At 54.3% G+C, this 65,763-nt stretch overlaps 2 protein-coding genes across 9 annotated transcripts; one reads left to right on the top strand and one right to left on the bottom strand.

Annotated features, from left to right (window-relative positions):
- The first annotated feature begins 10,745 nt into the window (after window positions 1-10,745).
- On the top strand, window positions 10,746-54,928 carry MAPKAPK3 (MAPK activated protein kinase 3). Of its 8 annotated transcripts, none has more exons than XM_024746744.1 (12): window positions 10,746-10,883; window positions 16,967-17,599; window positions 27,770-28,046; window positions 46,314-46,453; window positions 47,623-47,687; window positions 48,149-48,228; window positions 49,991-50,114; window positions 51,315-51,390; window positions 51,718-51,842; window positions 52,337-52,422; window positions 52,694-52,774; window positions 53,481-54,927. In XM_024746744.1, exons 3-12 carry the CDS (start codon window positions 27,822-27,824, stop codon window positions 53,631-53,633), a joined length of 1,155 nt encoding a protein of 384 aa, XP_024602512.1. In that variant the 5' UTR covers window positions 10,746-10,883; window positions 16,967-17,599; window positions 27,770-27,821; the 3' UTR covers window positions 53,634-54,927. The 8 variants fall into 8 exon arrangements, with proteins under 8 accessions (XP_024602512.1, XP_024602494.1, XP_024602487.1 ...); XM_024746719.1 differs by lacking the exon at window positions 10,746-10,883 and having other exon boundaries at window positions 16,024-17,117; window positions 17,437-17,599; window positions 52,662-52,774; window positions 53,481-53,622; XM_024746701.1 differs by lacking the exon at window positions 10,746-10,883 and having other exon boundaries at window positions 16,035-17,117; window positions 17,437-17,599.
- CISH (cytokine inducible SH2 containing protein) lies at window positions 16,818-22,272 on the bottom strand. Its single transcript, XM_024746761.1, has 3 exons — window positions 21,631-22,272; window positions 18,664-18,884; window positions 16,818-18,424 (listed from the first exon to the last, which is right to left on the bottom strand). The coding sequence occupies exons 1-3, from the start codon at window positions 21,648-21,650 to the stop codon at window positions 17,901-17,903; spliced, it is 765 nt and encodes a 254-aa protein (XP_024602529.1). The 5' UTR covers window positions 21,651-22,272; the 3' UTR covers window positions 16,818-17,900.
- Window positions 54,929-65,763: the final 10,835 nt, after the last annotated feature.

Here is a 65,763-nt window from a genome sequence, read left to right as displayed (position 1 = left end):
GCAGTGGCATATAGCAACAGGCCTTCTGGAAGAGAACCAACTCACATCCATTGCTGAGGGATTGGATGTAGGGTGGGGGGTGGCCAGGACCACGATAGGGCCCAGGGCTCTGACTGGAACCTGGGGGCCCTGGAGCCACCCTGAACTGGGTACTGGGGTACTAGGGACAGACAGCTTGAGAGAGTGGGGTGCCCTCAGGCCATCCCATAGGCAGTGTCAGGGGCAGTGGACAGGGGTGTCTGGAGATCCAAATGTGACCATGTGGGGACATAACCTAGAGGCAGCCCTTTAGATGGAGTTGTGAAGACCACCCTCCCAGGCCTGAGCTCTGTCAACAACAGTAACTGGGCATCTCCATGTGTAATGGTGCCCCGTGCCACACACACTTTGTCATAAATCCTCTGTCTGCACATGAGGGGAGTCTTCAAGCAACTGAGACTTAACCTGTGCAACATCACACAAGCAGGAAGTAGCCATGCTGGGCTTTGAACCCAGTCCTCTGACATCCCAGCTGGAAGGGGAGTGAGCAGGCCACAGAGGCCAGCTGCAGCCCGGGGCCCGGATACCCAGCTGGGGTGCCCCCAGGGCTGACATGGGCTTCCAGGGCAAAGAGGAAAGTGGTGAGTCAAACAGAAAGCACTAGATGTGGAGTGAGCTTCCTCCCCTCCCAGCTGCCCCTGGTGCCAAACTTTCACACCCCACAGCAGAGGAGCGCGTGGGGGAGGAGAGGGCAGTGAAAGTGGCTGCTGCTGAAAGGAGGCTCTGATGTACTCCGGATGTGGGGTGGGACTGACAGACACCCAGACTCTGGTTCCCTGCTGACAGGTGGGTGAGGAAAGTGAGTTCCCTCGCAGCATAAGGAAGTGTAAAGCCTGCCGTATCAGGCGGGATGTTTCAGGTCCCCAGGCCTGGGAGGTTCTGGGAGAGGGTGCAGGTGGATGTGCCTAAAACCCTTCTTGAAGGCATTCCCACAGCTCAAGAACTGACCAGGGCTCCCCACTCTCTGCTTGCACAGAAATCCTCTGTCTCTTGTCATTCTGCCCAGCCCTCCTGCCCAGAGCCCTAGAGTTTGTTCTTTCAAACCAAGTTTCACGTGGAACTCAACTATGTAGTTTTTAAAAGATAAAAGCATCATTTTAAACATAAATGTATTTTATAAATTCAAATTCTCAACACTTTCTTAGCATTAAGTCCATCAAGGTGAACAGCGATGAGCACTGACGTTTGAACTGGGGGCTAGGATGGGAGTTGCAGTCTTATGTCAGCCTCAGCGTTCAGTGTCTTTTCAGTGTTTGGTTTTGGTGGCACAGGACCAAATGACCCCACCAAGTGATTCTCACAGATAAGTGGTTACAAATGGTAGCATGTTTCTGAAGGGCCCCTTGCAGTCTCTTTCATTTGCAGGGACAGCAGGAGAAGGCTCATGTCCAGCTCAGCCCAAACCTGGGTCTCTGGACACATGGGTAGGATTCTAACGTATCATAGTTTGGTGTTGTGCCCATTTGAGTGTGTGTGTGCTTTTTAAAACTGGGCTTTTTCCAATAGTTAAAAATATGAACGAAAGAGGGAAAGAGAGGGGGGAAAAAGGAAAGGAGGACGGGAAGGGAGGGCAAGGAGAAAGAAGGAACTCACATGGGGCATCTGAGGATGCCTTCACTCAGGTTCTTGGTGAGGGCAGCCTCTGTCTCTCCTGGGAAGCCCACCCTGACTGCTCCACCCCTACCTGTCCAGGAGGTTCCAGTGCCGCCTCTCATTCAGCATCTGTCTCAGCAAGTGAATCTGGGCCACATACTTCTGAAAAGTCTCAGGAGTCCATGACTCCCTCCTGGCTCTGGTGTGGACTTTCCACTCAGTCCCTGGTTCTGGGGCAGGGAAGAAGGTCCCAAGGAGGGGACAGGGACTAGGGGCTTCCCCAGGCCCTATGTGGGATCTCTAGGGGTGGGAGGACTGGGGAACCCAGTGCCCCTGAGAGCCTGGGGTTTCTGTACCTTCATTTCTGGGAACTTGCTATACTTTAGGAAGAGAGAAATGAGAAGCAAAACCCTAGGGCCCCAGCACCACCAACCCCCCTTCCTGTCTTCCTTCCGCTGAGTCATAGCCAAGAGCCCAGCACCTCTGCCTCCTTTGGGGCCATCTGGGTGGGGTGGAATTCAGAGTTGTGTGAGGACACAGCATCTGGACAAGTCCTCTTTTCCTGCCAATATCTGTGAGGGACCCAGACTTGCTGAGGCCTGAAGCTACCTCCCAAGTTTGGAGAATGGGTGACTGAGGTCCTTAGTGTCCTGTCTCTCCCCCATCCCCAGCCCCACTGTTCACCTGCAAGCACTGAGCACCAACTGTAAGCCAGGTAGGGTGGTTCAGATGGGGCCCTGTCCTTGAGGAGCTCATGGATTTGGACATGGACGACTCATGACTGGCTGGGTCCTTAGGCTTGCTCTGGTCAGCAGTAGGGAGGCAGGCCACATCACACATGCCCATCATAGAGACCTGCACATCCCTACACAGGTACCCATAGATATGTGCATGTGCACAGGTGTGGGACTTGAGCATGTGGGTCCATGTCCATGATCACAGGTGTGTCCACGCAGGGCTTCCATTGGATGGGGGAGCTCCAGGCTCTGGGAACCAATTCAGGACCTTGTGTGTGTGGCCTCTGTGAGAGGCCCCAGGTTGCTGAGGGCCGAGGCTACCTTCCATACTTGGAGAAGGGGCGACTGAGGTTCTTATGAGGTATCACCCTGTCTTGGAGGCCCAGCTACTGTCTCTGAGTTATGGGAGCCCATGGGAGCTTGAGTACTGTGCCCCCATTTCATGGAAAGGAAAGCTGAAGCCCAGAGAGGGCCCATGACTTGCCCAGTGTAACACAGCAAGTTAGGGGAGATCTGGGAGGGGAATGGGCCAGACCTGGGCACCTGTCCACATCCCTGACCGTTCTGGCCTGGCATTTGGGGCTTGGCAATCCCCGATGACCACACTGCATCAAACTCTGGGTTGATTCTCCCAGAAAACCCACCTAGGGACCAACCACAGGGTTCTCCCAAGCCTTGCCATTCCTAGGAATTTCCCCCACACTACACCTTTAGGCTGTCCTAGCTGCCTGGAACGCCCTCTCTCTCTCAATCAATCTCTGTCTATCTCTCTCTGATTCTGCAAATAAAATCCAAACTTCCAAATTCTGTTTAAATGGTTTCTATACCTTCTTTGACCCCCTGGAACTTTCCCCTGCCTCTAGCATCCCTCAGCCTCTGTCCCCCTCACTCCCACCCATTTTGCACCTACCTACTAAACATAAAATTGACCCCTAGAGCCCTAGGCTGGGTGTGAAGGGTCCTTTGAGGCTGAGACAGTGAAAGCCATACTCAGGCCAGCCCAGCCCTCCAGACTTTGCCAGGCACTGGGGTGGGCCCTGGAGCTAGGAGAGGAAACCGCACCTCTGCTAGGCCTCACCATCTGCCCCCAACTCTGCTCCTTCCCTGAAGGCCCAGAAGCCTGGAGCACTGTACTCTAGGCAAGATTGATCCCTCGGAGTTTACCATTCCAGCTTTTGTTTATTCCCCCACACCCTGAGTACCCCTCAACTGGGGGCTAGGCCTGTGTTTGGTGGGGTGGAGGGTGGGGGTTGAACAAAGAGTAGAGAAGCTTCAGATTTGTTGGGTGCCGCCCTTTCATTAAATGGCCCTGGACAGAGCTGTCTGCTCCTTTCCAGAGCTCTTCCCTTCCACTTGGTCTCAGGAGGCGGGCAGGGAGTCTGCCTTTGCCCCATGAGGCAGTGAGCCCCATCACTGCCTGGCTATCCCCTCACTCCCCTACACCCCTAACTGGGAGCCTAAGATTAATTGTCAGGCCTACCCTTGGTGCTAGAGTATGAAGGAAAAATTGACAGACACTGCCCATAAGGAGTTCATAGCCTAGTGGAGGACAGAGGCAAGTAAACAGGTCCTTATCCTTGGCCCATGTGGCATGCATTTGATCACTGTGTGCTCGGCACTGTGCCAGGCACTGGCTATGGGCAGTATTCAGATAAGGCCCCCCTTGCATGGGGCATATCCCTTCCCACTTAGGTTTCCACACAGCAGTTACAGTGCTCAGCTTGAGGCTTTCTCTATGGCAAAGGCCAGCTTGGTAGGTGAAATAGGCAGGGAGTTCACCCCCTGGAGCAGCCCTTAGCCAATGAATAGTGGGAGTTGGTGGATACACATCCCAGCTTCCTTACCTCTCGGGTAGGACAACCCTGATGTGTGTTCTACACTCTCTCTCAACCGAGGACTGACCTCAGTTGCCCACAGAGAGAGCACACTCATTAACACACCTGCTTCGGCTTCCTTTCCTTCCCTGTCTCACTTCCCCTGTCCTCTATGTCAGGAACTGGGAAGGCTCTGAGATTTCACCCAACTCACAAGCTAACAAGTTGTCATATTCCCGAGGATGTTGGCAGAAGACACAGATTCCTGCTTGAGAAACAAAGGTCAGTTTACTTTCCACAGTAGCAGTAGACAGAGTATCAGCATTTTCTTGTACCACTTCCCTGAACCCCAATTCCTGCAGAGTGACCCAATAAGGGCCAGATGATGCCTGTGTGAGCAGTGGGTTGACAGGAGAGGAACCCTGAGATCAGGGAACCCAAATCTTTTATAATAGACTATAAACAAACCTGCCCACCCTTCACTCCAGAGGCAGATATTATCTTTATTATACTGGACAATAAATCTGCCTTTTTCCCTGGAGGGAGACGCTATCTCTATCTTCTAAGGCTGTTCACTGGAATAATCACCCTTGAAAGTATTGTTTGGAACAAGGGCAGTCAGTGCCTCTACCAGCAAGTGTACAGAAATGGGAGACAACCAGGAAAAATTGCCTCCCTATCCTCTACTGGTGCTTCTTGACATGACCTCTGAAATAAGCTGTTTGTGTTTGGATCCTTGTCCCTGAGCCTGCCTCTGGGGGAAACCCTCCAAGACTGGGAAGATGACACTAAATGGGCAGTAATGGATTTCTGGTGTGGCTCTCATTTCTCCAGACCTGTCCTGTAAGTAGTGCAGAGGAGCCACATGAAGGAAGAAGTTTCCTTACCCAGAATTGATACTGTTGTGACTCTTAGGGAGGTGCTCTAAAAGACTCTTAGGGTGTCATTTTTTCATGTTTAAATATTTAGTCCATCTAGAATTATTGAGATTTCCCTGTGTGAGGTAGACATTGGACTTCATTCTTTTCCCAAATCAATATCAATTATTGGATTGATACTGGATCAATATCATTTATTGGAAATTGTGCCTGGTCTGTCACCACTCTCTTCTAAGCTGCTTGGAGGCTGTTATTTAGAATGTATCACAAGCACACAAATGATCAATTCACAATAAATGGACTAAAGAACACATGGGCATCACCATCACTGGGGATTTGACACTCAGCGGTGGCACAATGTGAGACAAACCCAACACCCACTCGTGATGACACCATTCAGACCCCAGGGAAATGGAGGGAGGCTGTGAACCAGCCTTAGAGTTCACAGGGGATTTGAACACGAATTGGGAAGGTTTCTTTCTATAAAAATATTTAACAGTTAATAAAAATTTCAAAAAGTTGAATAAAATTTTAGTTTAAATCTTTTTGACTTAAATTTTTATATCAGTTCATTATAACTTATAGTTTGTATTTTGCCTTTTAATTTTACTAATTTTGATTATTTAAAAAATAACTTTTTGGAATGTATTTTAAATACCTCCAATTTCTAATATTTTAAATTTAATTCATATTTTTGTGCTCTTTGAATATAATATTTATTTTAGTCTTTTAAATCATTATTGCCAATAGAATAGTAATTATGTGAAAATCTTGACTATAACAACATAATCAATAGTTTTACTGGAATCAAAGCAAGAACAGTGAATGTTACAGAATAAGTATATGATACCTTATGAATTAGGCATGTCTTTATCTTCTTACTCACTTGGTATCAGTGAACACCTGAACATAAGCAATAATCATGAAATTGAATCATCTTTGATATCTGACTTTCTGATATTTTTATGACTTTCAGACATACAAAAAACACAGATTTACAGATTTTTTATTGTTATGAAAGTTTACTTGCTGAGTAGGAGGATAGCACGTGTTTTATTAGCAGTTTGTAGCTTGACTTATGATTTTAAATATTTAGATTCTGTAGTGTGGGCCTCCGTTTGTCCTTTTGCCCGGAGCACTGCAAATGTCAGGGCCTGTGCTCCAGTGGGAAGAGCAGATGTGTCCATAGTTCTTCCTGTTGCAATAAGGGCCAAAGAAAGAGTGCTTCTGGGGCTCTTGTCTACTTGGGCCTATGGTCAAGGGGGAGCCAGAGGGGTGGATTGGGACCAGGGAGGAGACCCCAAGGAGAAAAATCACCAAACATATTTACTCCTCACCATGATTCTGTAAGGTAAGAAGTCATGACTGGCTCAAGTCATGCAGAGTGCCTGGCTCTGGAGCCACCTATATTGAGCAGGGCACCAGTGTCCTCTGCAAACCCAGTATGTGCCACCTAGCAGCTCTTCCCACTCAGGTCGGGTGGTTCCAGGTCCAGTCCTCCCATGGTATCTTCCCAGTCAAGGCCAGCCTGACCTGGGTGCAGGCGCCAGGGCTGCTAAGTGGTGGAGAATGCAGCACTACACTGCCAGCTGCCTCAGGTAGCCCCAGAGAACCAGCACTCCAAAGCACAAGCGTGATGGTGAACTATGTCCCTAGGGTGCCCCACCATCTTCCTGCAGGGGTCAAAGGGCCTCTCTGTCACAACCCTGCTTCACAGCCCCCGCCTGGGCACTGAGTCTCAGCCCTTCTCAACCCCAGGACTGGCCTCTGGAGGATGGGCTGGGGGCCCCATCTCTGTGCCATGTCGGGGGTGGGTGGGTAGCAGGCTTGGAGCTGTGCTCAGTGAGAGCCAAGGAGTGACCTGAGGGCATGAGGGGAGAGGCAAATCCCTGCCCACACCTCTGTCCAGCCTTAGCCAGGGAGCGTTCTCCATTCTTCTGAGGGCAAACAGGTCCTGAGTGGTTAAAAGACTGCCCCAAGGTCACCCAGCTAGAGAGGGAGGCCCTTACTTCCCCTCTGTGCCTGTCTAGACATGCCCCCCAGCACCCCTTCAAGACCCCTGCTGTCCCCAGGACCCTGTGATGGGAACACTCATGGCTACTCCCTCAAAGTGTGACTAGGTCCCAATCCAGTCCCAGAACCAGGTCACAACCTGCACAGCCGTCCTGGGGGCCCTGCAGCTTCTCCTCTTCATCCTCTAAGTAGGGAAACTGAGTCTCCAACAGGCCAGATGTGTGCTCAAGACTGCACAGCTGGGCACTGGTGCTAGGACCATACCAGGTGGCCTGATCCTGAGGCTGGGACCTGTACCCCAGCTGTGGGGCAGGAATCTGAGGGGAAAGACCCTCTAGGAAAAGACTGGCCTGAAGGAGAGACAGAAGTCCTGGCCAGAGGTTTCCCATTCATCAGCAAGGGACTCAGTGAACAGGGCCTGCCACTGCTGATCCCACCTTGCTCGCCCTCCTCCTTCCCCTTAGCCTTCGTAGCCCTCACTGCTCACCAGCCTGGGCAGTACAATTGCACCTAACATCCCACTTTCACCTGTGCCCCCTCACCCACCTATTGCCCCTCCTCCCAGGCATGCACGCACCGCTTTTTCCCTATTGTTTCTGGTTGTCCACTCTGTGCCTATCCCTGGGCTGGATGCTGGGTACCGCAGAGGTTGTGCCAGACCTGAGCCTGTCCTGGCAGAGCCCTTAGAGGGACCCTGCACTCAGTGCTGACAGAGGGGAGTCTAAGGAGGCACCCACAGTCAGGGAGGGCTTCCTGGAGGCAAGGACCCCAGCTGTGGCCTCAGCACCCCCTCCCCCTCACCTAGGTCACTGCCCCTCCTGTGAGCCTCTCTCTGTGGAGTGGCCAGCGGGTTCCAGGAAGCGTCCCCTCGCTCTGCAGTGCCGATTCCAAGAACCGCGGCTCCTGGCAGCACTTGCTCAGGATCCTTTCCTAGAACATAGGCCTCGCCCCACCCAGGCTGCTGGGGTCTCATTGGGCAGCTGGCAAAGGGAATGAAGGAGGGAGTGTCCTGGGCGGGGTCCTCTGTAGAGTCCGGACGCTGGGAGGTGGGCCTAGGCTGTCAGTGTGGAGAGGGTGGCCACACTAGGGTGGGGGGACAGGAGGTCAATGTGTGTGAAGGCACTTTGACTCCCAGGCAGCTAGGGGGTGGGGTAGGCCCAATGAGCTCAGCTCACAGCCTCCCTACACACACAGGAAGCTCACCCCTTGGACCCAGAACTTGGGCTCAGCTTGCTACACTCCATCCTCGATCCCCCGACCCCCGTCCCAGGGTCCCATCTCATAGGCAAATGGCACAAGCCTTACTCTGGCCTCAGAGCAGGCCTTCATCAGATAACCTCCAGAGGTATAGGCCAGGGGACAGGAGTGGCAGGTTCTGAGCAGTGAAGGGGGGATGGGACAGTTGGTCCTTGGAAGGACATGACACCTGTATTATTAATCTTATAATTTCACCTTGCCTGATTATGATGGAGGAAGTCACCCCATCCAACACCCTCAGCAAGGTGGGTGGGGGTTGGGGGTGACAGGCCCTGATTCATGGGCAAGGACAGGGCCTAACTTCCTTCAAGGTCACTGGGCCTCCCACTCTGGGGCGTGTCCTCCACCCCTGCCACCTCTGAGCTGGCACCAGGCCTGCCCGCCCGTCTGGGACCTGCCAGATCATGTTGAGCAACCAGTTCCTGAGAAGCGTTGAAGGCTGTTTGGTTTAAAATTAACTCCCCGCTACCCCTCCCTGCAGGCCTCCTCTGAGTTCTTGGAAGAGGCGCTCTGCTCTTTCTTCGTGGGAAGAGGCCTCTAGCCACAGCTGCTGCGATTCCAGCAAAAATACCTCACCCAGGGTGGGGGTGGGGGGTGCCCATTCCACACCTTCTCTGCCCTCTAGTTCTCTGCCCTCTGTACGGCCCAGGGATACTCCTGGAGCCTAGCATGCCCCAGTTCATCCACTGAGACCCAGAGGAGAAAGGGGGTGACTGTCAGGGTGCTAAGAGCAGGTGCTACTGCCCCAAAGCCCACAGCTCCTCATTCAGGCACCTGCTGGCTCTGAAGAGAAAAAGGGCTATAGAGACCCAGTCTGAGCACCTCTGGGGTAGAGAGAGTATGAGCTGATCGCACTGACAGCAAACCCAGGACTTTGGTCTACTTTAAGACATGTATGGCTCAGAGAGATAAAGCAATCTGCCCAGGGTCACCCAGCTTTGCCTGCCTAAGCTCAGCCTGCCCACTAGATGCCAGGCTGACAACACTGACCTCGCAAGGATGCCCAGAGGCCAGACCCCGCAGGCACTCACACTGGCATTAGAGCTCTCTTTTTCTCTTACCCACACTCCTCTAACTGCTCCGGAAACCCATCTCCTTCTGGATAAGCCTTCATTTTCTAGTGTTTCCTTGGGCTCCATGTTTCTATGGTTTTGGAGAAAAGGTTTCCTGAGAACCTGCTCTCCTAACAACTCCTCCTACCATGGCCATCTACCCAAAGGAGCTGAGAAATACAAAGGAATGTTGGCCAAGTGGAAAGGTCAACACACACACACACACACACACACACACACACACACACACACACACACACATTGATGTTGCTCAGAAGTAGGGCTGGTGGGGGTGGGGAGGGGAGATGTGCTTCTTAGGAGAAGGCTGAGAGGCGAGAAGCACTTTTAAAAACAAAGCTTTGGCCCAACCCAAACTATGAGTGAAGTCCTCACCTCTGATGGAGGAGGAGCCCGGCTCTGGTGACAGGAAGGGCCCAGTCTGGCTCATCGGCGCTGGGTGTGGGGAGTCCCTGGAACAGGACTGTGCCTGGGGAGCATTTGCTGGGTGCCACTCCCCTTCCAGCCACACCATCAGAGTGTGGATCTCCCTAGTGGGGACTGTGCAGTGAAACAGTCCTAGAGGACTGCCTGGAGGAGTTGTGGCCATCCCAAGTTCTCTCAGCCCTCAGAGGCCACTTCTTGCACTCTGGGCCCTGCCTGCTTCAACCAGGCCTGAGTCATGGAAGCAACTGCCTTTCCATTGAGCATAAAGCTTTGGCCACACAAAAAGGCTCCTCCTGCTTTGGGCCTGCCACATCTCCTGCTCAGAGATGAGCATCAGCTTCTACTCACCCCGTATTCCCCCAAAACTAGGCATAGCCACTCTCCAACCACCCTGTGGCAGGGCACTTCCACTATCTCTGTTAGACAGATGGGGAAACTGGGATTTCCCTGGCAGTCCAGTGGTTAAGACTCTGTGCTTCCAATGCGGGGGACGTGGGTTCGACCCCTGGTCAGGGAACTAAGATACCACATGCCATGCGGAGTGGACAAAAAAAAAAAAAAAAAAAAAAAGAGCTCTTGGCTGTTTGCGCTCCAAGGAGGAGCTGTGGAGGAGGCAGCTGCTTGGCTGGGGAAAGAGGGAGCCAGAGCCCACCTCACCTGCAATTCAGCAAAAAAAAGACATGGGGAAACTGAGGCTCCAAGAAGCTAAACCATTCGCTTGAGATCCTACAGTGATTTTGGAGGCTCTGAAATTTGAACTCTGCCTGAGTTCTTTCCACTTGGCTAATTTGCCTCTTCAAAGACATCCCCAGGAGACTTTCATGGGAAGCATGGTGTGTATGTGTGTGAGAGAGAGAAATTTAGTCAAAGAATGGCTGTTTTGAATTTGTTATGGAAAGTATGTTTTCTCCTCCCCAGGCTGAAGAGACCTGGGAAAACTCAGGCTCCAGGGAGATTCCCTAGGATGCAGTGGGTGCCCAACACAGGCATGAATAAATGCAGGAGAAGTTAAGGAAGACTTCTCAGAAAAGGAGCATTTGAGTTGGACTTTGAAGGGTGAGTAAGAGTTTGCCCTGGCACAACTGAGGAAGAGGACATTCCAGGATGAATGATATCCTGGTATGTGGAGGGCTGTTTGGAGGGAAGCAGAATGAAATGGCTTGTTGGCAGTTTGGGAATCCATGTCTTGGAGCCTGGGGTAAGGCACAAGCAAGATATGAGGGGAGCCTGTGAATATCACTAAATGAGGAAGGCAGGACAAGTTTGGGTTTGCAAGCCCCTCACTCTGGAGATGGTGGTAGGGCTGAGGGAGCCAGTGAGGAGGCCATCAGGATGGTCCATTCAGGTTGGTGAGTGATGGTAAGGCTAGATCTGGGCAAGGCAGCCATGGAGAGCAGCAGGAGAGCAGCTTGAGAAGGACCAGGGGCAAGGTAGACAGACGTGGAGATCAACAGGTAGGGGGCACATGTGGGGGTTGTGGAGGCAAGATGGGGGGAGAGTGGAGGCATGTCTAGGGGACAGTGAAGAGTCCAGGTCTGGACAGGGGGAGTCTGGAGGGCCTTGAACCAGGCTGGCCATGTTCCTAGTCAGAAGGCAGCAGACTCAAGTTCAAGAGTTCTAGGGTGAGGGGGACAGGCCCTGACCTGGGATTCAAAGCCCTGGGCTCCAGCCCTGTATGGCCACTTCCTCTCTGGGTGACTGTGGACAAGCTAGCCTGACTCTCTGGGTCTCAGGCTTGCAGCTTTGAAATGGGACAGACCCAGAGGTGCTACCCAGCTCACCTCCCTCACCTGTGACTCACCTCTGAGGGCACAGACCACTGAGGGCGTGGAAAGTAACAGGCCTGAGGGAGACCCATCCTCCAGGTGTGGACAAGGGTAGTAGATGGCCTAGTCTCTACTGGAGCTGCAAGGGAAGTTGCTAGAAGGTTAGGCTGGTCTAGCCTCCACCCCAGCCCATGCAGAGACCAGACAAAGGGTCTATTCACCATGACTGGAACCCAAGGCCTTGGTTGGCAAATGATGCCTGAAGGTGGAGGGCTGGGCTGGCAGGGCAGCATCAAAGCTAGTGGGGTGAGGGGCTGCTTTTAGCTCCAGGGAGTTCCAGCCAGCTCCCCTGTAGCTCCCATGGGGACCTCAGGGGACATCAGTACCTGTCCGGGGACTTCCCTGGTGGTCCAGTGGTAGAGAATTCGCCTTCCAATGCATGGGACCCGGGTTTGATCCCTGGTGGGGGAACTAAGATCCCACGTGCCATGGGGCAACTAAGCCCACATGCCACAACTACTGAGCCTGTGCGCCTCAACTAGAGAGCCCACGTGCCGCAACTACACAGCCCACGCACTCTGGAGCCTGCGCGCCACAACTACACAGCCCACGTGCCCTGGAGGCTGTGCGCCACAACTAGAGAGAAGCCTGTGAGCTGCAACGAAGAGCCCGCGTGCCGCAATGATGATCCCACATACTGCAATTAAGACTCGACGCAGCCTAAAAAAAAAAACCCTGCCCTGCCCACCTCTCAAATGGGATTAAAACAAGGGACAAGGAATAGTTACAGTGACAGCTGCAGCAGCTGCCAGGTTGAACCCTCAGGCTCTCCTCAGTATCAACTTATAAATCCTCCTGGGCCCCCCATGTCCCCTCTGAGAGACGTGCTGTCACTCTCCCCATTTCATAGCTAAGGAATCTTATGAGGTTCAGTGAGGTTGAGGGAAACAGCCCCCCCCCAAACCAAGTGTACAGCACATAATCCAGACTGGAGGGGAGGTGGGGGTAAAACCAGGGTTGGAGGGAAATGCTAGCCAGGAGTAAACCTCCAGGGACCTCCTGTCTTAAGTATCAGATGTGGGAGCCCCAGCCTGCTGCCCCAGAGTGACCATTGGAATGGCCCCTTGGGTGGTGGCTGTGCAGCCTGCCTAAGCTAGGGAGGGGGCCCATACCCTGCAGTTGGCGTGGGGAGGACACCTTCACCAGGAGAGGCTGTTGAATTTCTGGCAAAGCTCCAACCTGCTTTATATTAAAACTGGTCTAACAGGTTGGTATGAAAGGGCTGCCCAGGCCTGTGCAGGCTCCACTTCTCCTGAAGAAAGAGGGCCTTTGTGAGATCCCAGAATCCTCCTGCCTTCTTGATTAGGGCTTATTTCAGGCTCTTGGCTCCTCTGTTTCACTGTGGAGCTGTGCTGGGTGGGAGGGTTCCCATCTGAGAGTGGAGCCAGCCTGGCCATGTCCCCAGACCTGTTCAGACCCATGTTTGCCCTTGATCCAGCAAGATTTGCTCAGTTGGCAGATTAGAAGCTGGGCCCAGGTGCAGAGACCCCGATGGTTCAGGGCGTGTTAGGACATTCGGTGATCACGGGTGAAGCCTCCCAGCAAGACCTCTCATTGACTGACAAGAGAAACCTGAATGGCCTAGTGGCATCTCTGTCCCAGAATTTTTCCAGAGGGGCATCGTGAGTCCGAGGATGGACACCATGTAGGATCAATCTGCAAACCCATTTCCTTGTGGCCTGACAGAATCCTCTAGGGCAGTCCCCAGCCCCCCTCTTCCAAAAAGCCTTCCTGAATTGCCTGGCCTTCTACATGTCCCCAGTGCCTTGTGAGGGCCAAGGCCTTAGCATGCCAGCCCCTGGGAGGCAGAGCAGAGCAGCAGTTTATACAAACGAGGTCTTGAGTCAGGGTTTGAACCCCGGCTCTGCCCCTCACAAGTTGTGTGACCCTGAAAAAGCCACCACCTCTCTCTGAGTCTTACCTCTTCTGCTGTAAATGGGGACCTCTGCTGGTGTGCAAGGCTGCAGTGAGAACTTAATGGGGCACGAACCGCACCCAGGATCACCTTGCCTCCTCTGCTCTCCACCACACCCTACTCCTCCATATCCCATACCTCTCAACCTCCTTCTGGCCTCTGGCCCCCAGGCCCTTGTGGGGCCATCCCCCCCACCCCCAGCTGACAGGTTCACTCCTTAGAACTGAGCACTAGATCATAGCTTGTCCCTGCTAAACACTGAAGGGGCGCTGCACCGCACCAGAGCACAATCCATGTGCACCCTCTGCCCTCTCCACCCGCCCTCTGTCTCCTCAGCCCTCCTGGGCAGCCAGCCATCTTCTGGTCACACCAGGTTTGTTCCTGCCTCAGGGCCATTGCACTGAAGCTCCTTCCACCTGGGATGTCCTTCTCTAAGTTGTCTGCATAGCCAGTTCCTGCTCTTTGCTCAGGTGTCCAGGCTCAGTGCCACCCTGCTCCAGAGCTTTCCCCGACCCTCTCATTGGCAGCAGTGTCCCCACACCCAAAGCACTTTCTTCCCCGCCTCCTGCTTTGCTTTCATTTCACTCTCAAAACTCATCCTGAGTGCCCATTTGTTTACTTGTTCATCTCTCGCCTACCAGCCCATGAGTCCCACAAGGATGGGGAGTGTGTCCATCTTATTCCCTGCTGTGTCCCCAGGGCCCAAATGGAGTCTGGCCCAGTTTGTGCCCAAAGAGCACGTGTGCTGGTGAAGGACTTAATTGGTAAAGGGTTACCATCAGTTATTGTTTGTATGTTGTGCAGGGTCCTGTGCGCCCTCCAGTCAGCTCCTTTCTTCCTCCTCCGTCAGTGCTGGTAGGTGTGCTCCTTTCACCAGCCCAGAACCACCCAGGGGTGATTGCAGTGACCAGAGGATTTTCAGCATCTGTTAGGCTGGGTCTCTGACTTGGGTCTGGGGCCCGATGACATGCTCTCCACTGATCCTGTTCTAACTAGGCGTCACTCACTCCCTTGGTAGGGAAACATGAAAATAAGATTGAAGCAGATTGGGACTTCCCTGGCGGTCCAGTGGTTAAGACTCCGTGCTTCCAAGGCAGGGGCTGTGAGTTCGATCCCTAGTTGGGGAACTAAGATCCCACATGCTGCGCGGTGCAGCCAAAAAAAAAAAAAAAAAAATTGAAGCAGAAAAGTATCAGGGGTCAGAAGTAGCTGTAGGCCCTCCTCAGGCAAGAGCTGGACCTTGGCTTGGGCTGAGGCGACGGGGAATGGGATAGGACCCTTTTGGTCAGGCCAGTGGCTCCAGAGACCTTAGCAGGCAGGAACACGAGGGGACAAAGCCAGCATCCAAGAACAACTCACCTGAAAGCTGCCCCCCTACCCCAGCTGCCCGTCTTCGCCACCTCATGTAGCAGTGCAGGGGCAGGTGGGCAGTCAGGACCCCTCAGGCTTAGCTCTGCTCTGTGCCTCACCTCCTCAGCCAGTCCCTTGCCCCCTCTGGGCCTCAGTTTCCTCATCTGTGAAATATGGGTAATATTTAGACCTACTCCCAGGGTTGTGGTGAGCATTACATGAGGTGCAAAGCCCTTGTCTGTTGCCAGCACCCGGTGGGCACCCTGAGACGTGTCCCCTCTGTGGACAACAAAGGGCTTCCTCCTGCTCCAGCACTTTCTGTCTGGGTCATGGCACCAGGTGGTGAAGAGCCTGCCTTTGGCCCTTCTGTGTCTGCTACCCACCCACTGGGTGACTCAGATCTCGGGGTGGAGCAGACAGAGGGGTCACCTCAGGTATTTTGGGAGTCATCAAGGGGCTGGGATCCAGGCTGAAACAATGAGGAACTGCAGACATCCCTGGCAGGGTCATGGTGACCTGGAGGAGGTGTTTGTTGGGCCCTGCAGCCAGCAATGGAGAAGGCACCAGGCGGGACCTGTGGGCCTGGGCACCACCCCGATAAAGACAGCCCTCACCCACTTCTTGCTCACTCTCACCCAACATCAGCTCCATTCTTTCCCACAACTATCTCCGTGCCCCCAAGGTTCTGTGCCTCCATAGTTCTTGATTTATTTTTTTTGCGATACGCCGGCCTCTCACTGTTGTGGCCTCTCCTGTTGCGGAGCACAGGCTCCGGACGCGCAGGCTCAGCGGCCATGGCTCACGGGCCCAGCCGCTCCGCGGCATGTGGGATCTTCCCCGACCGGGGCACGAACCCGCGTCCCCTGCATCGGCAGGCGGACTCTCAACCACTGCACCACCAGGGAAGCCCCATAGTTCTTGATTTTTATCCTTTCCTGCCTCCTCCTCATCATCAACATTGTCACTCCTCACACCTTCCTGCCTTCAATCTGCCGACATTTGCCTCTTCTAATCTGCAGCTTTTAATTGTCTAAGAGCTAAGAAGATAGAAAGGTTAGAACTGTTTCTAAAATAAGGGTTAAAGGCTATGAATGAGGTTCACAGGAGCATTCCTGTGAGTTACTCAAGTAAAGGTGCAGAAAATTTCAGGACATAGTGGGATTCCAGGCGCTGAAGTGCTCCAAAGGCAGACCATCAGATGATGGAGAGCGTTTTCATTTTAATTGCTTTTTCACCTACTTCTGATATGCAGGACCCTGAGTGAGAGAGTACCCAAACCCCAATCAGCCTAGACCAGAGCCCCATTAGCCCCATCCCAGGCCAGACCCTGCCAGCTTACGGGCCACTATCCACAACTCAACTGTTCCACCCCACTGCACAGAATGACCCTTCCCCAGGCCTCCTTGTGGTCAGGAATATAAGCTTCCAGTCATGCCCTGGTGCCTTTGCATGCCCTGTACCTTCTCCTTGGAATGACTGGCCCTGACTTCTCTGATTGTTGGTCTCCTCATCTCAAAAGACGCTGCCCCCAGGAGTAGTCCACAGTCCCCATCCCCCTAATATTCTCCACTTTCAATCTTTAATTGACATCACTTACACATCTCTCCGACCTGGTGCTCCTCTGCCACCACCCCCCACGTGACACTGGGCAGTGACCCTGCAGGCAATCCAACTGGCCTTCATCTCCTGCATCCCACCCTCCAAGGGGAAAATAGGGAATGAGTGGAGAAAGGCTTCTCGCTATCCCCTCCACTCTTTACTGGGTGCCCTAGCAGGGCCTGCTCTGCCACATAGGTCTCTGGGCCTCTGCTGACCCAGATGTAAAGTGGGGGATAATGATAGTAAGATCAAAGGGGACAAACTGTGTACAACTCAAAAGAGGCCCCACTGAGGGCTCCATAAATGAAAGGTACAATTTTATTGTCATTACAGAAAAATCAGTGAAAAAAAAATGACTACCAAACTGTGGGTTTTTTTTTTTTTTTTAGAAATAATTATTTTATAAAGTCTTATCAGATATGTATTTTCTTTCCCTCTTTCATGTGCAGGCACCTTCCTGGGCAGGAAGCAGACCCATCAGAGGTGGAGTGGCAGCCCTCAAACTACCATGCCCCTCCCTGACACGGCACCCACACTCATGCAGGGCCTGTGCCCCAGCGAGACCAGCTCTGTGCAGACAGGGCTCTGCCCTGCAAGGGGGTGAGTAGCAGGCTCTGCAAGGCGTTAACACTTTGGCTCTCTTTTCTTGTTTATTCACCCATCCTCCCTCCCAAAACAGGGCTGGAGGCAGAAGAGGGTGGACACTTTCACAGGTGGGTGGGTCAGCGCCAGGACACCCAGGACTGCCTTGGGTCCAGCAACACATCTCAGGAAGAGGCTCTCGGCTGGGAGGATCCAGAGAAGCTGAGGCAGGGCTGGGGTCTCTGGAGCACTCAGGGCTCAGGCAGAGAGGTGGGGTTGGCTCTCCAACCCAAGGAGAATAAATAAATAAATACTATATAACTGTGCCGTCCCCCAGCCTGGCCTGCTCCCGCAGAAGGGGACTGTCAGTGTCAACCTCAGTTCCTCTGGCTGCCATCCCCCCTGAGACAGAGGCTGGCTGAAAGGAGGGGGCCTGCCCCACCCTGTGGACTGAGAAACCAGGGACAGCCAAGTCTACGCAGTTCAGGAGGCCACAGCAGGTGAGTTGGGGCCTGGGCCCAGCCCACAGGGTGAGACGAGGTCCTGCCAGTCCCCTCTTCTGTCACATGGCCCACCACAATGGAGCCACATGGGAGCTGGGGGCGCTGACCTCCAAGTCGTGTGACACTCCTCCCTACCCCTCACCCCCAGCCTTGTTCCCGCAGACCCTTCCTGGTCCAGCTGCCAGATGCATGTGGCACCAGGAGGACTGGAGGAGGGATAGTGGGAGCCCAAGTCCAGCTGGAGCCGGTGTCCCCTCCAGGGTCTGGCTGGGTGAGGCTAGGCGGTTGCTTGGCTGGGTCAGAGCTGGAAGGGGTACTGTCGGAGGTAGTCAGCCATGCGCCGGGGTAGTGGCAGGCAGTCCACATCGGCCACCAGACGGTTGATGACGAGGCGGCACAGGTGCTGCAGGCTTCGGGTGCTGCTTTTGCGCACAAAGGGCTGCACCAGTTTTAGGTGTACAGCAGTAGCAGGCAGTGCTGGGTCACCAGGTGCATCTTCCTTAGGGGTAGGCAGGGCTTGGGTGGTTGCAAGGTCAGGACTGTCACTTCGGGTATCTGCAGCACAGGAGGCCACATAGTGCTGCACAAGGCTGACCACATCTGGGAAGGCCAGGATGCGCGGCCTGGACAGGCAGTTGGAGTCCAGGCGGAAGCTGGAGTCGGCGTACTCAATGCGCACGTTGGTGGGGCCACGGGTGGTTTTGACCGACAATGTGAACAGGTAGCTGGGGTGGGTGCTGTCACGTACTAGGAATGTGCCCTCTGGCATCTTCTGCAGGTGTTGCCGGGCCTCACTGGCCGTAATGGAACCCCAGTACCAGCCTAGGCAAGTGGAGAGGGGGCTAAGAGACTGGTCACAGTGGAAATTAGTTGGGTGCACCAACCCAGGGCAAGGCAGGGCTCAGCCTCTCTCTTCACATCTCCCTGGGGAGTGCTGTACCCCTTCTCTCCCATCAGACTCTTCTGGCCAGAGCCATGCCTCTCAAATTAGACACAACAGGCAGAGCTAAACTTTCCCCATCAGACTTCAGGACAAGTCCTGCCTCCCTCCTCAGACTCACCAGATTCCCGAAGGTATGAGAAGGTCTTGGCTATGCACAGGAGATCTTCTTCGGGGTCCAGCACCTTGGGCTCACCCTCTGGCTGGGCTGGGGACTCCTCTGCTGCTTCCTCCAGGAAGGCGCCAGCAGGTAAAGGCTGCATAGCTGGTTCGGGCAGCTCCAGGGACTGGGCCCACAGGGGCCGCTGCCCGATCTGCTCCACAGCCAGCAAAGGACAAGGTCTAGAAAGAGGTGGATGGGCGCTGAGTGGAGGTCCTGTGCTCTCCCCATTTCCAGAGATCCCCTCTGCCCCAGACTGGCTATGTGACCTCTGGCCAGTCTATCTCACTATGAGTCCTAGTTTCCCCTCTGCCCACCCACGGGCTCAATGAGACCAGTACCCCACCTCCCACTTGTCATCACAAAAGGCCCCTTGATTACTTCCCCCACATATGAACCCTCTTCTGAAAGAGACTTCTCCACCCTCCTGCATTTATTAAACAGTAATTACAGTCATCTCTCAGTATCCGCGGGGGATTGGTTCTGGGAGCCCCCGTGGATACGAAAATCTGCGGAGGCTGAAGTCCCTTATATGAATGGCGTAGCCCAGTGAATACTTTGGGCCCTCCATATCCATGGGTTTCGCATCTGCAGATACGAAGGGTCAACTGTAATCTCTCTATTTTGCACCAACCAAATACACTTCATTCTCCATAGGCATCTCTAGCTCACAGTGGCCAGTTGGTGTTCTCACCACACTGACAGGATCCAGTACAAAGAGGCTTCACAGTGGTGCCCTCCTGGCAGTGGTGGGCCAATTAAATGGCACTTGTCCTGGTTGAGCCGAGGGATTGGTCACATGCTACCTCCCCATAGATAGGAGTATCTGTCAGAGGGACCTAGGTCCACACTGGCCAGGGCTTAGGGGCTGGAATAATATCCCCAAACAGGTCAGACACCCATCCTGTTCTCTCCTCCTCCCAGCTGAGGGTATAGGATAGACAGTGGCCTCTAAAGGCACTGACAAGTCCCACCTCCCATAAATATGAGCTCCCACCAAAGGGCAGGGTACTCATCCCACATTCCAGATCCTACCCTGACGAGCCTGCCCTACGAGGCACTATGATCTTATGCAAACACTGTTCTTCACTAGGCGTCAGTTTCCCCTCCTCCTCAATGAGGGGTCCTACTAGCCCAGACACTGAGGCCTAGAGTTGGGTTGCTGAACTGGCCCCAATCTGAGCAGTAGCTTCCCTTTAGGGGAAGCCCACCCAGCATGGTGATCCTGGGGCTTCCTGGGATTGAGGGGCATGGCCCTGGTTCCCAAGGAAGAGACTGCTGGTCCTCTCCCACTCATCACAAAATAAACCCTCGGGTCTTGGGTCTGGTTCTCCGCTGGCCTCAAGACACCAAATAATGAAACCCTGGGCCCTACACTAAAGGAGACCTCATAACCCAAAGTCATAAAAGCAAAGAATGTTAGGGGGAAGTCAGGGCCTGCCTGTTCCTGAGCTGAGTCTGCCAGGCTAAAGGAAGGAGTAGCGGGGAAGGCACCACAGGCTGAGATGATGGTATGGGTAAACACTGACAGGTACTGCTTATGAGGCAGGAAGAGGTGGGCAGGAACCGGCAGCAGGAGTCAGGCAGAGGAACCAGATCTGACAGTGTAAGTTATACAGTGTAGGTTGTAGGTGACTCTTAGAAGATTTTAACAAATCAGGGGCCCGTGACCACTCAAGAGAAGGGGCCATAAGACCCTAGCATACCACAGCCTGCTAATACTTTTCCACCCCTACCCTGGCTGTACTACGGGAGCTCTGGAATCCCTGTTGGGGAGCTAGAGGCTGAGTTTCAAGGAACTGGTTGATGGCCTGCCTGCTGGAACCCAGAGCTCAGCTCAGGCCCAGGAGCCTTCTAGGAGTATGGGAGGTGTCATTGTCGTGGCAGTGGCTGTTATGTTCCAGGTGTGGGTGGCCAGTATGTGTGTGTGCCTGCTGTGGAGCCCAGCCTGTGAGTTCTGCCTGGGCACATAAGCCAATGAGGCAAACTCAGCCCTGAGCGGGGATCCCTCAGCAAAGCTAACAACCCATACCTACAATTGGGAATCCCTGCACCCTACCTCAGGAGGGCACCAGCTGGTCTGTGGCTGTGTGTGTGTGTGTAGGTCTTAAAAATCTTGCTTTCCCTGCTGTGGAGCACCCATTCACATCTTCTTTCATTCTCCCTGGAACTTTCTGAGCTCCTGTCAGATCAGTTTGGAGAGCATCAGACCCTTGGTTGAAGGGGATCCTGAGGCTCTGGCCAGAAGGAATGTGCCAAGAATGCTCAGCTGAGGCCAAGACTCTGTCTTATCAGTCCCCATCCCACCCCCACATTTTGGGAAACTTGGAGAAGGGAGGCAGGAGCCAAGGTCCTTCTCACATTGGGATCCCATTTTGGGCTGAGAGGAGGGCTGAGGACATTGTGGGGGTACCTCAGGCAGGACTGGGCCAAACCTAGGCTCTCCCAACAGCTGCTTGTTCAGCAGGTGCCAACCAGGGGAGAGGCAAGGATCTCAGGCTGGCTTCCCAAGAACAGCCTAATTGCTAGCCGAGGCAGGAGAGTGTATGACAGGACAGAGAAGGGCAGGGGCTGGCCCAAGGTCACAGTAGACTGTTGGGCCGGCAGGCTAGGATAGAGCGCTCCGGGCCCAGACGGCTAGGCAGGTGAGCCACGCCTTGGAGAACGCGCTGCCTGAGGCGTCTACCTTCTCCCACGCTTAGCCCACCCTGTTTCTCCTGTCGCCAGCCAACCCCCAGTTTCCCTACCCACAGTGCCAGTAGAGGTGGTGACGATGTTGTCACCCTTCCCTGTTGTCTCTCTCGAGGTCTTTCCGCGCTCGATCATTTCCGACCGGTCAAGCCCTCTTAATGCTCGGCAGCTAGCACGAGGCCAGTACTCTGCCGCGTGCCGGCGCAGAGCTGGGCGGGGGCGGAGAGCCGCGCTTACCCCTGAACGCAGAGGACCATGTCACGGCAGCGGCAGCGGCTGCTCCGGAGCTGGGGCTCGGCCTGACGGCGGCTGCTGGAGGGAGCCAGTGGGCGCGGGTCGCGCTCGCAAGGCAGGCTCCTGGGGCGCACGAGCGGCGGGTCGGGACTGAGAGGTGGCGGCGCGGTCCGGCCGGGAGGGCGCGTGGGGCGGGCCGGGAGGGCGGGGCGAGCAGCCTAATCTTTTGTCCTCTGTGTCCCAGCCCTTCCCGGAAGCGACGTCTTCCTAGAACCGCCGGCTGTGCGGCCGGGCGGGGAGGGGTGCAGGCGAGGGAGTCGGTTCCCTGGTCTGCGGCCGAGGGCCGCTAAAGGAAACACCTTTGACAGATTTCCAAGAACTTTCCAGGAAAATGGGGCGGGGCTCCGCGCGCCGACCAATCGCAGCGCAGGAGGTGCAGCCGAATGGTCACGCAGGGCCAATTACAGCGCTTGGACCCGAGGCTGACGTGACCAAGCCGGGTTGAGAGTGACCTAGAGAACATTAGGGAAAGTCCAGGTTGAAGAGGGCTAGGGAGGGGCAGGTGCTCTACCTACCGGAGCCCAGATTTCTTTCGGGCACTCCGCTTCGTTGGGAACAGGCCCCCTTATCTCTCTGTAGAACCGGTGGCAGCACGAGCGCGCGGTCACCGGCCTGTCCGCCCAGCTAGCGGCTCCTCCAAGGCGGTCTGTCTGGTGTGCGGGGGCCCCCTGTGGGCTGCACTTGGACCCCTGGACTCTGTTTCCGGGGAGGTGGGTGGCAAAGGGTGTGGTTTGGAGAGGGACATTAGGGGAGGGAAGGGGTACAGAGGGAGTACTCAGATACGCGCAGCTTCACGGGGGTCAAGCCTGCGGCCACCACAGCCAAGAGGATCCAGGCGAGAACGTTTTCACTGAGAGTTGGGGGAGAAGGCACCATCCCAACCTTTGCACCAGGCAGGGCCATCCAGTCTCGGCCCCAGCCTGTCCTCTGGCCGGCCCTCCAATCAGGGAAGAAATGACTACCGACTTGAGGGGCAGGCAGGCCCTCAGCTCACCCCACAGGACAGTTCACATGTGTCTCTGGGTTGGTGGGTTCCCTAAAAATGTGGGAGAGAGACCTGGAGCTCCAAACACCCAGAGATAAACTGAAGATGGGGGGTAACGGTAGAGAGAAGGATCAGTGACACCCCCTCCCGTCTACATGGAGCACTTGATACATTTGATTCTCAACAGCTGGTATTACCCCCATTATGCCGAGCCCCAGGGAACAAAAGTCAGAAGCCCATGCTCCTACCCTTGATCCTCTCCACCTTTTCCCAGTTCACTGGACTCACCAGGGAACATCTTGAAAGACCATAGGGGCTACACACACCTCCTCTAAGCCCTTGGACCAGAAGGAGAGGGAGAGAATTGGAGAAGTGGCAGGGTCCACTCCCCCCTTCCAACTTCCCGGTGTGTACTCCCAGGTTCCCCAGAAAGAAGGTAAACTTCAGATCCCCTAGCAGGGATGACAAACTCCTGGCAGGGTCCAGAAGCCTAAATGGCAGTATCCAGGTTTTCCCAAGGCAGACAGGGCTGAGCTTGCCCTGCCTGGGAGGGGATGGAAGACAGAGGGGGTCCAAAAGCAAAACCCCGTGAAACAGGACAAAATGACAAAATAAACTGGTTAAGATGAGAAATGATGAGAAATGACTTCAGGAAACCCACTTCTCTGTAAATTTCCTGAAGGGAAGTTGAGCTTCAGTGTCACCCCACCAGTCCTCCTGAGTAGGCCAGAAGCTGCTTGCATGGGGTGGAGATGGGTGTGGAGACCTCATTACCACTTTGATGGCTGGGGCACCTGGAGAGCCCAGCATGGAGCCCCTGTATAAGGTGCCGTTTCTCCAGTAGGAACTGTCTACTGCTCCACATTACTATGAAGACAAAGGGGCTTCACAGCTGCCAAGCAACAGAGCTGGATTTGAACCTTGGTCCCCCTGGCGACAAATCCCAAGCTCTCTACCCCGAGATTGCCCTTTCCCTCTAACTGTGATTACTTTACTGAATGCTTACTATGTGGCAGATGGTCTCAGCAATTTCCAGCCCCATTTCATTGCCTAACTACTACGTATTGTCCCCTCTTTACAGGCGATAAAAATGAGGCATAGAGAGGGTAAAATATACCCTAGATCTCACAGGCCCAACCCCAACCCCAGTTCCTCTCTAGGCTCCTATTATAAGCCAACTCCTAGACATCCTTCAGGATCCAACTTTCAGGTCCTCAGTGAAGCTTCCCTGCCTCCAGGACAGTCAACATCAGGGCACCACAGGTGTCCCCTTGAAAGCGCCCCCTACAGAAGTCAGTGATTGTGCAGTTCTGTGTGTGAACTAAAGGACCCAAGGGTTTTGCCCTCCAACTGCCCTTTGTAAATTTGACAGCACTATGCACCTCCCCTGAATACTGGGAAGAGTGGTGTGCCTTTGTTTTACCTGAGGTGCCTGCCTCTGGCCATCTAATTGTCACCTCTCCTGCCCTGATTGCTGGGCCCACACTGCCACCCAGTGGCAATTCCTCTCATAGTTTCATGTGCCACATCTCCATGGATTCTTCCTTCCAGAAAAACCCCTCCCGTGCACCCGAGATTCTTGCTGCAGGATCCCTCTGCCCTTCCCCACCCAGAACAGACACAAAATGGGTCACAATAATATACAGCAGTGCCTTCCTCAAGGTCTGGCTCATTTAGTCTGTAAACTTTCATATGTGCAGCCTCTCCTCTCCTCAAAGAATAGTCCACACGTCTACGTGTGTGTGTGTGTGTGTGTGTGTGTGTGTGTGTGTGTGTTGAGAGAGTGGTTTCAGCTGCCCTACCACCCCACCCAGGCACTCACTGGATTCCTTGGTCACTGTAAGCTGTTCCAAAGTTCTCAGCCCTCGTCCCCTTGGACATACAGCTCTCATGGAGAGCTGTGTGGCAGAGTTTGCCACCATGTACCCACCTGCCCTGGCCGAGCCATCCCCAATACTGAGTCCTCCCATCAATTTGCAGGTGGCAGATGCTTGCTGGAACATGAGCAGCGAGGGGAAACCATGCATTCTGACTCCCCTGGGTCAGCTGCAAAACACGTGTCTATGAGGAACCCATGTGGGGAACGTGTGTGTTTGTGTAAGCACTGGCCTTGGTATGGACACTGCAAGAGGAGAGACATTGTCATTCCTTACTTTTTACATTTCTATATGGTTCGAATTTATTATAACAAGCAAGTTTTGCTTATGCAATTAAAATTTTTAATAAAGAGAGACCAGTTTAAAAAATACAGATAGAGTGTGCAGGCCACGTCAGAGCCAAGCCCAGCTGATCAGCCATGATCATGGATGTGCAGCTGGCCATCTTTGCCAACCTGCTTGTCGTTCTCTATCACTACATGGCCATCAACAGTCCCAAGATGTAGGAATGAAAGTGGCGCTTTCTCCACCTCAAGTTTCCAGGACATAGTCTGAGGCAATATGGAGCGTGTGAGGGGCCTTCACCCTTCACTTCGTCCCTTCTACCCATCACAATATACAAAGCAACTACACCTGGATTTGTCCAAACAACTTTTATTTCCTCAAAGTCTTCCTTAACCCTATGGAACAAAAAGCTGCCACTGAATAGGGCCCAGTATAGGGGCTACTTTCTTTTCTACTCCCTCCCTCCAATATAAAAATATAGATTTTTTGTGGTCAAAAAAAATACAAATACAAAAATGTTAGAACAATTGTAATCTAACTCCATTTTTAGAAAATAAGATAGCTCAGGGATCACAGCACGCAGAGATGACCTTGGCTACGACAAGTGGCCAGCCTCCACCCTCAGCTCTCTAGACCCCTGCTTATGAGTGGGGCCTTGCTTGTCCAGAATGAGATCTTGCTCAGCTTTGGGTTCACCTGGCTCAAACCAGTCATCTCCATAGGAGAAGGAGAATCCTTCTCTAGTCTCCAAGCCTTCAAGCAGTGGTAGCTTCTGGATCACAGGGCTTCCTGCAAGGCTCTGAGATCTTGGATCAGATTCTCAGGTGGGGCTCAAGGACAGAGGTCCTGGCTCCAGCTAGGCATAAATGTGTGTGTGTTGTGTGCATGTGTATGCCTGTGTATCTCTGTGTGCATATGTGCACATGTGTAAAGGTGTGATTGCATGTGTGTGAACATGTGAGAATGTGTACATGTGGATGTGGGAGTGGGGCAGGGAGGCACAGGAGAGGAAGGCATAGTTTGAGGGTGAGAGCTGGGCCCTGGAGTTGTTCTTTGGGGGTTGGGATAGGGGCTGTGCCATGGTAGCTACTGACCTCAGGCAGGTCTCTTGACCTCTCAGGGCTTGTCACTCGTGTGTCTGGTGTAGGCTGCACAGGATTGGTACTGCCTTCCCTCCTCCAGTCCCAGTGCGATCATGGGGTGCCCAGATAGAGCATCTACCCAGTGTCTGGTCCAAAAGAAGAGCTCAGTACGCTTAGTTGAGGCTGTCGTCTGGGCTTCTGCTTTACTGAACCTTCCTAGCTTGAAGATCGCCTCAAGGAGAGAGGGAAGAGCCCCTCACACCCTCATCCAGCTCAATGCCTGCACACAGAGGGTGCCTGTTCTCCTGGAGCTTCTGCCCAGTCATCCACGTGCATCCACATGCATGTGTGTGTTGGGGCTTAGGGGCAGGGAGCTCGCTGGGCCCCAATTCCGAAGCCAGAAGATACCTTTGGATACTTAGGTATACAGAGGAGTTACCTACGGGTGGGACAGAGGCTGCGGTTCCTGCAGTCCTGCTAGTGGCCTGTAGATGGCAGCAGAGGCGCGCACAGGGATCTTGCCCCAAATCGCCAGTTCCCTGTCCCAAGTGAGCCACCTCTTTCGGGGCTGTGGGGCGAGAGGGAAGTGCAAGAGTAGTGCAGATTTGTCCAAGGAGACAGCCACACACTCTGCAGCTCTAGACAAGTTGTTTCCTCTAGGGGGTTCTCAGCTTCCTCATCTGTGAAATAAGAGTTAACAGTCTGTGATGGGAAAACCCGTTCGCAATATATAAGGTAATCTAAGATGGGTTCAGAGTAGAGACCTAAATGTGGAAGGGAAAACCACTTAGCTAATAAAGAATATCTGTCACTGTGGTAGGAGGAGGAGACTTTTTAAACATGACACAAAAGCTCTAACCATAAGGTGAAAAGTTGATGGATCTGACCAAAGGGGAATTCAGGATTTCTGGTCTTAGGACGCTGTATTCCAAGGGAATATGAGCAGGAGATGCACAGAAGGGTAGAGATGCCAGTGCTAGAGAGACGCGCAGAGCCACCAGGAGCTAGAGAGACACGAATCACAACAAAATTCTATTTCACTCTTGCGCTGTTGGCAAAAATTAAGACTTTAGATACGCTGGCGGTGGGCCACCACTAAGGAAGTTGCAAGCCTTACAGATTATACTGGAGGGCCTTCTGGCAGCGTGCAGAGAAAACACCCGACTCAAGGGGCTACCTGAGACTCCAAGAAAAACAAGACTTCCTGTGCTGCCACTTCCTTGGTGGCTGGTAAAATTCGCGGCTCGCACAGCCCACGCGGAACCCGGCTGCGCTAGCGCTGGGGTGTCCCCGGAGGCTGGCGGAGCCTAGGAGATTTCTGCACCCTGGAGAAGCCACGCCCCCTATTTCTGCTTCAGCTCTAGGCGGGCCTCGCCCCGCCCCGCCCCGTCCTGCCAGGGCCCGCCTGGCCCTTTAAGGCTGACCAAGCCCGGCCTCAAGCCGGGGACGCGCGGGGGAGGGGAGCAGTCACGTGGGCAGGCGGCGGGGTGACTCTCAGCTCTGGGCGCTCGCGGCTGCGGGCTTCGGCGACCGCCGCCCCTGCCCCTTACCGGCGCTGCAGCCAGGTGCGCTGCCGTCAGGTACGCCCTCGCCAGGTAGGCCCTCCCTGGGCCCCCTCCACCTCCCACTCCCGGGACCTCGCGGCCCTTTCCCCTCTTGACAGGTGGCCGGGCAGGACTCGCCTGTACCCCGCTGCGTGACCACCTCCCCCTGCCGCGGGTCCGTACACTGCGGCAGTTCGTTCCTCATTCCCAGCCCTGTCCCCCACCCGAAGCCCACTCTGGCTCAGGGCCTCCAAGGCTGGGGTGTACTGAAGAAGTCTGAACGGAACTCACTCTGCCTCTCTTTCCCAGGTGGCCCTGGACGCGCCAGGCTGGGGCCTCCTCTGAGCGCCCCGCGGGGGCCATGGATGTCGAGACAGCAGAGGAGCAGGGGGGCCCTGCGCCCCCACCAGGTGCACCCTGCGAACCTTGCTCAGCCGGCACTCCCGCCCTTGTGGGGCGGCGGGAGCCCAAGAAGTACGCAGTGACCGATGACTACCAGTTGTCCAAGCAGGTGCTGGGCTTGGGTGTGAACGGCAAGGTGCTGGAGTGCTTCCACCGGCGCACCGGTCAGAAGTGTGCCCTGAAGGTCAGTGACCCCTCACTGCCGCGTGGGTGACCCGGAGGGCCCAACAGCAAAGACCTGTGGGTACAGGATATGACCAGGGCCCCTGTTAAGCTTCTTATGCTCAGAATTTCATCTTCTTACTCCTCTGTAAGGTTGGACTCCCGGTTCTCTCTGCTTTATAGGTGGGGAAACAGGCTTAGCCTTGCTAAACTCCAAGTGTCCCAGGGAGCAAGGGGTCAAGGGGTGGAGTCAGTGTGGGTAGAGCCTGCTGTACCCGGAAGCAGGGAAGGAGGGGCTTCTGGCTCTGGGTTTCAGGCTGGGCCTATGAGTTTGGGCCCAAGGACCCTCACTCAGCTTGGCTGCCCCTTCCATGAGAAACTCTTCTGACTGGAATGGGTCTGAGTTTCTTTCTGCCTGAGGCTGTGTCCTCACGAAAGCTTGGGGTGGGGCTACATTCTCTTGGGTCCCCTGCCTGCCTAGGCTGGAGTGGGAGCCTCCCGGGGCTTGCTGGTGGGCAAGGCTGACGCCCACTGCACCTGTGGGCAGGAAGCTGCTGACGGGCTCCAGATGAGTCACTAGACCCATGTTTAGAGGGGGCGGCCCTGCTCCAGCTCTGACCCACCCTGTTTCCTGGGCAGAGGGCAGCCAGCCATCTAGCCACGTCACACCATATAGGCTCCCTATAGGCCTGGTTAAGACCTCACTGATACATGTGGAGCCCAGGGAGTCCTGGAGGTGGCTGATCTAGCCATGCAGTTCTGGCTTAGGTCATATAGTTCTGGACCCAGGACCCTGGCCCGTACCTAGAAGCTCTTGAATCTGTCATCACTGAGAACTTTACTTAATTGCAGCCTGTAACACTGGCCACCTGGATAGGTAGAGTATGGCAAGGAGAGTGGCTCCTGGAGGTTAGAATACAGCTAAGGATCTCCTCATTTTACAGACATTGTAATTATGAGCCCAAGCCCAGAGTCCTGCAGATGTAGCTCTAATCTTTGGCCTGCATTTGCCAGCTCCATGACCTTGGACTAGGTCTTGGACTCTTGAAATCAGGTTTCTCTGCTCAAGGGTTGATGAGAGTTGATGTGAGCTTGGAATGAGATGATGCATGTAGAGTAATTGGTACAGGGCCTGGTGCAGGCCTGGAGAGGCTACAGGAGTTATTTAGGGCACAGAGTCTGCAAGTATCTGAGCAGGGGACCTGGGCCCAGCTCCCTGTGTCTCTCCCAGTGGCCCTAGGACTGATAGAGGGGGTCATCTCCCCAGGTGGTCTTGGAGGGGATCATGAGGATGGGTCTGGAAGATGCTTAGGGCAGGGCTGGTGAGGCTGGGTCTCAGGCACAGCTTCTTTGCTTGTGAACCCAGCAGTGGAGTGGGGTTGGGAGGCCCTTTTGGAGCCCCGGGCAGGGGATTCTCTGAGTCCTTCAAGGAAAAGGAGGCTCTTCTGAGGGGAGATGGGGCTAAAGAAGTGAGAAGTGAGAGTCTTCATTCTCTCCCTCAGCACCATCTTAGCCCTTTCACTCCTGCTAGGGTCATGGTACAGTCTGGGTGGGCAAGGGGACGACAGAGGCCTCTTCTTAATACCAAGGTTTTGGCCTTGTGAGCCAGGACTGAGCTCTGACCACCCCCTGTGGTACTCTAGATGCTGTGAGTGAGGCAGGGGTGGAGTGAGAGGCTGGAGTTCATGGGCCCAGGCAGAACTGGCTTTAAGCAGGCCTGGGCCTAGGCCTTTCCCCGTAGGTGCTGTGTCTGACGAGTGACTTGGGGGGACTTCTGTCTGCAACAACTTCCAGAGCACCTCCTCTTGAATCTAGGGCCTCAGTGCTCTCTGTTCTGGACTAGGAATGGGGCAGGCCTAGAACAGATGCCCCTACTGTACCCCTTTAGGCTTCATGGGTGAGCGTGGCTAGGGCTATTGGCTTGGGACCTTCAGGACCTGGTGCTAGGTTAGCCCTCAAGGGGGACATGGATTAGATGTGCCCCCACCCAGCACTTTCCTGTTCTTGCCAAACCCCACCCCCCTCCAGTGACCAAGTCCCCACCCAGCTAGGTAGGGCCTCACCATCTTCCAGGATGGGATGAGCACAACCTCTAGCACATTGTACCTATACTGTGAGTGATGGCTCTAGCCTTGACAAGGTAGGTGGCACCTTTATGCTTATAGCCTCTGCCCCCTGCCCAGGAGGGCCAGGGCCAGGAGACCTCAGCACATGGCCTGGCTTGGGCCCCAGGAGCTCAGCCAGTCCATGAATGGGTCTCAGCCCTCTCTCTGCCTCTGCCTAGCCCTGTGCCTTTCTGCTTCCCTGGACCTACGTCCTAGGTTACCAGGCTGGCCCGTCTTTGTCTTGTGGTCTGGATTTGTCCGGGCCATCTCTGCCATTCTTGGTTTAGGCTAGTGTCGTGGCCTCTCCCATATCTGTCCTCTTGGCCCTGTTGCTTAGGGTGCTAGATGGTGCTTAGCATAAAGCCTGGAACACAGCAGGCACTCATAAAACAGGAAGAGCTGTGGTCGATGGCCCTGTAGCTCTTGCTGTTCTTTGGAGGCCCTAGAGAAGCAGGCTTCTCCTTCCTAGGGGGCTGGGCCACTTCCCCTTTCCCTCAGCCCCTGACTGTTGGCTTGGTCCATCTTGGCCTCACTCATACTCAGGAACTCTCTCCCAAGGCCAGCTTCTGCCACCAGTGCTGTCATTCCACTCTCCATTAGATCCTTAGCACTTCTGCTATCCCTTTGGCAGGAACTAGAGGTCTGCCTGCCAAGTATCTGGGGCAGGGGACTGCCTCCTACTGACCTCTTGCTTGTGACCCCTTTCAGGCCTAACTGGTTAATTGACACCCCTTATTTTCACTCCTAACTGGACACAGCCACCCCATCACATTAGACACCCAGCCTCTCAAACCTTATCCCGTATATGAAAGTCAGGACCTGGAGTTAGTGGTCAGAAGTCACGTGGCTTGATTGGGATGGGGGTTATAGCAGAGGCCTGAATCCCCTCCTCTCCTGACTTCCTGCCAAGCCGCCTTGTCGTCCTCGGCCTCCTGGCAGGCAGAAGTGACAGTGGTACTTAGATAAATAAAAACAAAGCCTTGAGGAGACTGAGGGGGTCTGCAGTGGGAGTCTTTCCTAGCCCTGCTCTCTGGGCTCTGGGTCCACTGAAAAGTGTTGGAGGCCCCTGGGGCTTCCAGTGCCCTCGTCTTCCTGTCCTTGTCAAAGAGTAGAGTGGTAGGGTGCTGGATCCACATGCCCAAGAGATCCCTGCATTGCTGCATGGGTGGGGCTGGCCTGTTGGAGCTGGTGCTGTGGAGCTGGATTTGAGGCTGGGTGGGGCTTCCAGGCAGGCCAGGTACTTTCTCATTTGGAGCTGCTACCCCTTCACCTACCGTCTCCAGACCGGTCAGATCAGCCTCTGCAGGACCTCTTGTTTACTGAGTCAACAAATCAGGAAGCATGTGGAGGGCTGGTGGCCTTGTACAACAGAGTCCCCAGTAGTGGTTTTACTGTACCCAAGCATCTCTTCAGGCTGCCCCTCTCCTGAAAGGAAAGAATCTGAGGAATTCAAGCACTACGACACTCAAGTGGAGCCTTCTGAATTGCCAGGAGTGGGCAACTTGCTTTTTAAATGAGGATCCTAAGGAGAGCATCAAACTCTATAAAATGCAGATAGTGAGATTTTGGGGCAGAGGGGGATTGTTTGGATATGCTTCACATCCTGCCCAGCTGGCCTCGCTCACAGCTTTAGAAGCTGTGCTCGTAGCCTACTGTCAGGATCCCCTTTGTTGGGACTTCCAGAGTCTTCTTCCCACCCCCACCCCCCAGGAACTGATGCCATCTCTCCAGCTTCAGGCCTTGGTGGTATGGAGTCTAATATTCTTGTGAATGGCCAATAGTTTTGCAGAGCGTTCTGTCTGGCAGGCCCTGTCCCAGTGTACAGTACATGTTATCTTCCCTAACTCTTTTCATTCCCACTTTATGGATGAAGACACTGATATTCAGAGAGGTAAACGACTTGCCCAAGGTGTATAGCTGGTGAGTGGCAGGGCTGGGATGTGAATCCAGGCAGTTTGATGCCAGGGTCTTAGCACCTAAGTCACCTCATGCCTTGTGCAAATCTATGGGGACATGGGAGGGTCTCTGAGGCTTGGCTCCTGGAAAGATGGTAGCAACGTCCTCCATGACACCACTGGGCCCCACGTGATACTGCTGGTGTTTGTCTGTATCTGCCCAGCTCTCCTCACTATACAGGACTCTATGCCTGTATAGTGGTAGTAACGCAAGGCCAGTGCACAGGGACCATGATGGCTGTGGGACTGCCTCAGAAAGGGTATATGGTTCATCTCAAGCCTTGTGAGTCTCAGACAAGCCCAGCCCAGCGAAGTCCAGGGTGCCACAGGGAGGAAGTCAGGTTGGTGAGTGGGCGAGAGGAAACTGTCAGGGCTGGGCCAGCCAGGGGAGGTTTCCTGGAAGAGATTGCCAGCTTTAATGCAGGCCTCTGGTCTGAGAAGGTTATGGATGACAGAGGAGGGCACTGGGTGTATTGTGACAGCATGCCTGGTTTGCACAGTTCAGCACTTGTTGTGGAGTACCACTTCCCCACTCCCAGTCTTGTGTCCTGGTAGGATGTGGCTAATCTCAGCAGGGCTGGTGTCCAGGCCCTGACAAACTCTGCGGAGCCGTGGAGAGACCAAAGGGCCCTGTGGAAAAAGAGGCATTTACGTAGGGTTTAAAGGATGGGGGAAAGTGGTCAGCGGTGACTCTCCCTCTCCATTTGCCCACAACTGAGATTCATACCTCATCCCACCAGAGGCCTCTGTCTGTCTTTGGTGCCCTCCATCACTAGGTGGGCAAAAATCCTCCCTCCTTCTCCCAGAGCTTTCTTTCACAGCATCACTGGGACCCTTGTGGAGTACTATTGCCAGGGGTGCTGTAGGGGCTTCTGGGTCACCTGGGCTGTTGTTCAGTTCAGGGTCTGGTCTCCACGACATTAGAGGTCTGTTCTGTCTCTGCCTGTTCCCCAGGTTTGCACTTGGGGAAGCTGGTTTTCTACTTGGATCCCTCGTCTTCCTCTCCCAGGGCCTCCTTGGGACACCATCATGGGAGGCCCCTGAGAGGGTGCAGCAGGTGGAGCATCTGGCTATGCAGCCCCCCAGCCTCCTTTGGTTCCAGCCTGGCAACTGGCTGCCACGTGTCCATAGGCGAAGGCCACCAGGCAAGAGCTGGGGACGGTGGTTATACCTAGGCGAGGGCGCCTTCCCCACACATCTGTGCTGTAAAAGTGCGCACCAGGCCCTACCTGGATAAGTGGGTCTACTGCTCTCAGGGCAGGGAGACCACAGCTCTAGTGGGCTCCCACAGGCTCCCATGTTTTCCCAGGAGAACTTCTGTTCTGCTGCCCTCCCTCCCACCTGTTCGAGGTCTTGTGTGGCTCCACATGAGAGGCTGCCTGGGGTTGAGAGAGGAGCAGGGCTCTGGGCTTGAAGTCCTTTCTGCTACTTTCTCCCCAAGTAACCTTGGAAAAAGGCAGTTTCGGAATTTTTTGCAAAACCATCGTCTTTGTGGTGCCGTTGAACGCAGGGTTTGAATATGTGGTGGGAAGCAGGATTCAGTCTTGGTAGCTAACTATCCCCAGGTTCCTGCTGTGAGACAGCTGGGTCCTGCAGGCACTGTGAGAGGGCAGAGCTCTCCTTTGGGGGGGGCCTGGGTGCATTTTTTGGTGGCACATTATTGGCCTTCATGAGGACTCACTTGGGCTCGCCCTGCACCTGGGGAAGCCAGCTCTTCGCAGGGTTTGAAAGAATGGTGTGAAAGAAACCACCGCCCCCGCTGCCCCCCAGCCCTTTTGGAACTAAGTAGATTAGGACCAGTGTAATTGTGATTAAAATTCTGCTCTGTGGGAACCATGGGGGTGTGTTTAGGGCTGGAGTACCAGGCGGCAGCCGGCTGTTTGTGGGAACAGGGAGCCTCAGGAGGCCTTTTCAGCGCTGGACAGACCAGAGACACTGAGAAAATTGATTTTGGGTTTATTTGCGGGTTTCGGATTAGGGTTGCCCTTTTCTTTAGACTAGGGCTTTGTCTTTGCTACTTTCTCTTTGTGTTGCTCTCCCTTTTCGGTCTTCTTTGCCTCCTTGTCCCTCTCCTTTCTTCTTTCCCATCTCTGTTTCTCCTGCTGTCACTCAGTCCCTCCCCTCTCGGGCCCTGCCACTCTGTCTTGTGGGTTTCCGGCACGCAGAGGACAGATGGGGGCTGGTCAGGTGCTCGGGACTCATCCTAGTCACCCTGAAAGTCTGCCCCACCTCCTAGGGACAGGGTGGGGTGGGACAGGAAGGAGGAGCACGGCCGTGCCCATGCTGCTCACAGTGTTTCCTCCTGCTCCTGGCCTCGACCAGCTGCTGGCTGCCTTTGCCGCCAGAGCAGTGGAGTCAGGAGCATCTGGACCAAGTCTGTAACCTGAGGCATCCCCCTGTGGAGTGTGGGAGGTCAGCCTTGGCTGTGGCCTCTGCCTGTGGGTCTCCTTTTACGGCTCAATGGTCTGAGCCTTTTGCTTGGGACAATGGTGCAAGACCAGGAGCACTGTGACTCCCAAGGATTCCTGGGCTGAGGTTGGGGAGAGAAGGAGCCAGCTGAAGGAGCCCGCAGAGGGGCTAGGAGGGCTTGAGATGCAAGGTGCAGCCTGTGCAACTGTGTGCTGCTCCGCACTAGCTGGGAGAAGCACCCCAGAGCAGCTGGCTCTTTAGCCTGCACCCTGCACCTGCCCTCACCCCCACCTCAGCAAAACTCACAGTCTGTTTTCAGGAGCATGAAGGATCAGAGCCTTGACCTGCCACATTCATCGCCCCATTCCTAAGGGTTCAGCCTCTGAGGACTCATAGCTTGTTCCCTAGCTGTTTCCCCAACATAAACAAGCCCCCTTCTCAGGATGTGTCAGAAGGACTGGCCAGTGCTCTCCATGCCCTCTGGCAGGCAGCAGCATAGTGGGTGGGGATGGGGATAAGAGCATCCACTTATCCCTTGAATGCTAAACACAAACACAGCAGACTCTAAGAATGGGTTGTGATCACCCCCATGTCATGGAAGCAGAGACTGAGATTCATAAAGGCGAAGTAACCCTGGAACCCTGGCCTGTCTGGCAGCCAGACGGTGCCTCTCAGCCATCCTTCCCTGTGTGCCAGGCTCAGTGGGTATCAGGAGCTGGGCCCCTCTCCCAGGCCAGTCTGCCCCTCTGTAAGGTGAGGGGCTGGGCGCTCTGTTTGACAAGGGCCACCCCTTCTGGCTGTGAAGACCCTTTGGGTGGGCAGCGACTGTGGGCAGTGCCAAGCAAGCAGGCAGGTGGTGGGGCCCCCTTGCCCGCTGCTGGGGCCGCTCTTGCAAGAGGACAGGCAGCATGGAGGCTGACTAGAGGGTGCCCCGAGATGCCTCTCCTGAGCCAGCTAGCAATGGTATTGCCAGGGGAACCTGGTCATCTGTGGTGACACCACCAGCAGGGTATGTGTTCTGCTAGGGACAGGAGCTCAGGGGGTTATGACTCAGGTTTGAAGACCCCTCTGCACTGCGCTCTATGGCTGGTTCAATCCTTGAGTCAGCCGAGCCTGTACCAGGGTGTGTCCTTACCCTAAGAAAGGCCTGAGAGAGTGAGGGTGAGTCACTGCAGTCCATTCCCATGGCCGGAGTGTCCCTCAGTGCTGGCTGGCTGCCACCCTGGTCTCCCAGAGGGTGGGGCCTTCCTCCCTCTTCCACTTACCCTTCCTCACAGCTACGGCTCCAGAGACAAGGAGACTTTCCCAGGAGCCAGCTGGGTGTCAGAGGCCTGGGAGCCTTCTAGCTGAACAGGAGCAGGAGAGAGAAAGGGACCAGGGGCCAAGGTCTGCCAGAAGCTTGGGCAGCCAGTTTCCCTGCCTCCCCTGGGAGGAGCCTGAGTAGGGCGATGGCTGCCGGTGCTCACCCAGGCCTGTGTGGGGAGCTGCGGGGACGTGGATGAAGCCAAGGGAAGCGGGAGAGATGCAGAGCAGATATGATATTGGCTTTGGGAAGAGCAGGTCTGGGGGGTGGAGTCAGAAGGTTCCCAAGGGTCTCTGCACCATGTCTCTGGGGGTGGTGCGGTCCATCCTCCCACCCCGCCCCCCCACTTCTTATTCCTTTGTCATCTTTGTAACGTCTCCTCCAGGGGAAAGAGACCAGCTGTCATTCTTCTGAGAGATAGAGTGTGTTGGATCCCCTCTCCAGAGCTGACCACAGGCATGGCAAGATGGGTGCCTCAGCAGGGGTTGCCTGGGCATGGCCTCACTCACCCTGGTCGCTGCCTGTCCTCTGTTGCCCTGCGCGGGCTATGCGGGCATCACTGCAGCACAACTGGCCAGTTGGGGGCACAGACTCTGTGGTCAAGGTGGGGTCTCCTCATGAGGAGGGACCATTGAAGAGACATTTTTGAGATTAGAATAAAACACTTACGTTTGCTAAAAATTGTCCAGTCTTATGAGGAAGATGTCTTCTTTTTATACTGTCACAGAAGAAATAGAACCAGGGTAACGTTTCACCAATTATGTAGCTGATTTTGACAGAAAAATCCTTTTTTCCTCTAAGAAGTTAGACGATAATAGAAGCTAGACCCTCTGAGTATGCACTCAGGGGGCTCGCAAGGCACCTGTGTGGCCTCTCCTCAGCCCCCTGTGGGAAGGCTGTGGGTAGGATGCTGGGATCTGGCACCTGCCTGGGGCAGAGGGAGTTCTGATCCTGCCACTTACACACTGTGTAACCTCCGGGAGGGGGAGAAGGTTGTAGCTCTTTCTGGCCCTCTTTCCCTGCCTGTAAAGCAGGTGCCGATAGTCTCACACATGCCTGCCCCCCCCCTTCGTTGCCATGGGTGAGGAGAGTGCATATCCATTTCACAGATGAGGAACTGGGGCTCAGGGAGATATTAGGGGACAGGTCCAAGGTCACCACACACTTTGCAGAAGGGGACATTGCCCAAAAGGATGCATGGAGGAGTTGAGGATGTAAAGGTGTTTGCCACCTAGGAGAGTGGGGATGTGCCCTCTCCTCCAGTCTGCCAAAGCTGAGGGCTGGGTTAGTTCCCTGGCTTAGGTCCCTAGCTCTCAGCCTTGCTTCCCATGCCCCAGGGTCCCTCCCCTGAGATTAGCCATGATCTTCCCACCCTGGAGGGTCTGCCCCTCCTCACTGAGCCTTTCATAGCAGCAGTATCCATAGACTTTTAATTCTTGGTCTACCTCTCAGGATCTGAGACCATTTCTGTGACCTGCTGGATTGGAGGGAGTCTGCCTCCCTGGCTCCCAGAGGCTGCACCTGAATTTCCCCAAATTCTGGAGAATAGGGAGGTGAAGAGTGTGAGACCACCTCAGGGCAAGACCCAGGGGAATCCTGAAGCCAAGCAAACCTCAAAGCCCATTTCCACTCAGTGTGCACTTGGCACTGTGCTAATCTGAGCTCTCTGTGTTCTCATTCTGTCCTCATGGCCACCTGGGAACATGAGTACTGTCACTGTCCCCATTTTCCAGATTGGGCCAGTGAGGCTCAGAGAGGTTGAATGGCCTGCCCGAAGCCGCAGGTGAGTGGAGGATGGAACTGGCCTCTGCATCTGGCATGCAGGTCTGTCTGACCCAGAGCCCTGTGGCCATAGCTGGTCTTTCATAGTGCATGGACCCTGGCCTGGGGCACTGGGACCTGGCCTGCTCCAGCTAGCACTCATGTTCCCACTGGTCCTCTCCTTCCCTGCCTGGGAGCCTAGCTTAACTCCCTCTTTCTGGAAGCATTCTTCCCCTCCCCCACCCCTCCCTATTCCTCCCCAGACCTGGCACTTCTGCCTTTGTTTCCACGTTTTCTGGGGCTGGGAGGAAGCAGACAAACTGAGGCCACCAAAATTTGGCAAATTGAAGGAGTTCTTGTGTTCCTGAGATTTGACAATTTCAAAACGCGTGTTGGCTTTCCTGCTGGCAGAGCTTCCTAGAAAGACGTTGGGCCTAGAGCCCCAGCCACTTCCTCCCCTCCCAGGACTCTGGCGGGAGGTGATTAGGGAGGCTCCCAGCCAGTCAGCCACTTCCTCCTGGTCCCCCCACCCCTGCCCCGGCCATCAGGTACCCCACCCTTGGCCTGGAATGGGAGCAGCTGTTTGGGGGCCCTCCTTCTTCCCGGGGCTGGCTTTCCCCATCTTGCCTGCTCTGCCAGGTTCTGGATCTGGAAAGAAAGGAGAAGGGAAGAGAAGGAGCCAGGCACAGTTCCCTAGGGCCTACATCCTCATCAAGCGTCCTAATTGGCAGCAGCTCATCCATAGACCCCCAAATCCTTGAGTACGGAGTGCCTGTGGCAGCATTCCTAGCTGCAGCTCCAGGCCTGACCCTCAGGCAGGGCCAGTAAATGTTTGTAGGGGTCAGGAAGACATCTGTAAAATGTGCAGTCCTCCCTGGGCATGAGGGTTGAATCCTGTTGTCCAAAGGACTCCTGGACTCGGAGGTGGCTATGTGTGAACCATGTGACCCAGAGAAGCTATAGAATATCCTTGAGTCTCAGTCTCCTAAGCTGAAAGTGATGGTCAGTAATGCCCTTTTTTTTTTTTTTTTGCGGTACGCGGGCCTCTCACTGTTGTGGCCTCTCCCGTTGTGGAGCACAGGCTCTGGACGTACAGGCTCAGCGGCCATGGCTCACAGGCCCAGCCGCTCCGCGGCACGTGGGATCTTCCCGGACCGGGGCACGACCCTGTGTCCCCTGCATCGGCAGGCGGACTCTCAACCACTGTGCCACGAGGGAAGCCCCAGTAATGTCCTTTTTGAAGGTGTGTAACATGCCTGGCAGATGGCAGCGGCTCTGTGAACATCCACCACCGTTGTAATGACCGCCAAGGGGCAGAGCCTGGTCTAGCCCCAGGGCTGTGGGTCCAAGCTCCACACATGAAAGGAACAAAGCAGCCACCTGCATCGCCCTCACTGCCTAGAAGCCAACAGGTCTGGATCCAAGTTTTGACTCTCACTACCAAGCTATGTGACTTTGAGCAAGTCACTTAACCTCTCAGAGTCACAGGCTCCCCACAGGAAAAGGGTGATGCTGGTTCTCCTCAGGATGTGATGAGTACTGAATGAGGCGATATCTGTGACCAAGGACTGTGGCCAACACAGCACTGGCCAAACACCAGGGAGGGACGGTTGTTATGAAGGGTGTGCTAACCCTGTCCTGACTCCGTCAGTCCTTAGGCGTTCAGCTGGGGCCTGGGCATTTGGGGTCAGTAGATCATGTGAGCCGACCTCCCTGGAACTTAAGCTGCTGAGGAGGAGAAGTGAACAGACAGGGTGAGACGGAGGACAGGATATGGCCAGAACTTAACGAAGCGAGGTCTGATCTGGCACGGGGCCAACTAATCCATAGCTGCAAAATCGGTTCCGTTAGCTCTCTTAATGAGCTACGAAAGCTGGGGAAATTAGTGCATGAGAGAATAATGGCACATGTCTGAGGCTCTAATTTGAAACCAGGGCTAAAAAGTTAGATTTGACATGACCAGCAACTCTCCAAATAGCACTGGTGCCCTTGTGGGGAGGGAGAGGGTGAAGTCAGTGACGGGGGGATGAGTCTGGGTTTATAAGGAAGATACTGAGGCCTTAAAAAGGAAACTTCTGCTTCAAAGCCTGAACTTGAGGTCAGTCTCTACCACCCCATCCCGAGGCTATGGCCTCTGCTCTAAGTAGGCCAAGCAGCCAGCAGGGGTCCCACTAGCTGGCCGGGGGCAAGGGTGCAGAGTATTCATAACCACCTGCTGCTAACAGCACAAGGCAGGGTGGTCTCAACAGGTGGCTGTGAAACGAATCCTGCTTTTCCAGCGATGTCGCTCATAAAATTAGAGATATGTTCCCATGGGAAAATAATCCCAAATAATTACAGAACTGGGAGCCAGAAGGGACCTCAGATACGGCTGAGTTGAAAAACTCTTAACAAGGAGGGAGTTTAGTAAATTCAAAGTGCTTTTTCTCGTCTATAACCTCCCTCTGTAGAGAATTGGGGTTCTCCACAGTGAAAAAAATGAGTCGCAAACCTAGATTTTCCCATAATATTCTGTTCAGTTCCACTGCCTGAGTGTTTGGCGCTGAGCGTGTGTAACTGTGGTGTAATCGACAGCCCGGAGATGCAGCTCCTGAATGTTCCATCCTGCCCTTGCCTGAGGCTGGGGTGAGACCCCCAGGGTGGGAGAGAAGGTGTTGGGGGACACAGCAGTCCTTCCTGCCTCTCTCCTCTCTATCCTCTGGCATCAAACCAAGCTGGAATCCCAAGAAAGTGGAAATAATGGGACTTTAGTGGCCCACAGAGCAGTGAGAGGAAGTGGATCCCTGGCCTCCATGAGGTTCCCTTTGCTGTAGGGTTAATAATAATGTCTCTTGGGCTGTGAGCTGTCATGAAATCCAGAGTTCATATTTTTTAATTTGCTGCTGCCTCACTGATGGGAGAGATTATAAACCAGCTGTCTTCCCCTGGAAGGAGTGTGTGTTCCGGCACAGGCCACAGCAGTTTGGCCTGGGCTGCAGGTTCATTGGCTGGGAGTGTGGAGGTTGGGATGGAGTGGGAGAGACTGCTTGTCCAGCCCCGGGCCTTGGGGCCTCGTGTGTGTGTGTGTGTGTGTGTGTGTGTGTGTGTGTGTGTGTGTGTGTGTGACAGGTACTGTGAACACTTTTACTTGAAAAGAGCCCATCCTGGGGTGAGCTGGATGTGGCCGCTGGCTGTGTGGGTGGGCATGTGGGCCTGGGAAGAAGGATGAAGAAGGGTGTTGGGGGCTGGTCCCAAGGCTGTGTCTTACAGAGTCACTGCAGACATCCCAGCTCTGTTTGATGCTCTAGGAAGGCAGACAGAGTACTTTTACAGCTCTGGGCAATGTGAGGTGATGGCTCCTGCAGTGGAGATGGGGCCTCAGTGGGAGAGGAGGTCTGAGCAGAGGGTCTAGGCTTGGTCACCTGCCCAGACAAGGCTGTCACAGGTTGAGTTGTAGCAGCAAGACCCCCAGTCTTTCTTTTTTTTTTCTGCAGTACGCGGGCCTCTCACTGTTGTGGCCTCTCCCGTTGCGGAGCACAGGCTCCGGACGCACAGGCTCAGCAGCCATGGCTCACGGGCCCAGCCACTCCGTGGCCTGTGGACCGGGGCATGAACCCGTGTCCCATGCATCGGCAGGCGGACTCTCAACCACTGCGCCACAAGGGAAGCCCAAGACCCCCAGTCTTTCTTGGGCACCTCTCTGTGCCCAGTTCTCTGCTAGGCACTTCAGAGAAATAGAAAATATTGCACAAATAAATGGACAGATGGATGGGCCTTATTCTCTGAAGGGATCAAAATCAACATCACAGAGTCTGTAGACACAAACACACCATGGCCCACACACTGACACACATTCCCCAGCCCCATACCACATACACCCATACACACCCATGCACACACCCCTTATGTGCATGTACTCATGTGTACATTTACCCATGTTTCCATGCACACATACACACACCTACTCACATCCCTGCTCGTGCACACACCCATGCACCTATGCACACATTTATTTCAGAACAAGTTTCCCAAGTCTTGCAAGTAGTAGTTTTGGTCAGTGCCTCTCTGACTTGGGGCCACCCCCTCCTCTCATTTCCCCTCAGGGAGGGGTTGTCTGGATGCTCTCTCAGGAGTCCTGTTCTCCCTGTCCAGCCTTACGTTACTCCATCCTGGTGGCCCCAGGGCAATGACTTCATCCTCCAGAGCCTCTTTTTCCTCACTCTATAAATTGGGGCTGATGGTCCCGCCCTGCTTGCCTCACAGGGTGGCACCAGCATTCCCATGAGATAAGGGAAAAGAGTGTTTTGTAAACTGTAAATTGTTTTCCAAACAGTCAAATGATGCTGTTGTTTTCTCAGCTCCCGAACTCAAGAGTTCCTCCACCTACATGTAAACCCTGTGCTTGGGTGGAAAGGGACACAGCGTGGAGGTAGGGAGGAGGCCTGGCCAGTTCTGAGGCTCCCATTCCACCTGGAGAGCTGGAGGGGCGTGGGCCCCTCTGCCCTCAACCTTTGCTGGGGTCCACTGTCTGGTGGGGTTGGTAAGGGTCTCGGCTGTCTGGCTATGGGCTCTGGGGGTAGGTGAGAGAAGTTGGCAAAAGAGAGTGAGGGGAGAAGGGAGAGGTGGAAACCACGTAATCAAAGACTGAGGCTACAGCATTGTCATTTGATCAAAGAAATATGGTCTCAAATTCGATGCTTGTGTAACTTCAGTGGGGGCCCACAACTCAAGGAGAGCTGGGAGCCCTCACTTAGGAGGAAGCCAGGGTTCCGTCTCACAGGCGTATAAGGGAGCCTGCTGGGCACTAGCTGGAGCTATGGAGCTGTCCAGGAGCCATCACAGACCCTCCAGCTTTGGTGGACCCCTGGGGGGCTCAGGGGATGTAGGATGGGAGTGAGGATGGGGTACAGGTGTGTTGTGTTGTCAGAAGGCCACCCCATCTTCTTTTCTTCCCAGCTGTGGCTGGGGACCAAGACACCGGGTGGCCCCCAGCAGCTTCAGGCATTTGAATATGGGGTCAGTGGAGACCAGAGGCTGCTCCATGGGGACAGTGCTGTGAGAGTGGGACTACTGACCCCACTTTGCAAGGAGTCCCTGACCAGGGGTCCTCCCTGTGGTTCCCATCCCCCCCAGTCTAGCCCAAGCCCTGCATCTTAACACAAGGGAAACAGAGACACAGAGAGGCAAAGGACCAGCCCCAGGTCACACTGAGAATAAGAGTAGAACCTGGGGCTCCTGTCTCTTAGCCCTGTGCTCATTCCCATGCCTGGGAAGATGGGGCTCTTGCTGGGGGACACCTTTCGTGAAGGATAATGAAGCCTCATATACTTGCATGAATGAAGCCAACTTGTAGCAATGGCCTTGTGGGCTGGAGGAGTCAGGATGGGCTCCTTGGAAGAGGAGGTAAAGTTCACCAGAGAGGGTAGGTTAGGTACAGTGGGGAGGAAGTCTGTCCAGGTTGTCATGTCTTTCATTTGTTGAGCCTTCCTGGGTCCTCAATTTAATCTTGTTCTCTCCTCATGATGGGTTGTGAGAGTTTCTTCCCTTTATCCCCACCTTATAGATTTGTTCATGAAATCTACAGATATTATCTGAGCCAGTGCTCTGTGCCAGTACTGGGACCCAGAGGTGACCAGGCAGACTGGCCCTGCCCTTGGGGGTCCACAGTCTGAGGCCAGAGGCAGCACAATGCCAGCCTGACTGGGGAAACAGCTGCATGATCTGGGGCCGGTTATTTCACCTCGCTGTGCCTCAGTTCCTCAGCTAAAGAATGGTGGTAATAAAGTCCCTTCCTCCTAATGTTTATCAAGTGCTCAGAACAGAGCCAGGCATACTGAAAGTGTAACATCTATATGTGTGTGTTTGTTTAAAGAGTTATCAAAGGAACAAGTTAATTGTAGGTCGTGAGCAAGTGATGCACAGGAGGGAGGAAAAAAGGGTGATGATGCGGGAGCTTTCTGAGGAGCTGGCAACATTTTCTGTCTTGATGGGGTGTGGGTCACAGGGTGTACGCAACTGTCAAAATTCATTGAACTGGACTCTTGAGATCTGTGTATGTAAAGTGTACCTCAATAAACAAGCATATATAGAAAGAAAGTAAAATAAAGGATGAGGGGAGAATAAGGACCCTCGAGGTCCTCTTTAGATAGGTTGTCAGGGAGGGCTTCTGAGAGGAGGTGTCTTTGGGGGTACTCCTAGGAGAGGAGAAGACTTTGGCAAGGGGGAAGAAAGATGAGAACACTGAGCCTCTAAGAGGTTTGGGGATGCACTCAAGGTCACCCTGAGAGATCAAGAGAGACAGCCCTGGAGATTTCTTGGCAGCTGGCCCTGGGTGGGCCCAGGTGCAGGGCTCTGTAATCTCCCCTTTAGAGAGACCTGGAGGCATTTATTGTGTTTTCTAGGGGCAGTTCTCTCCCCACCCCTGTGCCTGTTCTCAGAGCCTTGGCACTCAGAGAAGGACTATTTTAATCCATGTGGTAAATGGGATCCTAAATATGGACTGAGTAGGGTGGGAGGCATTGAGAGGCTCCAGCTCAGGACAGCTCCACCTGCTTCTCCTCCTCAGCAAAGCACAAGGTGCAGGCTCAGGCCATCCATCGTCCTCTTCCCTTCCCTTTCACACCCCTGTCTCCTTCCAGCCCCATGCCCATCATCCCATCCTTTGTTTGTTCAGGAGCCCAGTGTTTTCTGCCAGACCCCAGCCGGGGACTCCCAGGTAATCCCGACCTGTCTGTACCTTCAAGCTGCTTCCAGCCTGGTGGAGGTACAGAGGCAAAAACCACTGAGGGAGGTGCTGGGAGCACTTTCCAGAGGAGGAGACGTCTGAACTGACACCAGAACCTTCCTCAGAAAAAGGGAGTTAGCCCAGTAGAGGAGGTGGAGCAAGAGTGCACCTGGCGTAGGCAGAGAGTGAGGCCTATTTGGGATCAGAACATACATCACTCTGACCAGAATCAAGTGCTCTGGGGCCAGGGTAGCAGGAAATGAGCTGAGAGAGGAAGACGAGCTCTGGATGCCAGGCGAGGAGGTGGCCTTTATACAGAGCACTAGGGGGTCGGGATAGGTAGTAAAGGACCAGAGAGAAAGAGGTAGGGCTGAGGACCCCACCGAAAGCATTTCAGCTGTGAGCTTGGGATTTTAGGAGAGAAGGGAGAGGACCCTGATATCGGGGTTGGGTACCAGAAGCAGGGCAGAGTGAGGAGAGGGTCCAGGAGCCTGCCTGGGGGCCCTGGCAGGACATGGTCAGGTAGGCTAGGGAGGAGGTGGCAGGAGGCAGGGAGAAGTGTTAGGAGGCCAAGCAGAGAAGGGGTGCAGAGAGGACAGAGCAGGCAGGGAGGATGGTGCATCTTTGGTCCTGTGGCTAAAGCCTGAGGTGCCCGTGGCTTGAGTCACCTCAGGACAGTGTGGTGGGGGGAGCTGATGTGGTGAGTGGGGGTGACCAAGCCTCTACCCACAGTGCTGTTAAGTAAGAAGCCGGTACTTGGGAGCTGTGTGGGCAGAACAGAGGAGGCAAAGGCAGCACGAGCAAGGGATCCATGGTTTCCAGGCTGGGAGTGTCTGCCTGCAGCCGTCTCCATGCACACCCCCATTCTGGACTGGTTAGTGGAGAAGGAACCCCGGAGCTGGTGGAGGGGCTTGCCCAGCTCCTTGCACCCCACACTAGGGTCAAGCTCCAGAGACCAAGGGTCAAGCAGATGCAGGGATTCGTTTCTGCCCCAGTTGATCTTTGCCTAGAGAGCTTGGTCCCAGAGCCTGCCCACACATGCCCTGGCAGAGGGGAAACCATCCTGCAGAAGAAGAAAGCAAGGCCCAGGGTGGCCCAGGGTCCGGCGGGTACTGAGCAAGATGGAGCTGGTCTGAGCCTATCTTGGGTTCCAGCCCTGGTCTTCAGCCCTGTTCAGCCAGGAAGCAAATGTGAGCAGCCTTACCCGGGGGATGGCTTGTCCCTGCTCTCCCCATTCTGGGCCACCTCACCCTGCAGGCTGACGTCTCCACCCCCTGCACCTCCTCTGAGCATGACCACTTCAGGGTCTTGCTCATTTCCGGTGATTGGCTGTAAGGTTGACAGCCACAGCCCAGGGCTGAGTTAACCTGAACAAGGATCGTGATGCCCACCCACGTGCTGCCTGCCTTGATGTGATGTATCCTGTGGGGATGACTATTATTACTCCATTTTACAGAGTTGTGGGCTGTGGCTTGGAGCTGTGAATGTTAGCTTGAGGTCACAGTGAGTCATTGGAGGAATTTAGCTCCAAGCCCAGACCTCACCCCGCCAGGCGGTCACTTCCCTCGAGCAGGGTCCTCCTTTCTGCCAACCTCTACCTCTGGTCCACAAACCCTCATGCCATCTCACTGTAAAAATGAGGCTCTGGCGATGTGTGGCTCCTGGCCTGGGGTCTCACAGGTGATGCGTGATTTGACTATGAAGTCCACTCAATTTCCACCTCAATTGCTGTCCCCAAGAAGGGAGGCAGGGGCTTCTCTGGCCTCTGAGTCCTTCTAAGCTTTCAGCTACTTTTCAGGGCTTCCTGAGCTACCAGCTAAGCTGCTTGAAGCTGACCCTCAATCAGGTCCAGAGGCTCATTGGACCACCAATCAGGAAAACCTGGATGTGAATCCTCATTTTGCCCTTCATAAGTTGGGGGACCTTAGGCAGGTCACAGGCCTCTCTGAGATTACGTGTCCTTGTCTGCAAAGTGAGGGCAGTGGCACTACTGGGTGGCTTCTGGGGAAGTGGATTTTAGGCCTGACAACTTTCTGTGCCTACCTGCCCTCAGCTCCTGTATGACAGCCCCAAGGCCCGGCAGGAGGTGGACCACCACTGGAAAGCCTCAGGCGGCCCCCACATTGTGCGCATCCTGGATGTATATGAGAACATGCATCACAGCAAACGCTGTCTCCTCATCGTCATGGAATGGTATGCTGGCCCACCCTGCCTCAGCGCCTCATTAGTACCCCTGTGGCCCCCAGGCTCCCGCCATTCTTTAGGGGCTGTCTCTGTTCTTCAGATAGCATCTCCGGGAGGCCCCCCGCCAGCCTCTGAAGGGTCGCGGACCTGCACAGCTGGCCACAAGGGCCTTCCTGCAAGGGTGGGAAGGAATCCACAGGGGCTCTAATGTGGCCTCCCTGGGTATGATTTCCACTCTGTGAGGAGGGGCTGGAAGAGCTGAATGTAGGGGGTGGGGGAGAGATGTGGGGAAGGGTGGGAAGTACACTGTCCCCTCAGCTTTCTCCTTCCCACCTGGATTGGTGCTCCCACGGCCCCACCAGGTGCTGGGTGATCAGGGCCTAGATCCAGGAGCCAGCGGCTTTCTCCACCCTGGGCTTCTCCCATGAGCACTGTCGCTCAACCCTAACCTTCCTCAGACCCTGGGCCCTGTGTCTTGGCCTCCAGCTCCTCCCTGTCTGCCTTTAAAGTTCCCCCTCACCCCACAGTGTAGCAGCTCTTGAGTCAGATTTGGGGTTCAGATCCTGGCTCTGCCACCCACTAGCTGTGTGACCTTGGGCAACTGCTAACCTCTCTGAATCGCTGTAACTCCTATGTAAAATGTGGAGGGAGATCTTGATGTAGCATTCACCCTGTTCATTCTAAGTGCTCTATGTGTATTGCTGAATCAATCTTCACAACTCTGTGACGTTGGTGCTATAATCCCTGTTTTACAGAAGAGGAAGGTGAGGCACTGAGAGATGAAGGGACCAGCCCAGGATTACACAGCAGTGCACACAAAGGGTTTGCCCAGGGCACAGCACACAGTAGGTGCTCAGAAAACAGTGGCCATGATGATGATAACTGACATCTCCTTCCTCACTTGGGGAAACCTGGATGAGGGTGGGGCTGCCAGGTAGGGTCAGTGCCCCTGGGAACACAGGTGCTCCCTGGTTAAGATCCTCCCCTAGTTCTAAGAGTTGAGTTCAACCCACCCAAGCCAACAGCCCACCATGCACCAGGCTCTGCAAGGCACAGGGAGGCTGAAGGTGACCGTTCCCCAGAAGAAGAACAGCAGGGCTGGAGGCCTGAGCCCATGGCTCGGGGTGGGGGCAGGTTGATGCCTGATTCTCCACCTCCCTGCCCACTTTCTCTAATAGCATGGAAGGCGGTGAGTTGTTCAGCAGGATTCAGGAGCGTGGCGACCAAGCTTTCACTGAGAGAGGTGTGTACGTGCAGCTGCACTGGGGATTTGGGCTGAGATGGCTCACACAGAGTTTCTGTGTGATGCTGGGCAAGGCCCTGCTCCTCTCTGTGCCTCAGTTTCCCCAGCTGAATAAGAGAGGGTGGGACAGAGTGTTTATCTCCCAAGGGGTTCTGTGAGTCTGTGACACTTTGCCAGAGATGGGCTCTCCATGGCCTTGGGATGGAGGACTCCATGCCTCTTGGTGCCAACCAACAGTTGAGCTGGGGAGAGGTAGCCCAGGCCCGCTGAAAGAGCCCCAAATGAGATGAGGGCATCCCCAAAGGAAACTAGGGTGACCAGGGTATGGGTATGGGATGGGGGCCCTGGGTGGGAGGAGTGCACCACCTTGTGCTTTCCCAGGAGGGATGATGGGTGGGGCCCCCTAGGCTGCCTGACCCTTGACTGACATCAGTGACCCTCTCCTCTGTCTCTGTCTGCAGAAGCTGCAGAGATCATGCGGGATATTGGCACCGCTATCCAGTTTCTGCACAGCTGGAACGTTGCCCACCGAGATGTCAAGGTGAGGCTCCAGGATCCAGGTTCGGAGACCCGGGAAAAGAGTACCATCCACAACCCTCAATGGTCCCAGCATCCACTAGATGGAGGCCACGTTCCTTGGTTGGCATTCAAGGCCTCTTCCCCCTGGCCAAGACTGCTCTTCTCAGCCTTTTCTCCCATGGTTCCAGCATATTTATTCTGCTCTAGCCAGATGGGTCTCCTTGTTTCCTTCAAACACTGTATAATCCCAATAGCCATAAGAATAATTGAATGCCTACTTCAAGCCAGTAGTCCTGATAAGCATCTCATTGAATCCTCACCCAGCCCTGTGAGATGGGTGCCATTACCCATTTGACAGATGAAACCGAGGCTCAGAGAGAGATTGTCTTGCTCAAGGCTGTGCAGTTGCTGCACTGGGATTCGTGCATTCATTTGTTCATTCAGCAAGGATTTTGTGGTGACAATATGCCAGGCCTCAGGAAGGGGCTGCCTTACAATGTTGGGGCTTCCGTGAAGTAACAGCCACAGTTTCCATAGGTGGAGCCTTCTAATGTCAACATTTTAGGGGAAAGAAGCCATGTGCTGGGCACTGGATGAAGGAGCAGAGGTAATCCCAGTTGCTGGACCTGCTTGCCCTTCCAGTGGATGGGCTTGAGAGATGTTCTCTCCAAACTTCCTATCCAGGGAGGACTGACTCTTACAGGTGATCAAGATCAGATGGATGAAATGCAAACCGAGGCAGCCTTACATACACACATGCACACACTTGCATGTGCCAGCCACCATCAGAGTAGAATCTGCAACTCTGGGCCCTCAGGCCCACACTTAGAGCATGACACCCCCAGGCTTATTTCCTCCTAAGACTGGGCAGAGGAGACCTGAGGGCCCAGCTGCTGCATCAGGTTCTTCCTCTGGCTGACTACTGCCAACCCATACAGTTATTCTTTGATTTTGGATACACGAGGAGCCGCAACAGTCTCACCTTTGCTTTATTTTGCAAAATAAACCATTGCTTTATTTTGGCCCTGGCTTCCTTTTTTTCTCCCAATCGGAGAAAAGCCTTCTGCGGAGAAGGTTCCTTTGTATAGACCAAAACTGCTTCCCTGTTTTTAATCCCAGTCCAAGGTTGCATCATCTCAAACAGGACCTGAGAAATAGCTTTCACTGGCTCCAAACTGGAACTCCATCTAACACCCATCCTTCTACCCCAGCTCTGCCGCTCCTCTCCATGGGCCTAGGTCCTACACATTCATTAAAAACCAGCTTCAGGGCTGCCTCCTCCATGCAGATTCCCCACTGCCTTCATCCCTCAGACTCTCTGTGCTCTGCAACCAGGAAAGATGGCCTCTGTGCAGCTCCTGGGGTCTTAGCTCCCGGAGCAACCTCAGGGGGGCTGTCCTGCAGGCTCATTCTGGGCTGGGTACAGGCTGTGTGCTTGGCAGCACTGGCTCGCTTGCAGCCCACCTTCCCCCGGAACCCTCATTTTGGCATCTCAAGGCAGCATCACCAACTCAAGCTCAGAATTTCCTGCCCCTGGGCTCTCCGTGGCACTCGGTTATCTGCAGCCTTGGTTGAACAACTGCCTCAGTTTCCCCTCTGTGAGATGAGGTGTCACCTCTCAGCCACATTAGTCTCCTCCATATTTGGCCCATGTTGTTGGTTGCCAAGACCCAGGTCTTTTTAGTGAGATGGACCTGGCTCCTCCTGCATCAATCTGGATGAGGGAAGATTCTGCCCCCACCTGGTGCCTAACTCCAGACTAATGTTTTCTCTTCCTGGCCCAGCCTGAAAACCTGCTCTACACGTCCAAGGAGAAAGATGGGGTACTCAAGCTCACTGACTTTGGCTTTGCCAAGGAGACCACCCAAAATGCCCTGCAGACTCCCTGCTACACTCCCTATTATGTGGGTGAGTCCTTGGGATATGGTTTGTACCTCTTTACCACACCCGCCTCACCCTGCTGTGGTATGGGGCAGCCAGTGGGGTGCAGAAGCCAAAGGGTTAAAGCCCAGTGAGGAGGGAGGGGAGGATTCTGTCTGCGAGGAGGCGGTGACTGGGGGGCCGGAGGTTGCAAAAATATTCTCCCAAACTTCAGCTTCTGCTTTTGAAAATAGATCCAGGAAAATTCTGGCTGTGGCCTGTGAGCTGAATGACATCACAGCGGCTCTAAATATATACGTGATAAAAGGCTGCCATCAGCTTGGGATGGAGCCCAACTGCGGTTGTTTTTCTCTGGTTTTTATCTTCCTGGGAGTCATATTCAGAAAGTGGGCAGGCATTTCCTCCTACATTAGAGGGATGCAGGGTACCAGCCACCTGCCTTGTGGGAGAGGGTCCCTTAGGTGAGGGCATGGATGGGACCCGGGGTTGTACACATACCCACGCTTCCTGGAAAAGCTCCCTGCTCCTCTGTGAGCGGGCAGCCCCCAGATCTGGAGAAGTCCCTGCTGAAAGTGCCCCTTCCCAGAGAGTGGGGTGATGGCTCGTTTTACAGAGAGCTCTTCTCCCTCAGGATAAGCCTTCCAAGAGCTGTTTAAGGGGTGGGAAGCCCCCTGAGACAGCTGGAATGGCACTCTGTTTACCAGAACATGTTTTGCAGTATTTTGACTTAGAAATCTTCCGGCCTACCCATCTCATTGAACAGATGGGAAGACCAAGGCCCCATGGGATGGTAGTCAGGCTGACAGTGGAACCCAGAGCCCTGGCCGTGGCCCCTCCTTACCCATGACCTCGGCTGTACATTCAGGAGGCAAGGGACACAGGGCAGCTGGTGGGCTGAGGCCCTCTCACCTACGGTAGGACCCCATCGAACCCCAGACTGCCCTCCTCTCCCTCTCCTCCCACACCAAGACTGAGATGGCCCAAAGTAGCTAGGAGGCTATCATTTCTTACAGCCCAGTCTAAATTGGGATTATTTTATCTGGGAGCTGCTTTTCCTCCTGCAACTTCACACACATGCCGCCTTCCCAGAAGGTGCCAGACACCAATCTGCTCTGCCCCATCCCCCAGCTTGGGCACCTGCTCTCCACCTTGTCCAGGATTTAGGCTCCTGCCTGGGCTTGAGGACCCCTGGGACTGAGGCTCCTCCTGTGCTCTCTGCCCTGGTAGCTCCTGAGGTCCTGGGTCCAGAGAAGTATGACAAGTCATGTGATATGTGGTCCCTGGGCGTCATCATGTACATCCTGTGAGTACCATCCATCTCCTGCAACCCGTGTACCCTCAGAACCACTTCTGCCCCCGCCATCCTTGGTGAGGGGCTTGAGCAGGTCACTCTTCAAGGAGGCTGCCCTTCCCTTCTGGTCATGGGACACCTCTTCTTCAGGCTCCCTGAAGGCCTCCCCATGCCAAGGGCAGATGGTGGTCCTGGGATGAACACCAGAGTTCTGAGGGCTGGTATTATTGCCTTGGTGTCTGGCTGCCTGTCTCCCCAGTCAGGGTCTTGGGGGAGGAGAATGGGTCCACCCTGGCGCTTCCCCCACACCTGTGCCGAACGACCTCTGCCCTCCCCTAGCCTATGCGGCTTCCCGCCCTTCTACTCCAACACGGGCCAGGCCATCTCCCCGGGGATGAAGAGGAGGATCCGCCTGGGCCAGTATGGCTTCCCCAATCCTGAGTGGTCAGAGGTCTCTGAGGATGGTGAGTGAATCTCTGCCCCATCTTGCTCCACTGGACCCCATAAGCCTTCCTTCTGGGAGAGAACACTTTGGTGTCAAACCGACCTGTATTCAGATCCTAGCTTCCCCAACATCCCAGCTTTGTGGTCCTAGGCAAGTCACCTAACCTTTTTGAACCTCAGTTTCTATATTTGAGCCAAATGGGCTCAAAACCTGCCTCCTCAAAACTTCCTCTAACTCCTGTTCATATTTTCCCTTTGGAGACCACAAACAAGTCTGCCTCATATCAATTATCTATTGCTGCCTAACAAATTACCCCAAACACTTAATGCCTTAAAACAAGGAACGGTTATTAGCTCACTGTTTCTGTGGGTTAGGAATTTGGGAGCGTGTGCAGAGCTGGTGGTGTTTCTGTGGGTTAGGAATTTGGGAGTGTGTGCAGAGCTGGTGGTCTCTGGGAGGGGGGGACTGGCTCTGAGGAACTTCGCAGCCTCACCACTCCCCTCTCATCACTAGCCAAGCAGCTGATCCGCCTCCTGCTGAAGACAGACCCCACAGAGAGGCTGACCATCACACAATTCATGAACCATCCCTGGATCAACGTGAGTGCCACCTCATTCTATGGTGGGCAGGGTGATGAGCTTGAGCAGGGCTGCCAGAAGAGTGACGGCTCCGGAGTCCCTGCCGTGGGCCACAGATGTGTGGTAGTGCCCCACCTATAACCTGCCTTTGCCACCACTCATGTCAGGCTCCTTCACCTCCCTGAGTCCCCGTTTCCCCATCTGAGACTGGAAGAAAGGGGGTGGGGTAGGGCAGCCAGTGTTGTCCCGGGTGCCCGCAGGGTCTGATCCATGGGCCTGGGGCTCCTTCCAGCAATCGATGGTGGTGCCACAGACTCCACTCCACACAGCCCGAGTGCTGCAGGAGGACAAAGACCACTGGGATGAAGTCAAGGTGGGTGGACTCTCCCTCAGCCTCCCTGCAAGTAGCAGGGTTTTGGAAAAAGGGACTCCACGGTGGTGACCACCCAGAACCTGGGTCTTTGGTCCCCTCTCGCCTTATGTCAGTGACTGCAGCCGTGGTCTGACCGTGGCACTTGGAGCACTGGGCTGCGCTACCCCGTTCAGGGTGGTGCTCCTGGCTCACGCCCTCAGTGAAGGGGGGCTTTGGGGTCAAACCGAACAAGCTTTGGCCATAATCCCTCCTATGATTTGCAACATTTGGGAGGGTGGTCAGCCTGCTTTTAGACTTAGGGGAGGCCAGATTTGAGCCTATGGGGCAGCAGCTCAGAGCCTGGGGCAACCAGGGCACAGTCTTCAGGCGCTGGTGCCCTGGGTGCACAGCAAGACGGTGTCCCCTGCAGGCCTTGTGGTTCTGAGCAGGTGACATTGGTCCAAGTCCCTGCCCTACTTACCCTTGGTATGGTCCCAGGGAGTCACTATACTTTCTGTGCCTTTTTGGATAAGCTCAGTGTCTACCACAATGGACTAGAGTGAAGCTCATATGAGGCAAAGGGATGGGCCCAGTGCTGGCTACACAGGGGGCTCTCAGGCAGCATAGATGGTCACTGCCATCACTGATATTATTAAGGGGCTACTCAGGCAGGAGGTGATGTCTCTTGAGGTCAGTGTACCTGCCCTCCCCCCACATCTGTCCCCAGGAGGAAATGACCAGTGCCCTGGCAACCATGCGGGTGGACTATGACCAGGTGAAGATCAAGGACCTGCAGACCTCTAACAACCGGCTCCTCAACAAGCGGAGGAAGAAGCAGGCAGGCAGCTCCTCGGCCTCTCAGGGCTGCAACAATCAGTAGCTCATGCGGCTGTGGAGAAGCTGGGCCTCAGCCTGGAGGACACAATGGAGGGGCCTGAGGCCCTGACCCAGAGGGCCCAGGCTCATGGTTTTTAACAAAAGGATTATTTTTGTTATGTTTTAATTTGTCACTTGGAACTTCAGGATGGGGGGACGTGGCCCTGATCCTTCAGAATTCCAGCCCAGGTTCAGGCCCTAGACAAGGGCCAAAACCTGGGGGCTAGGGAGCCACCTGCTGCAGCTGCAGTGCCTTTGACCAGAGTGGCCTGAATGAACTGTGACTTTGTCCTGCTCTGGGCATGGCCTTAGACTTCTAGGCCACTGGGAGTTGTGGCTGGGCGTCCCTTCTTCTGTGGAAACAGCTCCCTGGAGGGTGGGCAGATGGGCCTGGCCTTGGGAACGGTATCCGGCCACTGGTTGTCATGGTGACCAGGGACAGAGTTGCGGTCTCTGAATGCTGAGTGAGTGAGCAAGGGAGGGAGAAGGGCAAACGAGGGTCTGCGTGCCTTCTTGGGGAGGCTGCTCTCCCTCACGCTGCATGCCTCTCTCAGGCTCACCCCTCTTTGGTCTCCCTGAGGCTGCAGGGTCAGTCTGCCTGGCTCTCTGGGTGGTCCAGCCCTGTCTTGCTGCAGCCCCATCCCACAGGGTCCTTGGAGTTCTCCTTGCACAGAGTCCATGGGCCCAGCATCCTGTTACTACCCCCCACTCAAAGAGTAGCCTCTCGTCTCACTGCGAGTGGGAGGTATTTTTAACCCTTTTTTTTACTTTGGAAATGTCACTGTGACAAAAGCTAAAACAGTTACCCTGCCCCTACCTGCTCACCAGATCCCAGGCAGGAAAGCCTTTCCTTAACTGTTCATCCTCTACTCTGTCTTGATTGATGGCAGGGGTTGTCTCTTGGTGCACTTTTGCGAGAGTGGAGAGCTTGGGGCAGGGCCAAGCGCTCCCCGTTAATCAGGGGTCTCTTTCTATCCTCCGGGTCAGACCCGAGGCAGCGGAGGGCTGCTGTGTGACGCTTAGAGGGTCTGGTCCTGGCTTTGGCAGAGTCAGAGCAGAGAGTGCCCCTTCCTTGCTGGTCCAGGGTCACCCAGCCCCACACTGCCCAGGCAGCCTCAGGGTGCTGAACGCCTGATATGGGCCTGGCAAGTGCCTGACCCCCGGCCTGTGTGCTGGTTCCTTACACTTCTGTCACGGGCAGGGAAATCCTAGACCACGTCAAATAGGGTGGTCACACTTTTTGTAAAACACTGCTGGGTTTTACATCCAGATATTAGTAAACAACATTTTGACATTTTCCCCTTGTTTCTGAGTTTCTCTTTGTCTATATGAGTGGACAAAAGTGGCCTAAGGGCATGTTCTCACACCTACTAGTGATTTCACTGCTGCTGGACAGGGTGCCTCAGGCCTGGTAAACATGCCAGACTGACTCCAGGTCCACCCTGGCCTCAGCAGGCATGGGAAGGTCATGGGAGCTAAGGGATGGCAGCTGCCCCGTGCCCCCAGCTCTGTGCTGCCCGGTGCGCTACGTGTGTGACACCCACCCCCGGCTTGGTGTGTGCCAGCGTCTGCCCACAGTGGCCACCCCCAGCTGTGTGCCAGCCTGCTGAAGGGCGGGCAGAGCGCCTGCTGCAGTGCTGAGCTATTTTCAGAAGCTGCCAGATTTCATTTGGCAGCGAGGATGTCGGGGAGGGGAGGGGGCGGGACGCTGGAGACTCTTTTGACTACTCCAGCTACGGAGCACCCTCAGGCCTCGGGAGCCCTTGCGGGCAGCCTCGAGGGGGACCCTGACTGACATATTCCCCCAGCTGCTGTCCTCTCCATTTCCCAAGAGCTCATCTGACACCTGCAGCACTCCTCCCCCCACCTCCCTTCCCCTCAGGGTGTCGGGGAGGGCGGGAGATGTTAGAAGGCGGGGACAGGCAAGCCACCTGAGCTGAGTGCTGCTTCCTAGCCTGGTGACCTTGGACAAGTCTCCCCGCTTTCCCGCCTTGATTTCCTCACCTGTGTATTGGGGTTGATGATGTCCACTCTGGGGAGACATCTGGGGGATCGGACAGATGATGTGTAAAGTACTTAGTGGGGTGCCTGGTGCATGGCTCGTGTCCAGCACCCGTTTGCCACCCCAGCATCCTTAGCTGTCAGGAAGGAGAGAAGTACCTGAAATTGCTCAAGGGAAAAGCAGCCCAGCCCCCAATCTACCTCTGGGACTTTTCACCCAGAAAATCAGGCTTTCTCCACCCATGGGCTCTCACTCCCAAGGACCTGCTCTCCAGAACAGCATCATATGGGCTTCCTGGACCTTGGTTCCAGCCCTGGGCTTCATCCTTGAAGGGGTGGCCCACCCTTCTGAAGGACCCCTGAGGTCCCCAAATGAATTCTGGGGGCCTCACAGAGCCTGTGGTTCAGACCAACCCTTGTCATGTACTCTGCCCAGTGAAACGCTAGCCAGCTGCAGAGGCAGGTAAAGTCTGTCTAGTCACAAAGCTGCAGAGGTGCAGACGGACTCCTTCACTTGGCTACTTAGTGCCCACTCCCGGAGACCCTGTGCTGGGTGCAAGGAAGGCAGCAGTGGAAGCTGAGGATAGAGTCTCACCTCGGGGTGTTTACACACATGAGGGAGAAGGACAAAATATCACACAAATACATGTTGAATCATGGACTTGATATTTTCTATGAAGGAAAGACGTGGCTTGTGAAGGAGGTGTCATTGTGCAGTTTAAGCCAAAGAGTTAATTTATGTCCCAGTGGCTGGGAAGGGTGCCTGGTAGGTTGCAAGGCTGAAGGCAGAATCGCAGGACCAGGGCCTTAGGGACAGAGGGACTCTGTGCGCCCCTCAACTTTGCCTGTCTGTGCTTCTCTCGGGGGCTGGCCTTGATCTTCCTTCTGTACTGCCTTCTCCACATGCAAGACCAGAGCTTCAATAGTCCTAGCAGGGAGGCATCTGCTCAGCTGTCTGCATGCCGTTCCCAGGTTTCTTATTGGCCATACTTAGCCCATTGCTGTTGGTGGGGGCATGCCCTTTCCTATGCCTAGGTGGGGAGGGGTGCAGCAGAGGTAATTAGCAGAGGAGAGGAGGGAAGGATTGCCCGTGGATCTCCCATATCTGTGTGGCTACTTCCAAGAGTCCCTGAGGAGGCTGGCCCAGCGACACCTAGCCCAGGGCCTGGCCCCCTGATCTCTGGCATCAGGTACAACTCTCACAAGCCAGGGTTGGGAGGCTGGATGCCTGGCCAGATCACACTCTTTGGGCCTCAATGTGGCTGTCTATGAAATGGGAGCAAATCCTGACAATTAGCTGGTATCAGGTGAGCTAAGAAACCAAGGGGCCACATGTTCACATCGTCCTTTTCAGATACATGCATTTGCCCGGGCTTCATGTGGTTTCCCGAGGTGCTTTCAATAAAGAATCCATAAGAAGTGTATTCACATGTGTGTGCGTGCGTGCGTGTGTGTGTGTGTGTGTGTGTGAGAGAGAGAGAGAGAGAGAGAGAGAGAGAGAGAGGGGGGGAGAGACGTTTCTTCCCAGTGATGCTCCCCCTGACCCAGCCGACAGCAGCGTTCTCTGTCTTACAAACCTGGTGCTGGCCGGCTTTCAGCGGCCTGGCTCATTGCTATTCCACACCAGCCCCTCTGCGCCCTCGATTCAGCCCCTCCACTGCAGCGTCGGAATTGAGCCTCCAAATGCAGCTTGCCGCAACCTCTGCAGGGGTCTCGATGCTTCCAGGGCTGCTTGAAACTCTCTCTCTCTCTCTGGCAGGTGTGGGGAGGGGGCACAGGTCCCGGGTAGCTGTCTGTGAACCTGGCTGTCTTGGGCTGAGCCTTTGAATCCCTAGTGGGTTCTTACAGCTGCCCCCAAACCCAGCAGGATAAAATTCTCCCCTTTGTCCCTCTGGACAGCCAGCATGTTCACCCCTTGGAATTGAGGCCAGCAGGCAAGGAAGGATCTGGGAAGCCCACCTCCCACGCTGTGTGTGCAGTGGGATGGGCTTATTTAGTTTGGAGCCAGGAGATCTCAGCTCTGGTTTACATGAAGCCTTGGGCAAAGCTATTTCACCTTTTGAGGTTCCCTATCAGTAAAATGAGACATTTATTAATCCGGGCCAGATCCTCCCTGCACCCTTGGAAGACATGCTGCCACTAGTTGGTGGATTATGAGAATGCTCTATAGTCTCAGGCAGGTAATGCACTTTGCTGGGCCTCAGTTTTCTTACCTCTTAAATGGGAGTAATTCTCACAAGGGTGGGGCAGGACTGCAGTGGAAGAGGGGAGGGGTGGCCAAGCCACAAAACCTTGGTCACCAATGCAACGCAAGTGTCTGCTACCAGACACTACCAGGACTCTGCCAGTTCTGCCCTCTCTCTGTTTCCCCTGACCAGGAGAAGGCAACCAGTGACTCAAGGGAACCAGTTTCCTGGGATTCAGAGGAGCTGGTCAGGACAGCTTAGTTGGGGTGTGGGGCCACCTGCTGGTCACCTGGTGAGTATTCAGTAGATGCCTACTGTGTGTCAGACCCTGAGGCAGCTGTGGTTCTGCCTAGGTGGAGGGGGAGACCACAACATCATAATGAACAGCTGCCATTTACTGAGTGCCTATTGTACGCCAGGACTATGTGGGGGCTTTACCTGGATCATCTCACTTAGTCCTCACAGTCCCATCTCACAGATGGAGAAACTGAGCCCTCAGACTCTTAGCTGGAGGAGGTCAGAGGAAGGGATGCTACTTTTGGCTGGGGACAATCATAGAGGGCTTCCAAGAGGTGGTGACACGTGAATTTGAAGGGCAAATTTGGATAGACAAAGATTTGGGAAAAGCGCATTCCAGCTGACAGGTATGGGGGAGGCAAGGCGAGGAGGCATGTGAAGAATGTGGGATGTGAAGAATGGAGAACAAGTCTGTTTAACCGGTGAGAGGCAGGAGGTCGCTCATTTCTTCATCCCATCTCCTGTAGGTAGTTAGGGTGAGGACTTTAGGGGTGAGACAGTGGGTACCTGGTGGCAGCTTCTCTCTCTTAGTGCTCCCAGGCCAATCTCATGTGTGGAAGATGCATTCCCTCCTCCCCATATCCACATCTGCCTCCCCTAGAGATACACCCGGCTCTTGATGCTGGTTTGTCAAACTATCTATCAACCTCCTTTGCTGGTATGGCCTTTTCAGGTGGCTCCAGAGTTGGATCTTTTCACACTGGACTCCCTGGACCCTCAGGATGTGACCTCTGCTTCCAACAAAGCTATTTTGTGTACTGGATTTTCTCCTGAGATTTAATTTGAACAAGAGTTTATGTGCTTTAAAAAAGTTTATGGACCATTGAACTAGACGCTTAACATCTCAAATCGTGCAGTATGATCCCATTTTACAGATGGGAAACCGAGACTCAGCATGACTAAGTACTTGCTGGGGTCCATGGCTGGGCTCTGATATGAAAAAATGGCTTCAAGATTGTCCTTTCTCCCACTGTCCTCAAAGAGTCCAGACTTCATGCGGACAGGCAGAGAAGAGCCACCTGCATGGTCTGATGGGCTGCAACAAGTGCTAATAAGGAGAGCAGAGATGATGGGGTGATCGTGGCTCTCTTAGGCAGGGTTGTTTTCCTCTTTCTGGTGGGGATTTGAGAGAAAGTTGGGACAAAGAGGAGGTGATGGGGATGAGGAGGTATTGGGGAGGCACTGGGGAGCCTGCCTCATCCCCAAATACCTGCCCCTGATGCAGCGGCTGTGTGGATAAAGTAGATTATGCCCCCAGATCCACTCCCAGCCTTCAGTTGTGTTCACATCAAGCCAGAGAGACCAGCAAGCCAATCCACCATCAGACCTGGAAGAGATCCTCTGTGCAGAGCAAGGTAGGCCCTTCAGCTGCCCTCTGGAGTAGCCCCCCAGTGTGGTGAACCTCCCTAGTGCAGCCTCACTTCCAGTTGATGGGACCTCGACTCATGGGCCATGTCTCCCCACCAAAGAAAGGCCCAGTGAGTGAGGGGCTGGGCTACCCAGCTCTGGGTCTGGCCTGCTCCAGTTACACACTGGAGCCCATGTTTTGAGCATCTAGAGTGTGCCAGGATGTCTCATATGTGATCTCCTTCACTTTTCTGTCCTTCCAATAGCTTTCTAAGCAGGGATTATGCCCATCTCACAGATGAAGTCACTGAGGCTTGAGTAGCATGGGGATAAAGTGCCCAGGTTCCTCCATGTGGTGAGTGGCAGGGCAGGGGGTCTGAATCCAGGAGCATGGGGCTCTAAGATCCCCTCCCGAACAGAAATGCTCTCCCTGCCCAAAGAATCCCAGCCCTGCATGACCCTTCCCTGATATTCTATGTCCCTGGCTGCCAGAGGAAGGGCCCTTGGTAGGGGGCTCCCATGCTCTCTGGCCCCCAAACCTGAGTAGGGAGTGCCAGGCACCTCTCAGCATGGTTTAAGGTCAAGGCATTCCCCTGTGGCTGAGATGGAAGTTGAGCTGGGTCACACAGCCTGGGGCCCCTTCCAGCTCTGCTCTGTGACCATGGACAACTCCCTTAACTCCTCTGAGCCCATCTCCTCATTTGAACATGTGGACAGTGACACCTGCCCCCTGGATCATGAGACTGTGAAAGGTAAGGCACGATGCCCTGAAGAGCTCTCAGCATATCACAGGTCCTAGAAAATGTCGCTTCACACAAAAGACTGTAGGGTTTGATGGTGTATGGGGAAGTACTGAGTGGAGGCTGAAAGCCTTCAGAAAGGGGGCTGTCTTCCCGGGAAAAGCTGCAGTCAGGGCCCCTGTCTGAGTGAGCTGCTCACCTGCCCTGGGGACCTCTCTTTCTGAACGTCCCTTTCAGGCCAGGGTCTAGTGGGCTGTGCAGCAGGGCTGGCCAGGGCTGTTGGGGAGACAGTGAGGCAGAGGAGGCAGCCAAGGCAGGTCTGAAGAACTACTCCGCACAGGGTCGTGAAGGTATCCAGGGAATGTGGGGCACAGGGCTGGTCACCACGCCAGCCAGATGAGGGGATGGGCTGACCTAGAGTGTCTTCTATGGGCAAGCCTCCCTGGACCATTGGCTGGGGCAACCTAAGCAGACAGAACTTCTTTAATGACAGAGTCCATAGCCAAAGCGGGGTGACAGACACGGACAGGAAGGTCAGGGAAGGTTTCCGAGAAGGGGAATTCAGCTGAGGAAGAATGACCAGAAGAAGTTGCTGTAAGAAGAACAAGAGGAAGGGTATCCCAGATGGAGGGAATAGCAAGTGCAAAGGCCCTGGGGTTGAAAAGACCTTCAAGTATCTGAGGAGCAAAAATGAGTGCAATATGCCTGGAGAGTGCTGCTCCAGCCTCTCTCAGACAGAAGTGAGTATGTGGACTGCCTTATGGGGCCCCAGGAAATTGGGCTTTTTGGAGTGCCTTTCTATATGCTCTGCCACTGACCACCCAGAACAGGGTCCAACCTAGGGCTCAGGGCAGCTTGGCCAGATGTGAATCAACCCTTACGTGGCCCTTGACTCCCCTGATATGGCTTTAATATCTAATCGTTGATGATAAATTGAACTCACTAAACTGTGGATGCAAAGCTTGCTGGAGCTGTTAACATCAGCAAAGCCAGTAGCTGTGTCTATTTCCACACAGAGTAGACGCAATAAAATATAACTCACCTCTGGAGATAGATTCTATAGAGCTAGGGCTCTGCCCTCTGGGCCCAGGAGAGAGGGGATCAATTCCTCTTGGTGAGCACCTATAAATGGGGTTCAAGCTTATTGGAATTATGTGAGTGCTCGGGTGGGAGATCCTAGGGTGTGGGGTGTGCAGAGATTCTCGGCAATGACTATGTACTATAATATAATCTCAGTCAGCAGGAGACAAGGCCCTCCTCTCTCCAGCACATGAGTCATACAGGCCAGGGGCCTGGGTTGGGAGCACTGCCAAGGGATGAGTGGGCCTGACCCGGAAGGTTTTCTTTCTTCTGTTATTCTGATGGTCAGGTGGGTTTTCTCAGAGAGCTAATTCTGCGGAATAAATCCTGCCCACCTGAAGCTGGGAGGGGTGCCTGGAGTAGGCAAAGATGCAGTAGATGGGAAGAGGTTTGGGAGAAAGACAGGTACCCAGGTTCTGCCCTCCGGAATGAAGGTGGTCAGAGGTCAGCTGATTTGCCCAAGGTCATACAAGGTTAGTATAGTAATGGAGCTGTGAACAAAAGAAAGCTCCCTGGAGATGGCCCTAAATTTGGGAGTAGAGGAGGAGGGCATCAGGACTGGAGGGGCCTAGAAGAGTTTGCGGGTTCCAGCTTCAGGGCTTCTGATGTCTCCTCTTCAGAGTACAATTACCTCGAGGGAAAAGTGATAACTCTTGGGCCTCTGCACTTTCTCCCCTCTGTGTGTGTGACTTCCTGGACCGGCCAAACCCAGCCCTCCAAGGATGGGAGTGGATCCTGAAGCAGTGAAAATCAACACAGGTGTGGTTCTGACATGGCTTTGAGAGCTGGAATGGATGAATAGATAGAACCTGGGAAGGTCAGAGCTGGAAAGTGCCTTACTGCATTTAACTCCCGTTTTATGAGTAAATAGAGGCTCACAAGCCAGGCTCTCAGCCTGTCTGCCCCCCACATGAAGCCGCCCTGTCTGCTAGCTTCCCTGGCCTCAGAGTTCCCTCTCAGGTCTTCGTGGCTCTCACCTGCCGCAGAGCTGTTTTCCATTTTTGCTTGTTCCTAAATAGGACTTTATCAGTGACTGTGCCTGGGGCCTCCATGGCTCTTAATTAGGCTTCCTTGAGTTTCCTTTGCAGAGGCCTTTGGGTGAGGGGAGTGTTAGTGCTTCCAGTGCATAGAGAGCCTGGAGGCGTGAAGGGTGGGGCTTTCAGGCCCCATCTCTGCCCTGTGCAGGTCTGCTGGAGCCCAGGGGGCTTCGAGTCTGAGACCTCTGGCTCCTGGCTGGCTGCTGCTGTTCCCCCTTCTGCCTGGACTGGGGCTGCCTGAAGGCTGGACACACACAAAGGATTTCCCAGCTGTGCCCTGAGGATGGGGAGGGGCTGCAGCTGTGGAAATGTTGGGAGCCATGGCCCATTTGATCTGGAATCCCCGCTCTCTGGCTGGAGATGTGACTTCTCTCTCTGGCTCCTTCTCTTCTTCTGGGTGAAGACTAGGATGTCGTCACAGAATCAGGGCTGTGGAGGTCATGAGAGGAGAGTCGGGGCTTTGCTTGGTCTTGGGACTCGATGGGACTTCTGGAAGTTCAGAGCCAAGAGGGCACGGCATGGCCCTGGGAGGGGTCTTGCGGCCTCTGTGGGCTGGGGATGCAGGGTGTGGCTGGGGGTGGGCAGAGACGCGGGGTCGGGGTGGGGCATAAGCGCCCTGCCTAGGGTGGGATAATAAATGCCAGGCTGAGTGTGCACACTGCTCTAGAGGCGTCAGGGAGCCATTGGAGACCCTTGGGCTGAAGGGAGGTGACAAGCTGGGAGGTTTGGAGCAGCTTCACCTGGGGGTTGGGAATGATGAAGCAGGAGTGGAGGAACTCATCGGACCCTCTCTCCCAGGTTCAAGTGGCATGGCCTCTGGGCAGGCGCCCCTCTGCAAGGGTGACTGGGACCGTGGCTGGATGCTCAGGGACAGCTCAGGGTGTCTCCCATGTAAGTCACCATCAGTTCCTGGATCACACCCACCCTTGTTTAGAGTCTTCTCAACAAGCTCTCCTTGGGACGTTCTTAAACGAGTCCCAGGTCAGTTGTCCAGAAAAGCGGAGCAGTTCTCGTGCTGCCAGCCCTGTGGGTTGCCCCTGCCCTGGGATTTCCTGTCCTGTGGAAGGAGGAAGAAAAACTCACATTATTGCCACATGGATGCCAGAAACCTCAGTTCATGTAACTCTGGCAGCACTCCCGAGAGGCAGGTGCTCTTCTACCCATTTTCCAGCAGCTGAGACCTCCCTGATGACCCAGGTCTGTTCAGGATCCACAGCCCATGCTAGTCCCATGACCCCAGAGCTCTTCTGCCCCCAGCCCTGTCAGAACTTCCCTGGGGCTTCTACCTTGAGAACCTGCCTCAGCGTGAATGGCACCTACTTTACTACAGGCTCCCTGAGTGATGCTGCTACACAACTTTGTTTGGGGACCTTGGCCCCAGCTGGCTGCCCCTAGTGGTCTCTCACTGGCAGTGGATGCCAGCCCCATGGGGCTACCATGGCTTCCCCACTGCTCAGGAAGCCCTCAGGATTCTCTCTGTGTCTAGAAAAGAGCTCAGAAAAGTAGGCCATATCCTTGGGGTAGAGGGAGAGGAAAGCCTCCCCTACTGCCCTCTCCCCCAAAGTATCTTCCATAGCTTCCACACTTATCTCCATGGATGTCATGGTCCTGGATCTGGCACTGCCTATTCCAGGTTCTGCAGAAAGTTGAAGGTCAGCCCCTCTTTTCCGGTATCAAGAAGGGCTTTTGGTGTCAGGAAACACCTGGAGCTGGAGCTGGCATCTGGCTGCTGTGCATGATCTTGGACAAGTTTCTTCCTCTCTTTGGAATCTCAATTTCCTTGCTGTAAAACGGCCACAGTGATGCTCACAGGGTTCTCAGGAGGACTCAGAGCCTGCTGCTTCGAGAGTTGAGGTACGCCAACTGAGCTGGAGGGAGTGGTGGGCCCTGGACCATTTATAGTGTGAAGAGGGTAGTAGGAGGTGGAGGGGAGGAGGCATTTGATCTGATACAGAGGGTCGGGGCAGCCAGGAGGACAGAGGCTCCTATGCCCTGCCACGGCTTTTGCAGTACAGACATTGAAGGTTGTCTGCCACTTATGCAGAAGAGTTTCTAAGAATCAAAAGTTTAGGGTCCAGGGAGCCAGAAGAAAACAGTGTTGGGAGGCCAGCAGCCAGCCTGGAGGAAGGAGAGTACAGGTGGAGGAGGAAGGAGATGGATTCCTTTTCTCCAAAGGCCACACATGCACTCCTGAACATGTCATCCCTCAGACTTTGGGTATTGGGAAGTCAGTCTCCCACCGGCTGCCTCCAGGACCAGTTGACAGGGATGAGAAAGCTTCAGATTTGGTGAGGGCCAAGGGCCACCTCCCAAGCACAAAACAAACCCTCAGGGTACCACCTGGTCCTAGGCCCAAGGACAGAAAGCCTTCAGCCCCCTGTTCCAGCCTCATCCCCTGGCAGTCTTGGTTCATCTGCCCAAGCACAGATCTATACCTACTCCTGCTTTCCAGGGCTGAGACTCTGAGTCCAGTAGTCAAGGCCTGGCTTGGACCTGATGAATGAATCAGATCAAATACATGCAGTTTTCTCCCAGGCCTGATTTATCCAACCCCTCCAGACCACATCCACATTGCATCTGAGTCCACACCTTGGTTTCCATAAGGAACAGCATTGGGTCTATGATGGGCTTTAAGAACAGACCATAGGTTTGTCAATTGGCCACCATTAGAGTCAAACAAGTAGCTCCCAAAGTTTGATTCTTTGGTATAATATATATAAAGTAAAATCTTAAATGTAAAATTAGATAATTTTAAACTAATGTATATACCCATGTAACCAGGATCCCAGTCAGGATATAGAACATTTCCATCACCTCAGAAAGTCCCCAGTAACCCCCCATCACAGAATGCTGATCTGATTTCTATCATCATAGGTAAGATTTGCCTATTCTAGAAGTTCATATAAATGAAATTATACAGTATGGAAGTAGGTAGCTTTTTTGCGTCTGGCTTCTTTTGTTTCATTTGCGATTCATCCATATTTTTGCAGTAACAGCTCTTTCCTTTTTATTGTTCCTTTTTATTGCTGTAGAATATTCTATTTTATGACTATACCACAGGTTGGTGGTTATTTGATTCCAGTTTTTGGCTATTATGAGTAAAGTTGCTATGAACATTCATGTACAAGTTTTTGTGTGGACATTATGCTTTCATTTCTTTTGGGTAAATACTTAAGACAAATGGCTAGTTAATACCTAGTGAAATTTCTGGACATACATTAAGTGTACATTTAACTTTTTGAGAAACTGCCAGATTTCAAAAGTGGTTGTATCATTTTACATTCCCAGCAGCAATTTATGAGACTTCCAGTTACTCCATGTCCTCATCAACATTTGGTATTATCAGTCCTTTTTAGCTTAGCTATTCTGATGTATATGTAGTGTTATTTCATCGTAGTTTTAGTTTGCATTTTCCTGATGACTCATGATGTTGGGGACTTTTTCAT

This window comes from Neophocaena asiaeorientalis, unplaced genomic scaffold, assembly GCF_003031525.2.
Source record: "Neophocaena asiaeorientalis asiaeorientalis breed wild unplaced genomic scaffold, Neophocaena_asiaeorientalis_V1.1 scaffold779, whole genome shotgun sequence".
NCBI classification, from domain to species: Eukaryota; Metazoa; Chordata; class Mammalia; order Artiodactyla; family Phocoenidae; genus Neophocaena; species Neophocaena asiaeorientalis.
The sequence above is the reverse complement of the archived record's forward strand: the minus strand, read 5'-3'. Positions and strand labels throughout refer to the sequence as shown.

Bases quoted from the DNA above. Each gene is read 5' to 3' on its own strand.
- CISH (XM_024746761.1), bottom strand. From the start codon at position 21,650: ATGGTCCTCTGCGTTCAGGG. The intron at 18,885-21,630 runs GTAAGCGCGGCT...ACCTCTTTCTAG, and splicing joins ATGGTCCTCTGCGTTCAGGG to ACCTTGTCCTTTGCTGGCTG. The intron at 18,425-18,663 runs GTGAGTCTGAGG...CCACTTGCCTAG, and splicing joins CTCATACCTTCGGGAATCTG to GCTGGTACTGGGGTTCCATT.
- MAPKAPK3 (XM_024746701.1), top strand. From the start codon at position 16,937: ATGTATTTTCTTTCCCTCTTTCATGTGCAGGCACCTTCCTGGGCAGGA. The intron at 46,454-47,622 runs GTATGCTGGCCC...TTTCTCTAATAG, and splicing joins CTCCTCATCGTCATGGAATG to CATGGAAGGCGGTGAGTTGT. The intron at 47,688-48,148 runs GTGTGTACGTGC...CTCTGTCTGCAG, and splicing joins CCAAGCTTTCACTGAGAGAG to AAGCTGCAGAGATCATGCGG.